We start from the raw sequence: 72,089 nt of genomic DNA, 5'->3' as shown, positions 1-72,089 counted from the left end.
GCACAACTGCTTCTCTCCTCCGCTTCCTGTTCTCTCCGTGCAACACTGATTACAAACCTCCAGCCAGGGAAGGCTCAGCCCTGAGCCCAGCCCAGGCTGCTGTCCTGTGAGGAAGGCCCTCTGCAGCCTCCCCATAAGCAGTGCACACAGCCCTGCACCCACCTCCCTGCTTTGCTGCTCTCTGGGGCTTGCCCCAGCTGCGTCCTGGACACAGACCTCCTGTGGGTTCATCTGTGGTCTGCCTCTTGTAGAACACAATGCATTCACCCTGTGGACTGCCTCAACATGTGTCCCCCACCTGGACCCATCATCACCCTGACACTGGGTGGGCCCTCAGTAAAGAGCTTGTTCCAGGAGTGCTCTCTCTCATCTTCCAGGTGACATGCCAGCCACCACCAGGAGCCGCTGCTGTGCTGAGGGTCAGGGATGGAGCAGGGGATGGCCCCATGTGGGTGGACATGTGAGGAGGGCAGGGGAAGACTGCCTTTCCTGTAGCCGGTTAGGGGACAGTCCACTGGAAACTGGAAATCAGTCCCCATTGGCTCCCCTAGACTCAGTGGAGGACTGAGATCTGCAGGGTGGGCAGGACAGCACCACCCACCAGCCTCCACTGTCCCTGCAGCCACAGGAACATTGAAGTTGGTGAATCTGTGGACATGCAGGAAACTTAACCTGCCAATACTAGTCACAGGAGGAGCAAGGAGCCTGGCCTAGGGGACTCCGCTGTCAGACAAGAAATCCCAACCACAGAACAATGGAGGATCCCACCTGACAATGTCACTCCTCACAAATGCTTGAGGGACATAACCCTCGGTGCTGATGAGAGCCAAGTTCATGTTTTGGGCTCAAAGGCCATGGTGGGTGGTGACTGCAGGTGCTGTAGCCATGGGAAAGCTGACTTCTCCAAAGCTGTAGAGTGGATGCTTGCGTTTTGGCACACGTCACATTTGGCGATGGCACTGACTGCAGGACGCAGTGCTCATGGCCAGGTGGGTCAGGAGAGCTTGCACTGGGCCACCCCACCCCCCAGTCATGGGTTACCTGGCCCCCTGCAGTCAGCCACTGCATGTTCACAGGTGAGCCAGCCGTTCCCACAGATCAGGGCAGTCACTTCCTGCTTCTGTTTCTGTCTGTGCTCAGTCCTGTGGTGTCTTCTGAGCACCAGTTGATAAACATTCTCCAGCACGCCACTGCCAGCACCCCGACCCTCATCCCTGGGCCTTCAGGGGCTCTGCTTGGTTCCCACGTCTCCAGCCCTGCAGGGACGTGAAGAGGAAGGGGCCATGTGGAGGCAGGCTCCCTGAAATGATGTGGCTTTGGCAGTGGACTGAGGAACAGCCAGCTCACCTCTATCCCCCAAGGGTGCTGCTTTCCCTGCCCTTGTGCCGATGCAGGAAGCACTCAGGCACAGGCAGGGCCCAGCAGTGAAGGTTCAGGTACAGGATCCTTTCTCATTAGAATGTGGGAATTCAGAGCTGAGATGACTTCCAAGAGGACACTGGCAAAAACCAGACTGTCCTGTGCCAGGGCACCCTGCTCCCACCAAGCCACGGTAGCAATCTTCTCATAGTAGCAGAAACTTCGTCTCCCAATTACTCAAAATCATCTCTGGATGATAAGCATACAATATAAGTATTTTATAGGTGTAATTCAATTAATCTCCAAAATAAAAATATCTGTTGGATGAGTGTAAACATACTGGTTAAATTGTACGTCTTCATTCCTTCCACTTCAATGACAGAGACTGTGAAGAATAGACTATAAAAATTGCACCAAAGAGCTTATTCTTTTTTATCGCCTGTCAAATTATTGTTGCAATGCCCATGACTGGCGGCGGAACAGTGGGGTTCAATGCTAGCTGGCCATGTATCTTCATGTGTGCATTGGCAATGAGTTCAGGTAATGTACCAGAAAACGCTGCAGGAAAACACTAAGTTCCTCAATATATATCAGCAGATGCCATGTTTACCAATGAGAAGTGAGGGTGTTTCTAAACAGTTTGTTAACTCCAAGTCCTGGCAGACTGCAAGAAGTCTTCTCTGGCTTGTTATGGAACCAGGGGCCATGGTGGGGAAGCATTGGGCTGCTCCATTCAAGCCCAGAGCTCCTGGGAGATGTCCTAGATCATGTGTCCTTGATCTCAGGATCACCTGTGATTTACTGTTTGGGCCGCTGCAACTTTCCTAACACCAGGTCAACCAAGGGCAGTGTCCCCTCTCTCCTCGTGGCCTGTCAGGCATGCCAGCATGGAAGGCCACCTATGTTCCCGATCACCCTTCAGCTGGTCCTTCTCAGGGAGATTGGGGGCTGAGTTGGAAGGCATTTCAGGTTGTTGAGCAGAGAGCTGGTGTAACTTAATTTATCCTGCCTATAAAAATAAAATCAAGAGAAGAACAAGATCTGTTGCTATCGACCTTCGATGACACTGTCATTCAAACATTTTATTATCTTATTATTGAACAGCATCTCCCACAAGAGCCTCTTAGGAAAAGGGTTCTTCATTGTTTTATTTTTAAAGGATCAAAATATTGCTAATTGCCTTTATATTGATCTGTGTCTTGTGGGGGTACATCTGCATGTGTAATTGACCCATGAGACAGCATTTTAAAAGAAATGGATCATGTCTGAATTAAAAACTATCCCCTAAGGACATTAGCAAATGCAATGAATTGGTAGTGATGGATTCTCTTTTTCTCATCTCAAGTTCAAAAGGGATATTATTGTGCTATATCAATGAAAAAGAAAACATATGAAATTAACATTAAATTTTTGACTTATAAAAATCAATTTTTCTGAGTCACAGGATGACTGTGCTTATTCCACATGGTTTCCTACCCCTGTGGTGGAGAGTTGTATGGAGCAATAACTCAAAAAAAAAAACCACTACTCCTCCCCCCCCAATTTTTGTACTGTCCAATGAGGAAATCACTTGCCATGTGTGGCTTTTTAAATTTAAAATTGAATTTAATTTATTTGTGATCAAATAAAATTCAAAACTCAGTTCTTCTCCACATTAGGAGCCACCACAGGGGATTCAGGCCCAACACAGTGTGTGGGGCAGATGGACATGTCCATCACAAAGGGACACTGGCTTCGCTGTCTCAGTAGATCAGGCTGTTTCTACTGCTCATCACAGCAGAATCAGGGTCTGCCCAAAACTCTGACTGTCCCTTAGCAAGTCGGCCTTGTATGTACGTAGCATACTCCTATTCAAACAGTTTTTGTGATTGTGAAAATTGTCTTTTTTGATGCCTTGAGAGAACATTTAGATTTATATAAATATGTTTTCAAACTTGGCCTTAGAAAGGACTATGACTTTGAGCCCCATGAACTATTCAGAGGTCCCCAGGACTCCGTGTCTCAAGACACCCTGTGCAATCTCTACAGGACACTGGCAGACCCCATCATCAGCAGGAAGGGTCTTCCATGGGGAGGATTCTTCATTTTCAGCTCTGGAAGGATGACTGATTTAGGAAACAAAGCTACTCTCATTCAGAGGAACAACAGCCTGTGGGTCACCTCCCCAGGCCTCTGGGGGTTTTAGGTTATTGTAGTGGGGCCCTGCTGGACCAGAACCCAGAACTGGGTCAGCAGGAGGACTTGGAGCTGCCTGTGGTTTTGAGGATGTCAGGTGAGAGGCAAGAACTGCTTCAACTGGTACCTGTCCAACTCCCTCCTGGACCTTGGAGTCCTCTGTGTGACCTGCAGGCCTCTGAGTCTGGGGTGCTAGCCATCCTGGGTGCTGTCTCTGAGGCATGACTCACTGTATGATTGAAAAGTGCCTGACGTGCCCCAGGGTTCACGGCCACAGTCCCCTTCATGCTGGGCACTCTTGTGTTCAATCCGTCCTGCAGCCCCAAGCCCCAAGTGGGATTTGAATTACGAAGACTCCAGCAGAAGCCTGGAGCAAATGCCCAAGGTGAGCAAATGCCCAGTGTGGGGCCCAGGGGCCTCGCCTCCTCCCTCTGACCTGCACTGGCCTATTGGTGTCTCTGTGAGACTGGCTGGCCTTTCTGACTCCACTGACCCAGGGGGAGCGTCTGACATGGCTCCGTCAATTACCTAGAAAAATGTTAAAATATGTGTGGACATATAAATTTCTATTAATATGACAAACAACTATTTTAACCTGAGCAGAAATGTTGGCATGCTTGGAGAACTAAGAAATAAGTAAGAACCCCATGCCTGACCCAGGGAGTTTGGAAAGGTGGGGAAAGTTCTCGTTGCGGCCCTGAGGAAGCCATCTACACACACCTTGGGTATTTAAAATGTAAACTTACCTGAAAAAGCACAATTTTGGAACTAAAGTTTTATCTCCTATTCAGTGTTACGATGGTTCCTGACCACTTAGACAGAAGCGGTCAGATCCTCCTGCGGTCCCTTGGTCTGAACAGGTCTACAGAAAGTGGGGCCAGGGTAGGCTGGCCAGGCTCCCCTCTCCAGGCTGTCCTGGCTCCTCTGTGGGTGGTGGGGGGTCAGGCTCCTGTCTGGCTCATCCCGGGGTGGGGCAGTCCTCCCTGGCCCAGGAAGCAGAGCTTGCTGGAGTGTGTGGTTGGAAAGCCATCAGGACCAGTTTCCAGATTGAGATTAGACTTGTTCACAAAAGGGCAGCAAGGACAGTGGGGCTCTGCCCCATTCTGCATCCGATTACATGCAAAGGGCATCCTTTGTGACCCTCCTCTGTCCTCAGGGGTGGGGAAGCCAAGCCGCACCACATGGTGAAGTTGTTTGCTGTGGACACAATTCTGAGCAGAAAGTAGAAACAGAGGATTACTGGAGAAAACACATTGTAGCCAGCTCTTCAGCATGCATTATTTCTCCTTTATTAAGTCCAGACATGATAAAGAGCCCTGCTCCTCCCTGGAGTGTGGACAAGTGGGTGTCTGGAACTCTCGTAGGCAACAATTTTCTTTATAAATATCTGGTGAATGCTCCGCCACCCATGTTCCCGCCACAGCCCACACAAGTGCAGGGTTCCATCCCACAGAAGCACTGAAACCTCGCAAACGATGGCTCATGATGCACCAGGTATTAGTCACATGACTTGGGCCAGAGGAGAAAGCTGCAGCATAAAGAAAGGTTAATCATTGGTGACCCCATCTGAAAAACCTGTTTCAAAAACATCTCCACTCCCACACTCCAGTTTCCATTAGCAGAGAACAGATGGAGCCCAGACAGGGCCCTGCTGAACGGGGCCCAGGCAGGTGGCCGAGAGGGAGGGCTTGTGGGAGCCAGCTGGGCACCAGCCTCTGGCTGCATTTGGGGCCTGGCTGTGCAAAGCTGCTAGGCGAGCCCAGCCTGCCTTGGGAGGGACGGGCCTTCCCCAGCCCTTGGCTCCTGCTTGGGGTGGTCTCGCTCCTGAGGGAAGCTGTGTGGCAGGGTCTTTGCCAGAGAGTAGGTGTATGCTACCAGCAGGGCCATGGCCAGAAGATGGAATGACCCCAGGAAGTGCACAAATGTTGGAAAGAAGCATCAGTACAACCACTGCAGAGCTTGAACGTGAAAATGCCGAGTTGGGTCTGAGAGGTCAAAGTGACTCAGGTGGCATTTAAAGACATGGAGTCTGTGACTGGGCGTCTCTCTCCTGCCACCCCGTCCAGCAGGTTGGACGTGGGCTGGAGCAATTTTGTTTAAAATGTGGCAGGTGGAGGGGGCCCTGAGACCAGCCAGCCAGGGGCTCCCTGTGCAGGAGATTGCCCGTGGGGGCCACTTCCACAGACCATCAGGAACCACAGCTCCTACATGAGAGGGCAGAGCAAGGATACTGGAGCTCTGACCAGGGATATCCTATGACCAGGGATGGTCCCCACCCCAAAGACCAGCTGAACCATGGTGCCGGCCTCACATTTGACACATGAGACAGGCTGAGCCAGGACTTCCCAGCTTTGGAGGGGGCTGGGAGGCCAGAGAGAGCCAGGTGGGGTGCAGCAGGGGCCCAGCCCAGGAGGGCCTCTTCCTCACTGCGGCCTCACTGTGGGAAGCAGGCCTGAGGGTGGCCTGTGAGCCAGCCAGAGACCGGTGTCGTGGGAAGCCTTTCTAAGGCCACTGCTCCCTTCAGCCAGGGGACAGTCATCGAAGGAGCTTTGCCCACCCCATTGTTACCTCAGAGCCAAGCCTGTTTTTAAACTAAGACAGCATTTCCCCAAGTGCTCCAAAAGGATTCCTGCTGAGAAGTTGTAGTAAATTATGTGATCAAATATATTCAGGGAATAATGCAGCTCTGTTAGAAATTTTTTAAAAATTCATAAAGGCATGAAAACAGGGAGGACTTTGCATGATTCAGCATTTTCAATTATCTTGTTACCCGGGATATGTACCATCAAGAAAACAAGTGTCCACCATGGCAGTTCACGTTGCATCAGCTCCAGGAGCAGCAAGGCTGAGCAGAAGCGTCCACAGGAAGAGACCACTTCTCCCACAACTGGAGTCATGGTGGCGGCTCTAACCTTGGTCGGGCCACTCCATGGCATGAGGACCACTGTCTCTACAACTTCTGTGAGCCTTCCTCATGGTCACAGTGGCCTCTGCATGGCCACCAGCTCCATGTTGTCCACTTTCAAGGCACGGTGTGGGCGACTTATTGACAAGCTAGCTGCAGAGTTGGGGAGAGCTGTCAGTCAAGGTCATGAGGGTTAAGGGATTAGACTGGGGTATGAGGCCAGCTGTCCTGTAAGTGAGGAGGCTTTAGGGTGTGGGGGGCACGGTGCTGGCCACCCCAGGTCCCTCAGCAGAGGGCTATGTGTTTATGTGGAGTGCAAAGCCTAACTTGCCATGTATGTATTTACACGCCCCCAGCATGCACAGTGTGCAGGACTCGTGACTGGGATGCAGAGTGACTAGTGAACAAAGGCAAAGAGGGGCACCCTGTAGACCTGTGTGCCCCTGGATGGTGTCTTATGAAGGAGCCCCCTGGGGCCACCATCGGGGCTTCTCAGGGCCACAGAGGCAGAAACTTGCTATGTTGGAATGTGGAGAGGAAAGGCAGCAGAGCACTGTGTGGGACCCTCTGGGCTCTGGGAGGATTACAGATGGTGTGTTAGCTTTCCATCACTGTGACAAATACCTGAAATAATCACCTTATAAGGAGGGAAGGTTCGGAGGATTCAGTTCATAGTCATGTGGCCCTATTACTTTGGGCCTGTGGTGAAACAATGCATCATGGCAGCAGCACAAGGCAGAGGAGGTCTGTGCACCTGGCCTCTGGTGCCACTGGAAAGCACAGGCAGGGAGAGGAAAAGGCCCCCATTTCCCCTTCCAGGGGACATCCCCAGTGACCTCACTTCTGAACAGGCCCTACTTCCTAAAGGCTCCAGCACCTCCCAGTAGTGACACAGGTTAGAGAACCAGGCCTTCAACACAAGGACTTTGAGAATAGTCCAGAGTCAGATGACAGCAGCTGGTACCCTTGGCTCCCAGGTGCGTCATGCAGGCTAAGCTAGGGGGACCATCCTTGCCACCCTGGGCACCGTGCAGACCAGCTAAGGCTGAGGACATAGTGCTGTTTGGAATCAGAAGAGTCCCTGACATCCCTCTCAGGATCCATGGTTCCATGACAGAGTGGGTCTCCCCAAAACGACAGTGCCTGTTAACCACCTGGAGACTGGCAGAGGACAGGCCAGGGCATGACAGGGCCAGCCAGAGCAGCGCCTCCCCCAACTCCAAGTCTCACCCCCACACGTCCCCCTTAACCTGTCACTTGGGTGCCCCTCTGCACAGCCTGACGAGTGCCATGAAATCAGGAGACAAACCAGGAGTGGAGGAGAAAGCACAGGCAGGGTGTGTGCGCAGGCCCAGGCTGAGCACTTAACTGAGTACTTATCTGACATGAACTTAGTTCTAAACTAAAAGCAACTAAGGATACTGGACACTCCAGCACTGGTGTGTCCACTGCTTGACCTAAGATGGGCTGGAGACATCTCCCTTGGAAAGTGGGGATCCTCTTCAGAACCTGGGGCTGTCCGCTTGGCTGTGTGGAAAGGCAGGTGCCAGCTGCACAGCCAAGCACAGGCTTGTGGGTCGCTGGGGTTTATGGAGCCCTGCCTCCGACCCACCCAGCCTGGGGGCGCATCCCTCCTGCTCAGACACCTGTCCTCCCAGTGTTACCAACTCACGTCTGGAGCTTGTGGCCTGGAGACACCAACGCTGGAGGGACCCGTGTTGGGCTTTGTTGAGAAGGAAGGAAGGAGGCAGACTGATGTCCCAAGTCCCCCTTGGAAGTCTCCGGGGAAGTGGGATATTTCTGTGGGGTCAGGTCTTATTTGAGGGCAGGATGCTCCAGTACTGGGTCAGTTTTGTGGTCAACAACCAATGTACAGGTATCAGCTCAGAAAAACAAGCCCGATCACAGAATGAGGGCACATGGAATATAACCTTCACATCGGAAGATGTTTTAATTTATAGTCACAATAAAAGTTTGAATCATTCAGGTGAATAATTTTCAAAAAACGAAAAAAAAATTGCCACAAGTTCCTGGGTAGAGACCTCATACCAGGAGATCACAGAGTCAGCAAGGACAGGAGCTCTCCCTGTGAATACCCAGTGGACAGTCCACTCATGGGCTTTGGTTAGCGTATGTGTCTATTCAAGTGGAGGGATGGGGATTATTTTCTCTTTCTAAAACAGGAAAGCAAGTGGAAATGTTGGACTGATGTGGTCAAACGTGAACAGGTCTTACACTGTGGAATCAGCAGGAGGCCTACTATTGTCCCCAGAACAGATAAGCAATGAAGACGCAATTTAAAAAGTGGAGAATCTTGATACCAAAATTGAAAGAAAGCACCCCAAACATAAATAAAACCAAATTTTATTAGCACACGAGCTGGGTTATTCTGGCTTCAATACCAAGGGAAAGGACTGTGTAGGCAGGGTACAGCCTGCCCTGCTGAAGCCCTCAGTCAGACGCTGGGTGGCGCCCACACTGTGTTCTCAGCAGCTGTCTGCTCCAGTGTTCCCAGAGGAAGTGCAGGAAGACAGGGTCCCTGAGCCCAAAGCTGCCACCATCTTCAGATGTCACTCAGCCAGGAGCCCTCCTTCCCAGCAGTTCTCCTTCTGTCCCAACAGACCCATGTGGGATGGCAGACAGCTCTCTGACAGCCCTGGGGTGGGGCATGGGCAGAGGGATTCCTGTATTTAACCTGATGGAGAAAAAATATTTTCCATTACTCCAATAGCACACAACCATTCATTTTTTAAAATTAAGGCATAAAATGGTTTTGAAAATGGTCCCTTTCCCCCTAACACCATTCAACCAAAACTGGCCAAAGAACCACAGGATAATGAGCAACCATGGATCCTCAACCAAACACGGGATTTTCTTCAAATAATGCAGAGATGTTGTTGTATTTATGAAGAGTGAGTCACACTATAAAAGGAAGCAATAACCATCTCAATAGATGGTTAGACATACAAGCAATGTGAACATGCATGGGAGCAAACCACCCCAAATAGGCCATAACACGTAACAAATTGACTCCATTGACACAAAAGGGGAAATGTCAGAAAAAGAATTCAGAAAGTTCATGGTTAAATTTTTCAGCAAGCTAAAAGAAGATGTCAGGAGTGAAATTAGAAAACACAGAAAGTGAAAATGAAAGATAATTTCAATAAAGAGATAGATTCTGAAAAAAAGGAAATCCTAGAAATGAAAGACTCAATAAAGCAAATTAAATGGAAAGCATCACCAACTTTGAAGATAGATTTTTAGGTCTTGAAGACAAAATACATAATCTTGAAAACAATGTTAACCATAAAAAATGATAAGACCAGAATATTCAAGATATATGGGATGACATCAAGAGTCTAAATTTAAGAATCACTGGGGTAGATGAAGGCTCCAAAATGTAAACAAAAGAAATGTATCATTCTTTAAATGAATACTTGAAAATTTTCAAAATCTTAGAAATGAGATGGAAATTCAAATACAAGATGTATATAGAATTCAAATTCATAGACTCAAAGACAATCTCATTTGAGTTACACTATAATGTAAATGTCTAATATGCAGAATAAGAATATAATTCTAAAAGCTTCAAGATAAAAAGAGCAGGTCACATTGAGGGAAACCAATTTGGATTTCAACTGATTTCTCATTCCACACCCTAGAAACCAGGAGGGGTTGAAATAATAAATATCATGCTCTGAAGGAAAATGGGTGCCAACTAAGATTTTTATGTCCAGCAAAATGATCCTCAGGATTGAACATGGAATAAAAACCATCCATGATAAGCAGAAACTAAAATAATTAATAATCATAAAGCCTGTACTATGAAATAGTCAATGAAATATTTCATGAAGAAGAAATGAAAAATAAAAATGAAAACCAGCATAGGATGAATTACACTAGAATAGTGAATTAAAAGAAAATCAAATCTGAATGAAGCCTTAGAGATAAGTCAAAAAGGCAGGAAATAAAAACCATCTCTCGATAATAACACTGAATGTAAAAGTTCTAAACTCTTCAATCTTAAGATATAGATTGGTTGTTTGGATTAAAACAAGACTGAACACTATTGGGTTTGCAAGAGACTAACCTTACAAAGACATCCACAGACTGAAGGTGAAAGGAGGTAAAAACATATGCCATACAAATAGTACTAGAAAAACAAAGAGGGTAGCTACTCTTGTATTAGAGAAAGTAGATGTGAAGTCAATATTAATCAGAGGAAACAAAGAAAGTCATTGCATACTGGTTATAAGAATCATCCAACAAAATATAATGATTGCAAATATTTATGCCCCAGACAATGGTGGATCTACATACATAAAATAAACCCTTCTCAATATTAAAAATCAAATAGACCACTACAGAACAACACTGGGTGATCTCAACACACCTCTATCCTCAAAAGACAGATCATCCAGACATAATCTAAGTAAAGATTTTTCAGAACTAAAAAATACTATTAATTAAATGAACCTAACAGATATCTATAGAATATTTCATCTATCCATGAATGGTTTCACTTTCTTCTCAACATCTCATAGAATGTTCTCTAAAATAGATCACAGTTTAGGGCAAAAAGCAAATATTAGGAAATACAAAGAATAGAGTGAATTCCTTTCATCCTATCAGATCATAATTGAATGAATTAGAAAACAAGATAAAAAACAGAAATCGATCTAACACCCAGGATTTAAATAATACACTATTGAATGATGAATTAATGGCAGAAGAAATCAGGGGAGAAATTTTTAAAATTCTTATAAACAAATGAGAAGAGTGATACAGCATATCGATATCTCTGGGACAGTGAAGGCAGTTCTAAAAGGAAAGTTTGTAGCACTGAGTTTGTGTATGAAAAAAATAGAAAGATAAAAATAAATAATCTAACATTGCACCTCAAGCTTCTAGAAGAACAACAAATTAACACCAAAATCAGTTGAAAACAGAAAAAATTAAAATCACAGCCAAGATCAATGAAAGTTGAGAGGAAAAAACAATAAAATGACTCGATGAAACAAAGAGTTTTTTGAGAGGATAAACCAGATTGTTTAACCTTTAGCCAAACTAACCAAAAGAAAGAGAATACCCAAATTAACAAAATTAAAGATGAAAAGAAAATATCACCACAGACACAACTGAAATCCAGAGGACAATTATTAACTATTTTGAAAATTTATACTGCAACAAGCTAGAAAATCTTGAAGACTGACAAATTCCTGGAGACACAGGATGTACCAAAATTGAACCATGAGGACATAGAAAACTTAAACAGATTAATATCAAGTAATGAATTGAAGCAGCTACCAGACCTTAAAAGAAGAACTAACACCAATTCTCCTCAAATTACTCCATGAGATAAAAAAGGAAAAACACTATCAAATTCATTTTATAAAACCAGTATAACCCTGATATTAAAATCAGACAAAGACACATCAAGGAAAGAAAACTTTAGGCCAGTATCTTCAAGAACAAAGATGCAAAAATTCTTTTTTAAAAATTTGTTTTACTGGATCTGAGTAATTCTTCAAAAGTTGAACCAGAAGGAAAAGCAAGAAAAGAGACATCAGGAAAACACATTCATCCCCTGCCTGCTAAGTAGTTGAGGGATATGTGTTAGCATCTTCTCTGGGGCCAAGATAACTGGGAACTATTTTCTAAAATTGGTGATATTGTTATGGGGCACAACTTAAGAACAGACCGATCACCACTGAGAAGTTCAAATCTGAGAGTCTTTACTAAGCTGGCTGGCTGATTGTCTTACACAACGCCCCATAAAATGTCTATTGGGAGAACAGCCCCAACCAAAGGGTTGTAGGGGTTCTTATACCAAAAATCACATCAACCATAAATGTCTGTTTTCTATGATTTGAAATTACAAACTAACATCATGAGATCATCAACAGAGGGAGAAGTGGGTCAAAATGACCCTTACCTAGGTACAAACTAAAGAATGGTTACTAACATCCACACAATCACTGTTCACATGGTACACTGTTTAGGAGCAATAGGAATCAAAAGAGAGTGATTTTTCTTTACATAGGAATTGTCATTCTGTATTGTTAAACATGTCACACTGAGGAACAGATGATGGGTACAGAGGTGGGGTGTTCCCATGGGAGAAGTTAATTTCCTACATAACATGTAGTCTCAGAGCAAAATGGATTCTGTTTAGTCATTTCCCTTATAATCTGGCCTATATCACTCTCATGGAGCCAGATCTGTCAGCCCATCACAGTCGCAGTGCCCTTTACCCTACCACTCAAGAATAATATTTCTATTCATAGTCACACTGGGAAGTTTTATATCCAGTTAATATAGGTTTTCAGAAAATAATTTTATAGTAGTTCTTTTTAGTTATACACAACATTTGGTTACACATAACATATGTTAGTTATACATAACACATAACAAATTATAAACCATGGAACATAATTTGCTGTAATTCAGTCCCCAGTACTTCCCCTTTTCCCTCCCAACCTCCCTCCTCTTATTTTGTTCCCTCTCCTGATTTTGCTATTTATTTATACTTGTTTTAAAACTAGTGTCTTAGGAATATTCAAGTGAGGTGTATTTCTACATGTACATATGAAAATTAGTTCAGACTCACTGCACTGTTCTTCCCTTAATCTGTCTCTCTTCCCTTCCCCTCAATCTCCTTCTACTTCAAGGACTTCCCCAATTTTGTTGAAATCTCCCTATCTTGTCTCTTCTTTCTAGTTATTTTGGACTAGCTTACACATATCAGAGAAAACAGTTGATCTTTTCCTTTCTGGGTCTGGCTTATTTCACTTAGCATGATGGTCTCCAGTTCCTTCCAGGAAATGCCCCAAAGTCATTCTTTCTTATAGCTGAATAATATTCCATTGTGTATATAAACCATATTTCCTTTACCAATTCCTCTCTTCATAGGCACCTGGGTTGGCTATGGTGATTGTGCTGCTACAAACATCAATGTGGCTGCATCCCTATAGTATGCTGACTTTAGGTCTTTTGAGTGCATACAAGGTCTGGAATGGCTGGGTCATGTGCTGTTTCAATTCAGTTTTTTTCCTTTTTTCAAAAATTAGAGTTTTATAGTTAGTTGGGTTCATCCTGACAAAATCTTATAATTATAGAATTTGATTTCAATTCATAATACCCATTTCTCCCTGTCTTTGCTCCCCTCTCCAATTCTGTTTCCTTGACTAGACTTCCTTTTGCTCACTACTTACTTATATTTAATTGGTTCTTTCTACATGTGCATAAATGTGAAGTTTCCTGTTGTGTATTATATATGCACATAACATGATTTTTTAGGAATTCATTCTATATTGCCTCCCCTGTCCTATTGCTCCACTCAGTCTCTTGATTGCCTTCTTCTGCATTACTGAACTTTCCTTTATCTTTATGTTATCCTATCTTTCCCTCTCCCTTTCTTTTATTTTGTTCTAGCTTCTGCATGTAAGAGAAAATATTTGACCTTTTAAATTCTGATTTGGCTCATTTAATTTATCATGATATTCCATTTCCATTCATTTGGTGCAAATGTCATAATTTGATTCTTTTTTATGACTGAGTAGAACTTATGAATGTTGATCTTGTATCCTGGTACTTTGCTGAACTCATTTATAAGCTCCTGAAATCTGGTGGAATTTTTTGAGCCTTCTAAATAACAGATCATATCCTTGATCCTTGGCAAATGGTTTGACTTTTTTTCCCTAGTTATATCATTTTGCTTTCCTTTTCTTACTTATGCACTCTGGCTAGTGTTTCAAGAACTATATTGGATAAGAGTGATGAGAGTGGACAGCCTTGTCTTGTTCTTGATTTTAGAGAAAATGCTTGTAGTTTTTCTCCATTTAGTATGATGTGTACTTTAGGTTTGTCATAAAGGGCCTTCATGATGTTGAGGTAAGTTCCTCTGATCCCAAATTCCCCAGAGTTTTTAACATGAATCAATGTTGGGTTTTATCAAAGGTTTTCCTGCAACTATTGAGATGATCAGATGAGCTTTGTCCTTAATTCTGTTTAAGTGTGAACTACATTTAATGATTTACATATGCTGAAAAAAACTTGCATTCCTGAAATGAAATCCTTCTCCCTCTTTGTTTTTGTATGTACCTTTTTTGTGTAATTATCTTACATTTTCTGGGACTTCTCTGTCTTTGATATATTAGGTCCCCAAATGGTGGGAACTAAGTTCCCTCTCTGAGTGTTCCTCCTTGGGTTCTTTCACTAATTTATTTTTTATTTGTTCTAATTAGTTGTACATGACAGTAGAATTCATTTATACATTTAATAGATCATACATGAATGGAGTGTAATCTCTCATTTGTCAGATTATACATATTGTAGGATTACATCAGTCATGCAGTCATGTATGTACATGAGATAATAATGTCTGTCTCACTCTACTATCATCCCTACCCCCATAACTCTTCCCCTCTCTCCACTACCCTCTACCTAATATGAGGTAACTCTATTCTATTTTTTTTCATTTTGATATGCTGGATTTTATTACTTTTAAAAATTGTACATATGCATGAGCTAAAAAACACAAGGGAATTGTAGGGTTTTAAAAAAGAAATACAAAAGAAATCTGAGAAATGAAACAAACAAAATTCCATCCTGTGAATTGAAATAAAAGGTATTTCACTTACTACAAAAGTGTTATTTCAACATAAGAAGAAGTCTTTTGATTAGTATATGGCAGATGACTTTCCTTCAATTATTCATTGACAGGTCAGACTCAGTCTCCCTGAAGAGAGAAAGAATCATGACAAGACCTGGATGGCCACAGATGTGTGAATGTGGGAAATGTCCATGAGGTATCACCATAAATAAATGATTATTAGCTGTTTTACAAAGTCTGCAGTGGATGCCATCATTTCACTATCAATAGGGAGACCCAAATCCATCTTTTTCCCTTGGATGACTTCAGTGAGAGTTCTTCACATTTCATAAAGCAGAACTCAGAGTTATAAAAGTGGTTTTTTGCTGTCCTGTTTTTCCTCAGCTTCTTCTTCAGATTCAGGAGGGGAATAAAAAAGACCATCAGAAAGACCGGCAGGTATGAGGGCTGCCCTCTCTGACACATTCTGAACTATCAGGAGTTTGTTTTCTTCTACTGCTTCTTGAGGTAACACTTTGAAATCCAGGAACCATGTCTCGATCCAGGCGAGGATGAATGAAATGGTGGGCAGCACACAGCCAAATGCCCCCCTGGGAGAAGAGCTTTGAAAGGATCACTTTTACTAGTTAAAAGGCACTGGTCACTGCTGTTTTCAATGCTATTGTCCACCAATGGTGCAGTCTGCATACAGCATATGAGTACCAACACTGTAAATCTAAAACTGCCAAAAGAAATATATCAAAATAAAATGAGTCGTACTGCATCACTTCCTTCTCTAACATGTTCTCAATGCCTCCTTCACATTTAGCTCTATTATACACAGTAACGTTAGAAATAATAGGTCAAAGGTGACAAACAGAAAGTCCTCCTGACATCTGATATGCCTTTATTTTCCCTCCCTTCATAGGACTCGATCCTGGCCATGGGTTGCATGGGGCTGATGGAGTGGACATCATGGAGAGAAGCCTGGGACTTCTCATTCCCACTGAGCAAATTTTCCATGTTGTTTGGCAGGTGATGCATCCTGGAGGAGGGTTCAAGGAGCCTTTTCCCAACTTCACCATCACTAAAGAGAAGAGACCTCATCTAATGGTTCTGGGCTGGCTGCCCCAGACTGGCCTGGAGACTGTGGCTCAGTGGTGGCACCCTCCAGGGTTCGCTGGGGCAGTGGGACAAGGAGGCAGGCAAAGCGCAGCCCACCACCCACAACCAGATCCCAAGGACATTCTCGAGTACCCCCTAATTTATTATTAATTAGTACTTTCTACTACATAAAGGGGAAAATCCTGTGGTACATTTACACATGCATGTAACATGATTTTGTTAAATTCTTTCCATAATTCCTTGTCTTACCCTTCCTTCATCCCTCCCTATCTCCTTCTTATATTCCACTTATCTTCTCTATATATTTATGATTTCCAGTATGCCTCACTGCCCTTTTTCCCTTATTTTGCTCTAGTTTCTACATCTGAGGGATAACATTCAATCCTCGATTTTCTGAGACTGACTTATTTCACTTAGCATCATGTTCTCTGCTTTCATCCATTTACTGGCAAACATAATAATTCCATACTTTATTGCTGAGTAATATGCCAAATGTGTTTATATACCACATTTTCTTAATTCATTCATCATTGAATAGTCAATTCTGTAATTTAGTTATTGTGTTCATTGAAACATTGAAGTGTCTGTATTGCTATAGTATGCTGACTTTAATTCCTTTGGATAAATACCAAGGAGTGGAATAGCTGGGTCATATGCGGTTCCACTCCTGGTTTTTGTTTTTGTTTTGCTTTTGGGGGAATGAAATGGCAATTACCTAAGAATCTTTCATGTTATAAAATTTAGGCAACCAAATTTAATAGACTAGAACTCTGAGAATGACAGGTCAAGGCAAATAAAAGAATTTGGAAAATTCAGAGCTCTGGAAAATAGAGAAACTAAAGAAGTGCATAAAAGAATAAATATCTTAATTAAAATCTGAAATATAAGAAGGCATAGAATTTAATATTTGGTACATAAGAATAGATAATATAAGGCAAAGAACAGAAATGAAGATATAATTAAATCAAAGAACACAGATTTTTAAAAAGTCAAATGATGCAACAAAATAGTAATTATAGCCTGTGATGGAAACAGGTTGACAATTTAACTTTGTGATACAGCTAACTCAAACACAAATAAATGTCAAGAAAGAAGATGAGCATAATTTTCAGGCTAGAAGACAGAAGAAACGTGACCATCATGGAACGCTGTTAGAAAAGCTAACAGGGTGGGAATTGATGGATCAAATTACACTGTACAGTTTCCTGGGAATAATGTTCTGTCCTTAGGTCCCTTAAGCCCTGGTCAGGCACTGCTGCTGCTTACTCTTCTTCCATCCTGCTTTGTCTTACCAAGGGCTCCAGCACCATCTCAATCCCCATAGTACCTGCACATGATCCCTCTCACCTCGTGCTTTTGCTCCATCTGTTCCTCCTATCTTCAAAACTCACACATCCTGGAGTGAACTATTTTTATACTGGGTGCATGAGTTTCCTCAACTGAAACTGTGTTTGTGTGTCTTTTTTCTTTTTCTTTACATTTCATGAAGGTGCCCCACATTTCCATCTTCAGAGTCTGAAATAAAATAATTAGTTTTACTCCTGTGTATATACATTCTACACAACTTTCTATTCATCCCTGTACAGGCAGGTTTAAAGTGATTTTCTTCCAGTATTTCCCTCAGTTCTAGGAGCCACATTCTGGACTAAAGTGAAAAAGTGCTATCCAAAAGTTTATAGCATTTATTTCTCAATTGCATTAGGAAGAAGTCTAATGAAAAGAAATGTAATTTTAAAATTAAAATTAGCCTTGTTCAACCACTGTGTCTGTGCAGAAAGTGACTTTGTGCAGGTGGCCTGGGTCCAAAGCAAAGAAAAGACCTGAATCATGGCACTCTATTGCAGCCATGTTTGCATCCTCTGAGTTGTCAGTCCAAGATCTTGTATGGTTGTCGACCTTGTGGGTCAGCCTGTTCCTTGTGTGTGCAAGGGTGTGTGTTTGTGCCTGTGTTTGTGTGTTTTAGGCATGTTTACATATGGTGGCAGAACTAAGAACCACTGAGGATCCCCTTCCCATGAGGGGGCAGACAACCCTCTAGGGCATCCTGGAGACTGGGATTTGTTGCTGTGCCATTTTCAGTGTGTGTGTGTGTGTGTGTGTATCTGTGTGTGTGTGTATCTGTGTGTGCCTTGTCTCCTTTTAAGAGTCAGCTCCAGGGTTGGTTGCACATTCTAGTGTTTTGCAAGGAAACTTGTAAGATATCTGGGATCTCTCAGAAAGGCCTAGTGGTTTGCTTCTCAGCCCTGGTTTGTAAGAAAATGGCAGGTTGATCCAATTAAGAATGACAACCCCAGGCAGGAGACTGTCAGCAAAGATTGTGGGAGGGCTCTGGCTGAAGTCCTGGTCGCAGCTCAGCACAGACTCCCTCAGAATCCTGCCCAAGACATTTTTCTTCTCTAGGACTGTGTGTCTAACAAGTAGGTATTTTTAGTTATTTCTTTAGATACAGTAGTAAACCAGAGAGGTTCAACCCCTGCCCTCCTGGAGCTGACATTCTACTGGAAGAGAGAGACCTTGGAAAATTGTGGAGAATAACTATGAAGATAATTGTAGGATGCATTTGACACCATAAGAGCACTAAAAAGGGGGATAGGGTGTTGCCTAGTAGTCAAACATTGCCTAGGGAAATTCATGTAGGTCTAGGGAACATGGCTTGGGGTCAGGAACATTCGGACAGAGAAAGAGGCAGCAGGAGTGTCCATTCATCCCAGTCTGTGCAGGACTGTGAAATCCAGGCTGCATGATTTGTATTCATCTCAATGGGTAGCAGGGAGCTGTAGAAGAAGTAAGAGCAAGGAAGGGTTTGCTTAGAGCTGTCCTTCAGGGTGTCTCAGCTGATAGCAAGAATGAGGGTGGATGTTTTCTACTGGATTATAAAAGAAAATTTCCTTTTACCCTCTCCCTCCTTTTCTTACTTCCCTAAATATTTATTGACACATGCTGTGTTCCAGGCTCTGTTCCAAAGGATGCAGATTCAGTACTTACTCACATGCTCTCATTAAGTGTACATTCCAGTGTGAGGACATGTGGATAAATAATATGTCAAAGGTGACAATTGCCATGTGGGAAATAAAGACTGGAGAGAGATGGAAAGGACTCCCCAGAGGTGGTGGTCAGGGATGGCCTCCCTGAGGGCATAACTTTTGAACTGAGAGCTGAAGGAAGGATGTAGACATCTGCAGGAAGGTAGCTCCTGGCAGAATGATCAGCATATGCAAAGACCTTGAATTGTGAAGAGAGAGTAGCAAGGAGACTGATGAAAGCAGAGCCAGTGAAGAGTGTGAAGATGAGACCAGAGAAAGAACAGAGTTCATCTTCAGAGCCTCATGGCTGCTGAAGTCTTTGGATCACACTCTGGGTATGATAGAGGCCCTGGGAGTTTTTTGAGCAGGGAAGATACATGCAAGTATTGGGGGTGAGTGGGAAGGAAGCAAGGGATCTAGATCATCAGGCAAGAAAGGAAATTTCTACCTATTCTTTGCAGAGTTTTGATTATGGGATGGGAACCCCAGGCCCCAGCCTTCACTCCCTGAAAGACGGGAGGTGCAGAATGCTGTTCATTGACTGAGTGAAGAAATTCCAAGAGGGACATTTCTGGGCACCCTAAAGCCTGTAGGATTGACTCAGTTCAGCTGCATGCATCGTGTTTGTAGACTCATGGGAGCAGAAATTCTCCTCATGAATAACAGTCCTGTCCACCTGGTGCATTTTAATACTTTTTCACACATCTGGCAGCACAGTTTCCTGGGAGCTTTGAATTGAGACATGCATCTGGGGCAGATTTGCATACCCTGGTTCTCAGTGGCAAGAAGAGCAAAAGGGTCCTGGCTTTCTTGCTTCCTGTGTCTCCTGTAACATCTACAGGATCTCTCTGTGGAGATTCATAGGATACCATAGGAGCTGGTAGGAGCATTTTGTCTTGCATTAGCAGGTATTTAAGGGTACTTTTGTCATCCCTGTGGGCACAGCTCTCAATAACTGATAGGTATCATTATTCATGTGAAACAGTTAATGTGGTGTCTTCAGCCTGTTCTTTAAGAAAAAGGATGTTCACAAAGTGTTAATGTCATGAAAACCAAGGAGCACCTGCACTGATCTACTGGAGCTAGTAGTCTTTTGGGACATGCCCTCTGACTGTATGTAAATTAAGTGCCCTGGTATACATGGGCAGGGTTGAAGTCAACCTCAATATGAGTTGGAAAACCCAGAAGTGATGACAAGAACTGCTCCTCAACACTTCATTCCCTCCATCTATTGTGTTCATCATTAAGAAGATTTTATTTTTCCTTGAGGAAATGAGTTAATAGGTGGTGAATAAATATCTTAGTCACTTCTGCGGGGGCTCAGGAGCAATTGTAAGTGTTTTAAAAGCTGGTTTCTGTATATCATTGTATAACCAGTCACAACCCTTATGAAAACTTTTCAGTCTGTTTTTGGATTTGTTGGAATGTTTCTCAGCCACATTGGATAGAGTTGGGGGGAGGTGGCCACTTTCTCTTCTTATAAATGTTTTTTTTAATAGAAATTTGTGATTTGGCTTATTGATTTAAGATATTTCATTTACATTTGAACAAATTCCCGTGTGCAATGACATACATCAACAGTCATTAAGGAAGAGGCATCTTTCTGTTGAATATAAGCCATTCAAGGGAGAATAAGGATAGTGTCTTTTAGAAATTCTTTAGGATGTGTTTTTGGGTCAATAACATAACTTGCTTAGATTTTAATAAATATTTTGTCAGGTCAGCTTAGTTTCTACATTTTTGATGCTACTAGAACGCTGTATTGTTTTCATATTTGTTGATGAGAGGACCTATTTATCTTGAGACATCATTTAGTTCTACCATTCAAAATGTGTAGGTGTGTAAATCCAGTGGCTTAGGTGAAGCTACTGTGGTGTAAGGAAAGTCTTTCAGGTGTCTGGGCACAGAACAACACAACAGATTCAAGTACATCTCTATCCAAGGGTTGCAGTGATGTCATCAGGATACTGCCTCTCTCCATCTCTGCAATGTCCTTTTCTGCTCATGCTGTCTCTGTGGAGAGGTAGCATGCTATCTAGCAGCATTAGGGGCACAATCTGCTGGCTTGGCATTGCAGAAAAAGAGTTTCCCCTGCCTAATGATTATATCAAAAGTCACAGGATTCAGTGTGACTGGGCCAACCTGGGTCAGCCTGGGTCACTGATCCTCTGCACCATCAGTACAGTGGATTGCTCTAAATGGTCAAGAATGGAGGACTGGAATCACACTTAAGTCATCTTCTCCCCTTTTCTTATGGCATTTTGTAGCTGATGAATCTACTGGTATTTTCAGGAGAGCATAAACAATGATTTTTAAACTTCAGTATCAGTTAAAAGAAATTAGCATCTTCTGCCTCTCACCTTTGGTTGGATGGTAATGAGAAGCCACTTAACTCTGTGTGCACAAGGAAAATGGTGCTAAATCTCCTTGGATGGTTAGCTAATTCTTGAGGTTCCTTAGTACAAGGGAAAGACATCAGCTCCTTATGTTCCATCCAACAGCTCATTGGACTTGCATTAGGTTAGTAAGTGTCTCCTGCAGGGAGTGTTCACTTGTTCACTTTCCAGTCCACCAAAGTGTATTGTCTGTCCTTCTGTCTGCTCTGGTCACCTCAGATCTTGAGTCAGTATTGCCCCCTGAGATGCTTTGTTCATACTATTCAGACTTTATGTCCAAATTGTAGTAGGAAACATAGGAGTAACTTGAGTATCTTGAACTGCAATAAAAACAAAAGGAAGTAACTTGCTGCCACCCTGAAAGAAGCAATGTAGCCTTTCCATAAAGATGTGGAGAAAGAGAAGTCCACTCCTATGGTTATGATCATGCTACTGGAGTAACTCTTGATCACATCACACCATCCTTGTTTCTTGATATATTTTGTGCATCAGTGAATTTTATAACCCAAATACTTTCTCCTAGGTGAGGCACTTAGAAATGGAAGCATGGAAATGCCAGCTCCATGCCATTTCATGGTGTCCCTGGGTCTCTGCATGCTGCCACACCAACTTTTTTTACAAATTCCTATAATCCCATCAGTTCCCTCTGTTGTGGGGCTATGAAACCAGACAGAAATGAGACTTCCCATGACTCAGACTCAGAAGTGATATCCCATGAGGCTTGCTGATTTCTGTTTTATAGAAACAAGATGCTGATGTGGATGCCCTTAGAGGGAAGGGAGCTAGAAGCCATGGGCACCAGGATCCTGTGGTGTTTGGGATCTCTTGCAGTGTACACATATCATACAATGAGAAGAGACCTTGAAAAAATTGTAAATCTCACAGGAATTAATTGGCAGGTCTATGAAAGTTAGTCAGATCAACCTTCCAGTGATAGAGTGGGAACCATGGCTAAGAGAGCAGCTGACTGACTTTCCCTCTCTCATTGTGGTACTCAGATCATGGTAGATTTGCATGTCATCCTTTCTCCCTGAACTTCCTATGTTGTGTCTCTGTATATTTGTGCATTGTAGACATAAGACTTTAGAATTAGGATTTTTCAGAAAGTACACGTATGGGCACATACACCTACTGACAATCTCTAAGCAGGCATAGGAATGATCACTGGGGAACATGTTTAGATCCCAAGGAGGTTCTGCAAGGCACAATGGCTTCTTCAGAATCACACACAAAACCAGAAGAAGGGGATGGATCTGAACCAAACTCTGTCCCAAACCAGGGGGACTGGCTACACCCAGGCCTCTCTGAGGACCTGATCCAGGGTGTGTTGGTATAACTCTGTTCACTTTTGCATGTCATTTGAATGGGAGCAGCCTGCCTCCCTGGGGTCTTTGGAACCATCTTGTGTGACCTCACTTCCTTGGCAATGGAATGCATAGAACTTGAAACCCTAGTAGCCAGGTACCCACAGTCTACATAGAGTCCAATCTGCTCACTGGTGTTGAGACAGCAAGCCCACAGTAATGAGTTCTTTCTGACTAGTGATCTGTGGATTCTCAGGTTGAAGGAAAGCCCTTAGTATGGGCCTTTCTCTAATATGGAGGTGCTGGGTCAGCACTGGGTCCTGACTCTGGTGATTTTACCCAAGGAGAACAGAGGTGAGACAGGACAGGGGACTGCACATGACTGTAGTCTAGCCCACCACTCAGATTCCCTTTTCAGTAGGCCCAGACCCTCACCAAGTTCCAGGTTTTCTTTTTCTTTTTCTTTTTTTTTTTTTTTGTGTGTGTCACATCCCCTGAGAATAAGAAGAAAAACATTTTTAGTTTTGTTTTCACTTGAGTGTATAGCAGGTAGTCATTTTGCAGATGTCTACTGTTTCCTTATTGAAATGTCCCATCTACTGTTTACATGTTGAAATATCCCTTCTTGGTCCCTCAACCGAGGGGGAAGATGACCAAGATTCATCAGTGGATGTGTCCTGTCTAGTGGAAACCTTCAGAATGCTCATCCAGCAGGAGCTCAAGATTGGCCTGGTACCTACCCTGTAGAAGGGGTATCAAAATGGGGCTGGGTGCAGTGGTGAGAACACCCAAAAAATCCAAGTATGTTATAAACCTCTCAATAAGATAGGGGTAACTGTATCATTAAGATTTATGAATATTTTATGAAATAAAATGTTTCATTCCCCAGTGTTGCTCAAAAACTTTTTATAGCTACTGTGTATTTTGTCTATAATGTTTAAACATACCTTGCTCAAAAAATGATTTTTTTGACTACTATTCTTACTGAAATCATCTATGATATTAAATCAGAATTTTGCTTTCCTTGACTCTCACTGGAAATATTTGTTTTAGTCATGTAAACCCAGAGACATGGTGGGCAGAAGAAGGGAGATAGCAATTTGGAGACCAGCCTTAGTAACTTGGTGAGGCCCCAAACAACTTAGCAAAATCCTGTCAAAAAATTTTTAAAAAATGGAAAATTCTGGGGTTGTGGCTCAGTAGTTAAGCTCCCCAGATTTTCTTAAAAATTGAATTTGATATACTAAAACTGGATTATTCTCCTCCCCTTTTAAAGTATGTTCTTTCTGTCAACAGTAGTTGCATTTTTTTCATTTGGCTTAGATTTAGATGTACTACATAATATGTTAATCATAATATTTAATTTGTTCTTAAGTAATTCCTTTTCCTAAGCTTTTATTTTACAATGAAATCATTTGCCATTACTCTTTTTTTTATTGTAAACAAATGGGATACATGTTGTTTCTCTGTTTGTACATGGCGTAAAGGCATACCATTTGTGTAATCATAAATTTACATAGGGTAATGTTGGTTGATTCATTCTGTTATTTTTTCCCTTCCCCCCACACCTTCCACCTCTTTTCACTCTATACAGTCCTTCCTTCCTCCATTCTTGCCCCCCTCCCTAACCCTAACTCTAAACCTAACACTAAGCCCTCCCACCCCCCATTATGTGTCATCATCCACTTACTAGCGATATCATTCGTCCTTTGGTTTTTTGAGATTGGCTTATCTCACTTAGCATGAGATTCTCCAATTTCATCCATTTGCCTGCAAATGCCATAATTTTATCATTCTTTATGGCTGAGTAATATTCCATTGTATATATATACCACAGTGTCTTTATCCATTCATCAATTGAAGGACATCTAGGTTGGTTCCACAAACTGGCTATTGTGAACTGAGCAGCTATGAACATTGATGTGGCTGTATCTCTGTAATATGCTGATTTTAAGTCCTTTGGGTATAGGCCAAGGAGTGGGATAGCTGGGTCAAATGGTGGTTCCATTCCAAGTTTTCTAAGGAGTCTCCACACTGCTTTCCAGAGTGGCTGCACTAATTTGCAGCCCCACCAGCAATGTATGAGTGTACCTTTCTCCCCACATCCTCGCCAACACACCTGTTGTTGTTTGTATTCTTGATAAACGCCATTCTAATTGGGGTCAGATGGAATCTTAGGGTGGTTTTGATTTGTTTTTCTTTTTTTTTATTTTATTTATTTATTTATTTTTTTTTTTATTATAAAATTGTAAACAAATGGGATACATGTTGTTTCTCTGTCTGTACATGGCGTAAAGGCATACCATTTGTGTAATCATAAATCTACATAGAGTATTGTTCTTTGATTCATTCTGCCATTTTTTCCCCTTCCCCCCCTCCCCTCCCACCCTTCCCCTCCATCTATACAGTCCTTCCTTCCTCCATTCCTGCCCCCCTCCCTAAACCCAACTCCAACCCCAACACTAACCCTTCCCACCCCCCATTATGTGTCATCATCCACTTATTAGCGCTATCACTCTTCCTTTGGTTTTTTGAGATTGGCTTATCTCACTTAGCATGATATTCTCCAGTTTCATCCATTTGCCTGCAAATGCCATAATTTTATCGTTCTTTATGGCTGAGTAATATTCCATTGTATATATATACCACATTTTCTTTATCCATTCATTAATTGAAGGACATCTAGGTTGGTTCCACAATCTGGCTATTGTGAACTGAGCAGCTATGAACATTGATGTGGCTGTATCTCTGTAATATGCTGATTTTAAGTCCTTTGGGTATAGGCCAAGGAGTGGGATAGCTGGGTCAAATGGTGGTTCCATTCCAAGTTTTCTAAGGAGTCTCCACACTGCTTTCCAGAGTGGCTGCACTAATTTGCAGCCCCACCAGCAATGTATGAGTGTACCTTTCTCCCCACATCCTCGCCAACACACCTGTTGTTGTTTGTATTCTTGATAAACGCCATTCTAATTGGGGTCAGATGGAATCTTAGGGTGGTTTTGATTTGAATTTCTCTTATTACTAGAGATGTTGAACATTTTTCCATATGTTTGTTTATTGCTTATAGTTCTTCTTCTGTGAAGTGTCTATTCATTTCCTTAGCCCATTTGTTGTTTGGATTATTTGCATCCTTGGTGTAGAGTTTTTTGAGTTCCTTAAAGATTCTGGAGATTAGTGCTCTATCTGAAGTATGATTGCCAAAAATTTTCTCCCACACTGTAGGCTCTTTCTTTGCATTGCTGATAGTTTCCTTTGCTGAGAGAAAGCTTTTTAGTTTGAATGTATCCCAGTTATTGATTCTTGCTTTCATTTCTTGTGCTATGGGAGTCCTGTTGAGGAAGTCTAGTCCTAAGCTGACATGTTGAAGCTCTGGACCTACTTTTTCTTCTATAAGATGCAAGGTCTCTAGTCTGATTCCAAGGTCCTTAATCCATTTTGAGTTTAGTTTTGTGCATGGTGAGAGATATGGGTTTAGTTTCATTCTGTTGCATATGGATTTCCAATTCTCCCAGCACCATTTGTTGAAGAGGCAATCTTTTCTCCATTACATATTTTTGGACCCTTTGTCTAGTATGAGAAAATTGTATTTATTTGGGTTTGTGTCCATGTCCTCTATTCTGTACCATTGATCCACCTTTCTATTTTGGTACCAATACCATGCCGTTTTTGTTACTATTGCTTTGTAGTAGAGTTGAAGATCTGGTATTGCGATACCCCCTGCTTCACTCTTTCTGCCAAGGATTGCTTTAGGTATTCTGGGTTTTTTATTCTTCCAGATGAATTTCATAATTGCTTGCTCTATTTCTGTAAGGTACATCATTGGGATTTTAATTAGAATTGCATTGAATCTGCATAGCACTTTTGCTAGTATGGCCATTTTGATAATATTAATTCTTCCTATCCAAGAACATGGGAGATCTTTCCATCTTCTAAAGTTTTCTTTAATTTATTTCTTTAGTGTTCTGTAGTTCTCATTGTAGAGGTCTTTCACCTCTTTTGTGAGATTGATTCCCAAGTATTTTATTTTTTTCAATGCTATTGTGAATGGGGTAGTTTTCCTGATTTCTCTTTCTGAAGATTCATCACTTATGTATAAAAATGCATTAGATTTATGTGCATTGATCTTATATCCCACTACTTTACTAAATTCACTTATGAGATCTAAAAGTTTTCTGGTGGAATTTCCTGGTTCCTCTAAGTATATAATCATATCATCAGCAAACAGGAATAGTTTGAGTTGTTCTTTTCCAATTTGTATCCCTTTAATTTCTTTGGTCTGTCTAATTGCTCTGGCTAGAGTTTCAAGGACGATATTGAAAAGAAGTAGTGAAAGAGGGAATCCTTGCATTGTTCCACTTTTTAGGGGGAATGCTTTCAGTTTTTCACCATTTAGAATGATATTAGCCATGGGCTTAGCATAGATAACCTTTACAATGTTAAGGAATGTTCCCACTATCCCTATTTTTTCTAGTGTTTTGAGCATGAAGGGGTGCTGTATTTTATCAATTGCTTTTTTTGCATCTATGGAAATAATCATGTGATTCTTGACTTTAAGTCTATTGATATGGTGAATTACATTTATTGATTTCCTGATGTTGAACCAACCTTGCATCCCTGGGATGAAACCCACTTGATCATGGTGCACTATCTTTTTAATATGTTTTTGTATGTGATTTGCTAAAATTCTGTTGAGAATATTTGTGTTGATGTTCATTAAGGATATTGGTCTGAAATTTTCTTTCCTCGATGTGTCTCTGTCTGGTTTAGGTAATATTGTCTTCATAGAATGAGTTTCGGAGGGTTCCCTCCTCTTCTATTTTATGGACTACTTTGAGAAGTTTTGGAATGAGCTCTTCTTTAAAGGTTTTGTAGAACTAGACTGAGAACCCATCTGGTCCTGGACTTTTCTTTGTTGGTAGGCTTTTGATGACTTCTTCTATTTCATTACTTGAAATTGGTCTATTTAATTTGTGTATGTCCTCCTGGTTCAGTTTAGGCAATTCATATGTCTCTAGAAACCTGTTGATGTCTTCGAAATTTTCTATTTTGTTGGAGTATACATTTTCTAAATAGTTTCTAATTATGTTTTGTATTTCAATCGTGTCTGTTGTGATATTTCCTTGTTCATTCTGAATTTTAGTGATTTGGGATTTCTCTCATCTTCTCTTTGTTAGTGTGGTTAAAGGTTTATCAATTTTGTTTATTTTTTGAAGAACCAACTATTTATTTTGTCAATTTTTTGTATTGTTTCTTTTGTTTCAATTTTGTTGATTTCAGCTCTGAGTTTAACTATTTCCTGTCTTCTACTACTTTTGGTGTTGGTCTGTTCTTCTTTTTCTAGGGCTTTTTCTAGGGCTTTGAGCTGTAGTGTTTGTTGAGTTTTACTTCTTTCATTAAATGCGCTCCATGGAATAAATTTTCCTCTAAGTACTGCTTTCATAGTGTCCCAGAGATTTTGATATGATGTTTCTTTGTTCTCATTTACCTTTAAGAATTTTTTAATTTCCTTCCTAATATCTTCTGTTATCCATTCATCATATAATACCATATTGTTTAATCTCCATGTGTTGAAGTAGTTTCTGTTTCTTATTCTTTCATTTATTTCTAACTTCAATCCATTATGATCTGATATAATACAAGGTAGTGTCTCTATCTTGTTGTATTTGCTAACATTAGCTTTGTGACATAATATATGATCTATTTTAGAGAAGGATCCACGTGCTGCTGAGAAAAAAGTGTGTTCGCTCTTGGTTGGATGGTATATACTATAAATGTCTGTTAAGTCTAAATTATTGATTGTGTTATTGAGATCTATGGTTTCTTTGTTCAATTTTTGTTTGGAAGATCTGTCCAGTGGTGAGAAAGGCATGTTAAATCACCTAGTATTATTGTGTTATTGTCTATTTGGTTTCTAAAATTGAGAAGGATTTGTTTGACATACATGGATGAGCCACTGTTTGGGGCATAGATGTTTATGATTGTTATGTCTTGCTGATTTATGCTTCCCTTAAGCAGAATGAAATGTCCTTCTTTATCCTTTCTGACTAACTTTGGCTTGAAGTCTACATTATCTGAAATGAGGTTGGATACTCCAGCTTTATTGCTGAGTCCATGTGCATGGTATGTTTTTCCCCATCCTTTCACCTTTAGTCTATGGGTATCTCTTTCTATGAGGTGAGTCTCTTGCAGGCAATATATTGTTGGATCTTTCTTTTCAATCCAATCTGCCGGTTGATGTCTTTTGATTGATGAATTCAGGCCATTAACATTCAGGGTTATTATTGAAATATGATTTGTATTCCTGGTCATTTGGTCCATTTTTTTTAATTGTATTTATTTATTTATTTTTTTGACACAACTTGGTTCCTCCTTTATTTGACAGTTCCTTTACAATAATTCCTCCCTTTGCTGATTTACTTCTTTGTTTTTTATCTCTTCTTCATGGAATATTTTGCTGAGAATGTTCTGTAATGCTGGCTTTCTTTTTGTAAATTCTTTTAGCTTTTGTTTACCATGGAATGATTTTATTTCATCGTCAAATTTGAAGGTAAGTTTTGCTGGGTATAAGATTCTTGATTGGCATCCATTTTCTTTCAGAGTTTGAAAAATGTTGTTCCAGGCCCTTCTAGCTTTTAGGGTCTGGATTGGAAAATCTGCTGATATCCGTATTGGTTTCCCCCTGAATGTAATTTGGTTCTCTTCTCTCACAGTCTTTAAAATTCTGTCTTTATTTTATATGTTAGGTATTTTCATTATAATGTGCCTTGGTGTGGGTCTGTTGTAATTTTGTGTATTTGGAGTCCTATAAGCCTCTTGAACTTGATTTTCCATTTCATTCTTCAGATTTGGGAAATTTTCTGATATTATTTTATTGAATAGATTGTTCATTCCTTTGGTTTGTTTCTCTAAGCCTTCCTCAATCCCAATAATTCTCAAGTTTGGCCTTTTCATAATATCCCATAGTTCTTGGAGATTCTGTTCATGATCTCTTACCATCTTCTCTGTTTGTTCAACTTTGTTTTCAAGGTTAAATATTTTGTCTTCAATATCTGAGGTTCTGTCTTCCAGGTGTTTTATCCTATTGGTTATGCTTTCTATGGAGTTCTTAATTTGGTTTATTGTTTCCTTCATTTCAAGGATTTCTGTTTGTTTTTTTTTTTTCAATATCTCTAACTCTTTATTGAAATGATCTTTTGCTTCCTGTATTTGCTCTTTTTACTGTCGATTGGTGCGATCATGCAATGCCTCCATTTGCTCTTTCATCTCATCATTCAATGCCTGCATTTGCTCTTTCATCTCATCGTTTGCTTTTCTGATCATTTTAATTATGTATATTCTGAACTCCCTGTCTGTCATTTCTTCTGCCATGTTCTCGTTGGATTTTATTGATGTCACATCTAGATTTGTTTGGGGCATTTTCTTCCCTTGTTTTCTCATATTATTAGGAATCAGTGGATCATTAAGATATTGCAGATTTCCTCTATTGACTTAAAATGTCCCTGAAGATTGCTAGTATATCCCCTCTTATCCTTCAGTAGCCTGAAGTCTTGGATGAAGTTGATAATCTGGTGCTCCACAAGGAAACTGCCTCTTTAGGGGTGGTGAGCTACAGGGGGGTATATTCCCTGATAGTGGGCAGAGGTGCCTCCACATGTTGAGCAATGGTCATCCAAAAGGGAACTAGGCTGCGGGATGAGGCAAGGCCTCTTTTTGCCTGTGTCTCTGGTTTTACTGTCCTTGTGGGAAAACCTCACCCGGCAGGGAAGACTCACCCAGTGGGGAGGTCTAACTGGTCAGTACCCCTCCTAGAGGTTCTCCTCAATCTACAACTACCGCCTGGGCTGGGCTGCCTTCCTCTGCAACATTCCCAGGGGCCCGGACCTACTTCCTGGGCCTGGGAGCCTCACCCTTCGCAGACGAGTCTCCTTAGGCTGCCTCTCCTCAGAAAACCTGCCCGCAGTCCTGGAAACTTCACTTCACCCCTAGGTGTGTCTCTGTGCGGCTCTTCCACCAAGAAGTCGCCTAGGTCCTGGGACCCTGCTCTGCACCTAATTGCCTGGCTATGCGGCCCCTCCTCTGAGCCGCCACCTGGAGCCCCATACAATAACTCCGAGACCCAGAGACGTGCCACACACCTCTTCCTCCGGACAGCTGCCCGGTGTTCCGATGCAGTCACTAGAGTCCAAGCAACTCACTTCACGTCTCCTCCTCCTGCCAACCGCCCATAGCCCTAGGCAGTCACTCCGAGTCCAAGTGACCCGCCCTGTTCCTCCTCCTCTTTGGGGTAGCGCCCCGGGTGTTCAGGAGCAGTCGCTCGGAGACCAAGTGACCCACCATGCTCCTCCTCCAGGCAGGCCACCGGTGTTCACGAGTGGTAACTTTGATTCCAAACAACTCACCACTCGCCTCCTCCTCTGGCAACCGCCTGTAGCTCTGATGCAGTCACTCCTAGACCAAGTGACCCACCCACGTTCCTCCTCTTCCTTCAGGTAGCCCCCTGGGTGTTCAGAAGTGGTCGCTCTGAGTCTAAACAGCTCGCCACGCAGCTCCTCCTCTGGCAACCACCTGTTGCTCTGATGCAGTCACTCCTAGACCAAGCAACCTGCCACAATCCTCCTCTTCCTTCGGGTAGCCCCCTGGGTGTTCAGGAGCAGTCGCTTGGAGACCAAGCGACCCACCGCATTCCTCCTCCAGGCAGGCCACCAGTGTTCAGGAGTGGTCGCTTTGAGTCCAATCAACTCACCACTCGCCTCCTCCTCTGGCAACCGCCTGTAGCTCTGATGCAGTCACTCCTAGACCAAGCAACCCGCCACGTTCCTCCTCTTCCTTCGGGTAGTCCCCCAGTGTTCAGAAGCGGTCGTTCTGAGTCTAAACAGCTCGCCACACAGCTCCTCCTCAGGCAGCCACCCGGAGTTCCAGTGGTTGCTCTGTGTCCAAGCGCTGTGCTGAGCAGCCACCTCTACGATGTTCCCAGTGGTCCGTGTTTACCTCTCTCGTGGGGGGAGGGGTGTCTCGCGGCAACTCTACTTCACAAAGTTCCCTGCATTCCGGGACTACTGCCCCAACCGGGACGCCTCCCCAATGGGAGAGACTCACCCGGCGGCTTTGAGTTGGTCCCAAGTCTCTCACTATCTCGTCTTTTGAATCCTACATCCTGGAGCAACATGAAATGCAGCCGCCCTCTAGTCCACCATCTTGAAACCCCCCTGCCATTACTCTTTTAACACAAAATTACAATCTTTCTCTACTTTTCTCACCAAGTCTACAAAGTACTATTTTATTCTTTGGTCTTCTATCAATATTTCTCATATATGAAATACGTTTGACTATAAGAAAGTTAACAAAGATTTGGTCTCATGCCAAAACACATTGAAAAATAAATGCAGTAAAGTGTTTCAAATTTAATGCAGTAAAATGGACCATATACGTGTTAGAAATTGTTTTAAATTGTGTTCCTACTAGGATGTAGTAGATCATTATGTTACTATGTGAAATATAAGAATTTTAATTAAGTTTGGGAAATAATCATTTTATTTGCTATTTGTGTATTCACTTGTTATTTAAATATCTGTATTTTAAATAAATTTATTTTACCATGTTTTGTTTCATAGTTTTTGTCTCTGGGAAAAAGTAGAATACACACAATTCTTTCAGATTGTTAAAGAAGACAAAAAAATGATTGATTAGATTGATAATTTTCACAGTGCTAATTGGATATGGTCCTTAGGTATTTGTCTAGAAATAATTTTAATGTGTTTCTATATAATCAGGTCTATTGGTTTATCTTTAGTGTAGTTATAATAAAACTAATCACCAAAAATATGCACATAAAATTCATTTTAATAATTTTCACATTTATTTAATATTATTTTTATGAAATAATTCTACTCCTACAAATGATCACCTTTAATGAATACTATTTGTGTATGTGGAATTTGAAATACAGTATTGTTTTTTTCTTTTATTCAACAAAAGTTTAATACCTATGAAGTATACTTAAATTATTTTCTCTGAAATATTCCATTTTCTAAGTACTTACACTTTTGTCATGCTTGACTATATTGCAGTGAATCGGTGTTAAATAAATAGAAACTCCAAATTTTGTCTTTCTCACCTTACAAAAACAGCAAAAAGTGATTCCTAAAACAGTCTAAACTTATTTAGTATACACTGTGCACAGTGAATTACAGTATGAATATAGAAATCTAAACCTACTTGAATAGGTTTAGATAAAACTCCTAAAATGGGGTTATTTGAATGTATACAGTTTATTTCTGTTGCAATTTTATGTGACATAAAGGTAGTTAAGCTAGTCAGGAATTAGAATGCAAATATTCTTATTTGTAATGAAATAATAAAAAATTATTCTTGGGTACCATAAAAGCATACTGTATGTATTCTATAATTTATCATAGATTTGATTTACAAAAACTAAGGAGAGTTTAGAATTTAACCTTCATTTCTTTTGACTCATAATTAGAAATGTTTGATACTTGAATGATTTATGTAACTATAATAGATGATAATTATATAAAAACTATAGAAAGTTGAGTTGTTATCTCTTTAATTTTGGAGGGTTTAATATTAAAGCAGCCTTTTTATTTGTTAATGTCACATAAAAATTTAAACATGTTACTGATGCATTTTAGTAGAGAAGCCCCTCCCTCCATCTCATCACCCCATCCTCATTCCCCTCCGGATTTAAGAATCTAAGAGAAGTAACCATAAAACCAAATTTTGTGCAATTCTTCATCCAGAGTGTTTACATGATGATTAGATTAACATCAACCATCTTACTAAATGTCTTTTCCATTTTAAAAAAAGTTACTTTGAGTGCTTTTTACAATAAAATTCAGTACAGAATTTCAATAGATTAAAAAATGCTTTCCCCAATCCCTCACAGCACTGTTTTTTTATAGCAGAAAACAATCAAGAGCAGATCGCTAATCTGTATGGAACAATCTCCAAATTATGCCAAACAATGATTTATTTATCCTTCCCTCACATTCTCAAAGAAATTTAAAAATGAAAAGAAAAGAAAATACATGTTTTTTAAAGCCAAAAATTGTGAGTGACCCTTTCCACACAGTACACAGTTAATAGTGTCAATAATTCACATCTTGCAACAAAGTGTATGGATATGATTTATTTTACAAAATTTTCAGTCAAAAAGGAAATTAAAGCCATCAGATTCACAGCTTAAAAATTTATGTAAAAGAAGTATGAAAATAGTCTGTGCTTTTGAGAAGGCTCTGCACTGTATATCCTTAAGGATTATCATACATCTTTGCCTTAAGGAAGGCAGTTGACTTGAGAAGTTTACATAATTGCACAGCTTCTGTTGGATGATTTTTGGGCTCCCTGCTGATGGAATACTTCTTCCTCAACAACCACTCCAGTTAGTTCTTCCTCTTCAGGTATGATTGTTTAAAAGACTGCACCTATTTGTATAGCCTCCTCTCTATGTAAAATTTTCAGTATAACCTACACATCTTCACCAGTGCCCAAGAATTCTGGTTCTTCCAGAAGAGGTCAGTGGGAGGACTGGCCATGACACCAGCATTTGCAGCCCCCATTGAAACAGTCTGACCAGCCTTCAGCACATATCTTGAAGTATGTTGTGAGTATCAATGTGTCTACAATTTTCTTGATCACCTCTGCCTGCCATTGTTTGATCCTGTTCACAAGTGTTTTTCAATTGAATAAATTTCCCATCAACCTCGATCTCTTCAATGCACACATTCCCAGTGACTGAGGTGGAATGAAAGATGCTAACACTATTGCTGACCTTTGATTCTTCCACATGAACTCCCTTCTGCTTTCCTCTACTTGCACACACACTACACCTTGAGGATGCACAGGGCACTGACACATGGGAAGAAGGACTTGTAGAGGGCTTCAGCAACTCCTCTTTGCCTTTTAGGAGTTTCCTGTAAGCACAGCTTTCAAATTTAACATCAAGAAGTTGTTCATAATCATTCAGCTGTTGCTGCACCTGATCCCTTATCCCTTATTTCCCCATCCCTCTCTCTTTGTCAGCATGCAGTGAATGTTTTCTCTTTCTTTGCAAGCAAGCCCTCAAACTCCTGAATTATTTTCAAACATGCTCTATCTAGACTTTTGTAGAATAGAAAGTTGAGATGAAAGGTTTTCAATTCTCACAGGACTTTCCCTCATTTCTTCCCTGGCACTGTTGACAGTAGCAGTCAGTATTCATCCCCGAGGATAGTCTGGGATTCTCAAGTTTGGCATGGTAAATCTGCTCCATCTCTTCCTTGTACAGTCTCACTTGGGCGTCATGTTGCTTTCTCACCTCATGAAGGACTTGAGCCTGCTTATACACATACTCAATCTGACATCCAGAATCCACTTTCACCAAGTGTGTTTCATACTTTCTTGTCTCATTAATCTCTTCATACATGTTTTTACAAAACTCCAAATCCTCAGGAAGGCTCTGAAAATGATTCTCCAAATCCACTTTAAGTAAAGTTTCTTTGTGTTTTTGGCACAAAAGCACCTGGGCAAGCTGATCCTTCAGGTCCTCTAAATCTCCCTCTAAACTTGTTTTGAACACCAAGTGTAAAGTAGCTAGAGCTGCATGTTTAGAGTTCAGTGCTGCTCCACATTCTCAAAGCTTGATATAGGCTCAATTAAGATCAGATTCTTTCTTAGCATAATTGAGGTGAAGCTAGCCATGCTTGGTCTTGCATTTACCCAACTCCATCTGCAGCTTGGCCAACTCTTGAGTTGCATCCTCTAGCGCCTGTCGTGCATGGGCCAGCTTGGTTTCTTATAGTGCCTTGAGTTCCTTGAACTAGTGACTGTGTACCTCTTTCCACTCAGTCACCTGCAGCTGCAGCCACTCTTCTGTCTCAGACTGTGCACATTGTTGATGTACAGGGCCAGTGGGTTATTGAACTCACGGAGGTCCTCCTTCTGCAGCTGCAACAGTTGCATGGGGCTCCTCAGAGTGGTGGGGACACCGGCTCCAATGCCTGTCCACCACGACAAGGAGGTCGCTGTCGCCATGGCAGGCAGTGAGGCATTCTGGTGGGGAGAACTCAGCAATGGGACAGTTGGCAGAGAAGAGGCTGCAGGGGCTAAGCCAAGACCAAAAGCACAAACTGGTGACCCACCCTTGCATTCTGAGTCCACGCAGAGAGGGAGAAGCACCTAGGATAGAGGCAGCAGGTTAAGGAACAAAGAGCAAAGGGGGAGCGCTAGGAATCAATAAGTGGATCCTAAATTGTCTTTTGTAAGAAAATATGCACACAGGCAAGGCCTGAACAGGAAAGAGGATGGTGGAGGCAGAGCAGATCCATGTAGCCACCACCAAGTCTCTGGCTCCCACAGCACTTTGTTCCTCTCAGGCTGAGTTGAAGCTGCTGCGGGCTGGGGACAAGGAACTTTAATTATTTTCTGGTAGTATTGCAAGCATTAAAAACTTTAACGTTGTGATTGAAAGTAAAGAATAGTCGTAAATTTACACAATGTGTATTTATATTCTAATTCTGAGGTTTACAATATGATCTTAGGATTATTAATCCTTTTGCTCATTTTATTCATCTTTAAAACTGGGATTTATTAAAATAATACTTTTTGAGCACTCATGTTTCTGATTGCTGTTACAAAAAATATTACTAGTTTAGTAAATTAAAACAAAACTGAGAAGCTGAAGAAAGAATCCCATGCCTTGCTTTTTCTATCTTCTAGGACTTGGTGGAATTCTTGACCTGTGGCTTCTGTTGATCACTACAGTAGGAGAACCAGACTGAGGCTTCACTTCGCACGACTTCATCTTTGCTTTCTGTCATGTTTTCTCTAGAATCTGCTTCAATCACTCAAGTTTGAAAAGGCCTTGGAATTACACTGAGCTGACCTGGCTCTTCTAGGGTGATCTACTTAGCATGTGACTGACAACATTAATCCTACCTACAAACTTAATTTCCCCTGGTCATATAACACTGAATCTTCTCCAGTTGTTGAGATTAGGATGGGAACATCTTTGAAAAGATATTTTTAGACCTCTCACAAATGCAAATTATGCAGGCACTATTCTATATTTTGTGTATTATGTGAAGGTGAAATTAATTTTTAAATTTATGTAAATCTTAAAATCAAAGTTCATAAATTTTAGAGTATAATTTTGTATTTCATATTCACAAGAACCTATGTACTTGTTATTATCTCCACTTTACAGAACATTCAACTGAATAGTAATATTAATAATGACTGTCTCAGAGTAATCGCAACTATTATTTGGAAATGCTGTCAGGACTAAATAAAATGACTTTGCTGAATTGTTAAATGGTATATAACAGTATATTAAAATTATTAATATTGTATTATCTTGGCTTTTATTATTCTTATTCCATATTCCATATAACACTCTTCTCAAATAGGATTACTCTGAAGAAGTAAATACTTATAACTTCTACTTAAATATTACAGATTAAATCATATATTTATAATCTCTCCCCCCAAAAAATTCTGAATGTTAAGTGGATATAAGAAGTGTAAATAAATAAAGCATAAGGAATAAGGAAAATTAGAGCATGGCAGCAACATCACATTTACAACTGGAACTAAGTCATAAGTGACTTAGAATAGCAAAGATAATTAGACCATAAACCCACAAAAGGGGAATTTCACATATAAAATAAATCACATAATAAAATTTTAAAGACTCAAGAACTGAAATGACTGGAGTCTTTTAAAGTATAACTGCTGTTGGTTCAAAATTTAAGATCGTTTGTTTAAAAAATATGACATGATTAAAATCTTAGAACATAACTTACCCAATCAGTTTACCCTGTGGAGCTGTTGAAAGAGAAACTGAACCCTAGAATATTGCCAGTTGAATACCTGTTGTAGAAAATTTGGGCTGCTACAGAAAATACAATATGGTGAATAGTTTTCAAACAATACAGATTCAGTTTCTTTTAGTGTCTGAAACTGGGTAGTCCAAGATCAGGATACCAGAACATTCAGTCTTTGGTAAGGGCCAATTTCCTGGTGGAAGGGTTCCCATGTGCACTCATAACCCTGTTTTGTGAGAACACCAATCCCATAGGCCACATAATCACATCCCACTGCCCCCTTCTAGTATCAACCCGCTGTGGGTTAGGATCTCAACATATGAATTTGAGATGGACACAAACATGGAGACCATTAACAGTACTTCACCCAGTAAGATCTGTTTTCTGAGTGCACCCCTCCCACAGTGACAGTGAGTAGCAGCTCAGATCTATTACTAGGACTGGAGAATTTCTCTTTGCTTATCCAGACATGAGTGGGAAATAAGTCCCTACCATCAGCTCTCTGAAGACATGTGGTGATGCATCACTTATGAAAAGTAAAAGAGCTACAGGATCATCTTATGGTAAGATGTATGTTCCAGATCACTGATTGCTCTTCCTTGGATCAGATAATTTATCAGAGATCACAGATGTTCTTCTTCCCTGTTTGCCTTTGTTCACTCTAGTGCAATTTTCTCCCTAAGCATACAAACATCTCTCAATAAGTGCAGAGCAATTTTTTTTCATTAGGCTTTTATTTTTCTTTTACCTTTGTAGTTATCTTTGAATAATCAATGTGCAAACAATATAATGGAATGAATTACATTTAATTGTATGCAAATGGCTCTTGAACACCTTCATAAGTATGCTAAGGCAATTATAAATAACTTTTTTCTTAGTAATATAAAAATAATATTAAAGTGTTGCCATATCTAGGGTTCACTGGAAAAGAGCCATAGTGCCATCCTGGGAGACCACCTCCCTGAAAGTTCACACTTCAATTGTAAAAATTCTAAAGTATACTAGTTTCAGAATATATAGTCCAGCAGAAGGTTATGTGGGTTAAAAGTATTTATTCTTGAATCTTGGCAGCATTTTACCTTTCAGTCATTGCACAACCCCTATTATTTTCACTATACTTAGGTATTCAGGACACTTTAAGTGAAACTCAGGTTCTGGTATTTTAAAGCTCATTACCTTTAGAATAATAAATACTATCTCTTCAGGAGAGACAAATTAGAGATGGATATCGTTAGCAACCTAACAGAAGGGCAACATTTTTTATAACATCCTAAATGTTGCAACGAGCCATATCTTACATATGCCACCTTATGTACAGAAAATTTTAGATCTGAGACTATTCCAGAGGAAATCAGCCTCAGACACATTCTTCATGTGAAGGTTTGCAAGGCACTCCCCTCTCCCAAGAAACCATAAGATCATGGATTGGTTTTTAGGCAAACAAATCAAAAGAAGAAGCATCCAAGTTCCTAATTCAGTCATTTCAAGAAATAGAATTTACAAATACTCCACAGATAGACCTGAATATTTTATTTAAATAACAAGAGATTAACTACAAGAAGCATATAATCAAATACATTTTTTCTCATAGGTAAGGTGTGTAATGCATAAATAAATGAAAAATAATATTTACAGTCAGTTTTATAACTAGAATTCAAGTTTGACTAATAAATCTTAATTTTATAAGTGTATTAATTTTGAAATACAACATGAAAGAGGCAGTATTGTCAGATATACAATTGAATTATTATTACAGAAATAACAACAATGAACAGAGAAAGAGGTTTCTGATAGAAAATTGCTTTTGTTATCAGTAAATAGAAACACCTGAGTGTATTTCAGATGATTTTCATTCAAAGGCTATCAGAGTTGACTGCTAAGAATATTAAATTGCTTCTGGAAAAATCAGCTACACTCAGGCAGCTGGAGCATTTGCTTGGTCTCACAGAGTAATTTGCTAGAGAATAAAGCAGAACTTGGAGTGTTGCAAGTTTTAAAAATTATTTTTTATCCCATTTTATTAAAACTAGCCTCTTCACAATCTTCTGATTTTGATGGAACTTGGAAGTGAGGAGGTGGGAGGAAGTGGACAGGGAGTGGGTATGGAGGAGGGCATGACAGATCATGGTGACAGCCAGGGATATACATCAGCTCACACTGAGTTCAGCAAACCCATTCAGCTTCACTTCATCAGGAATCTCTTACCCTTCACAGCCAGAAGCCAACTTAAATGTCAATGTTTTTAAAGCTCTGGCATCATCAACAATCTGCTGTAAGTTAGCAGCCTCTATAACTACATCAGGACTATCAAGCAGGCCAGCAGAGAAGAGTTCCTGCAATATACCATTGACCATATCTCTTCTTGAAGAAAACTCAAATCACATATTATTAAGTCCCTTCCTGGAGTTTCTCAATCTTAAAACAAGGGGCACAGCACAAGAAGCATCTCTGTACTCCTCACTCACATTGGGGTTGGCCCCAAGATTTGTGCACAGGGGTGACTCTATTTGCTGGGGGATGCTGCAGATATTCACCAAGACCTCTGGATTTTCTTAGTTTTCATGACTTTTCTTAAGAAGTAGCTATTTTCCCCTCTTCACTTTTCTCATCCACCTTGTTGTCACTCCACTCCCAGTTCCTACCTTTAGTTTTATGGAGGTGTCCACTTGACAACGGAACTACTCTTACCTTCTTGGCTCTTTGGTCTATGTCTGGCATCTGGTAAGGAGACTCTCAATCAAGTACTCTCTGTTGTTGGATTTCTGGAAGGGTTTGTATTTTGAAAGTTCTGCTGCTGTGGGTCTTTTGCAAGGATCTTTTTGAAGACACAGTGAAAGTAATTTTCTAAGGACTTGTTGTAATTTTTCATCATTTATCTTCTACTTGGGTTTCTAAAGTGGGTGCATCATTTTGCAAAGTCAGCATTAACACTTTCATGGAAGGTTATTTGTGATAAGGTGCTGCTCTTGGTACTATTACAATGGTGTAATTCCCAAACTCCACATGTCAGCCTTGAAGTTGTAGCCTCTTGCTAGTTTCATGACTTCAGGTGCCATCCATCAACTCATGCCAAGACATTTTTTTTACTTTATTACTTGTATCATCACCCCCTGTTGCTGAGAATGCATTTACCCCCAAATCTACTCTGTTCTTGAGCTGTCTTTGGTTGACAATGGATCTGATGATGTCCAACATTGAGCCTTCACGTAGCAATTTCATGACCAGCCAAAGTTCATCTTTTACCACAAAAGAGGTGTAATAGTTCACTACATTGGGATGGCTGCACTGACTCATGGTTTGAACTTCTTTTAATGATTCATTCACACTGTTCTGTCATTTTTCCAACTTGATAACTTTATTGCTACACATTCTTGCCTGGGCTTGCATAGGGTAGCCTGAATCACAGTAGTAACTCTACTTTCCACAACTTTCTGCAGCTTATATGCACCACTGTATATGGGCCAGCCAGGGTCAGGGCCTGGGACCTGCTGGGACTGAAGCAGGAACTGCTGTCATAGTCACAGGAGCCTGTCTTGTTGTCACCTGGGCCACCTCCTAGGGAAGCTGGATATGCATAGGCAAGCTGCTGGGCTCCAGTATGATGCTGCCAGAGGAGAGTGGGACAGCAGAAACCTTTCACTTGAAACTTCCCTTGCCTCGCCACAGACACCTCTTGGCCAGCACACACCCTCCCTTCCTGAAACTGCCAAAGAATTATTGATCATTCTAATTGACGCATGCAATAAAGTTCTATAAGCCAAAGAGTAAGGAAACAGGTCTTTCTCAGTTCAAAAAAGGAGAGCTATTAGGTTTCAATACAAAAGTTAAGATATTGGAAGTTTTCTTTGTATAGGAATTTATCAATTCAAGAAAAATTAGCTATAAATGTTGAGGAGTGATGTTATTTCATGAGAAGGAAAAAAATCACCTTAGTTCTGTCCACTAATTAAAATGCACTGCTGATCCACATCATCAAATAAAATGCATTTCAATAAGATTTGTTTTACTACTTTTCAGGCAACTTCATGAATAATCAAATATTTGCAGGAAACAGCTTGTATGAAAACAAAACAAAACAAAACCAGGCATGTAATAAATTCAATTTCAAAGATATTAAAAACATGCAATAAGAAACAAAAATAAGATTTTGTATCCATCCAATTTATTGACTCTTGATTTTACTTTTTGCACTTTAGGGATCTGGTTAAGGAAGTGGGGTCCTAAGCTGACATGGTGAAGATTTGGGCCTACTTTCTTCTATTAGGTTCAGGATCTCTGTTCTAGTGCCTAAGTGTTTGATCCCTTTGAGTTGATTTTTCTGCAGGGTGAGAAATAGAGGTTTATTTTCCTTTTGCTACATATGAATTTCAAGGTTTCCCCATACCATTTGTTGAAGAGGCTATCTTTTCGCCAATGTATGTTTTTGGCACATTTGTCTAATAAGAAATAATCCTATATATGAGAAAATAATTACAACATGCACCTCAGATAAAGCATGAATCTCCAATGTATATAAAGAACTTAGAAAACTTAATACTCCCCCCAAAAATAACCCAATCAATTAAATGGGCTAAGGAATGGAAAAGACACTTCACAGAAGAAGAAATATAATTGATTAACAAATACATGAAAAAGTGTTCATCATCTTTAGCAATTAGGGAAATTCAAATCAAAACTATTCTGAGATTTCATCTCATTTCAGTCAGAATGGTAATTATGAAGAATGCAAGCAACAATAGGTGTTGTTGAGCATGTGGGAAAAATGGTACACTCACACATTTCTGGTGGAACAGCAAATTGGTGCAACCACTCTGGAAAGCACTATGGAGATTCCTCAGAAAACTTGGAATGGAACCACCATTTGACCCAGTATTTCCACTCCTTAGTTTATACCCAAAGGACTTAAAATCAGTATACTACAGGGACACAGACACATAAATGTTTATAGCAGCTCAACTCACAATAGCTAAACTATGATACCAAACTAAATGCCCTCCAACAGATAAATGGATAAAGAAAATGTGATAAATAAACAATGGAATATTATTCAGCCTTAAATAAGAATGAAATCATGGCAGTTGCAGGTGAGTGGATGGAGCTGGAGAATATCATGCTAAGCTAAATAAGCCAATCCCAAACAAAGATTGAATGTTTTCTCTGATACACAGATGATTCATAATGCAGGTGGTAGGGAATAATGGAGGAACTTTGAATGGTGCAGAGAGGAGTGAGTGGAGAGGAGGGATGTGGGGAACAGAAGGACAGTGGAATGAGATAGACATTATTACCCTGTACGCACGTATGATTACACTATGGATGTGAATCTGCACCATGTACAGCCAGAGGATGGAGTGGTTGTGCTCCATTTGGATACAATGTGTCAAAATGCATTCTACTGTCATGTATAACTAATTAAAATAAGTAAAAAATTTTCAAGAAACAAAATAAAAAATTATGGGAAATTAAAAAACCTTAAACTCTAAGTGTAATATTGTTTTACATAAGAAAAAATATACTCTTTAGAGCATCATTGAGTTTTTCTATAATTTCAAGTTATATGCTACAAAAAAAAACCAAAAATAGGAACAGAAAAATAAAAATGTATTAATATCTCAAGACATGTTCTAATCACACAAAAATGTGATACTTTTTAATAGTAATTTCAGAGAAAAAACCTAGTACCCAAAAAGGAAAACTTAAATAAAGGTGTATTTATTTAGGTAAAGTTACTAATGCAATGGAAGCCAAACAAAACATGTAAGTATTTATTTCTCAAATTTATTTTTTTACACAGGTGTCTCTAGCAAGTAGTTACCTATATTTCATATATTAAATTAATTGTACATAAAATATCAGAGAATATTTTGCTGAGGAGGTTACAGTTGTATTTCAACATAGCTGTCTGTTAGAGTCTCTGTGCATTCTTTCTGAGAGGTAGTATTTAAGAAAAGAAAAAGAAGAAAGAAGAGTAAATTAATAGGAATCAAAGCCAAAATTAACACATTTGAATAAAGCAATATGGTGGAATAGGTAATGCATGTATATGAATATTATATCAGATTATGTAAATTTTGCAATAATATAAATAAATATAAGATGCATGTATGATTATACCACATGTAAAGTGTAAAGTGAATGTTATATTACACATGTATAAGTTAAAATAATAAATATTAATATAAAATATTTAAATATATTAAAATATATTCAACATATTACATTGTCTATTTTATATTGCTATAAATTATACATAAGTTCCTACTGAACCCTATAAAAATAAAATTAGCTATTTGTACCAAATGAATAATTTTCTAGAAAAGTTGAAAATTCTGAAAGTTGATGACAAAACATTTGGAAATATTATCATTCAGTAAAATGAGAAATGCATAAAATTTTAAAAGAACTGTCCATAACCAAAATACCATTCCAATTTATTCAAATAATGATTTGAAAGATAATTATAAATCATTTAACAATATTTTAGAACATATAAAGAAATGTTTATAATACGAAGATACCTTAGACCGCATAAACCCCCCCAAATAAACATAAGCCTAAGAGAACCTACTCTTAGGTTCTGAGCACCTTCTGAACACCTTGGCTAGGAGGAATTCTTGACCTTCTTTTTTCTGTCTGTTTTTCTCTCTGTGTTCCATCACATTTTCTACTGTGTACGCTACATCTGCCTGAAGTACTAGTTACTCCATACTGACATGTCTTAAAGAGTCAGTGGTCTCTCTGACTGTAATGCAGTGCACTCTGTCCCCAAATCCGTAAACTGCAAATGAGAGTAGAAGATTACATGGTGAAGTCCAGTTTGAAATAAACTCACTGTTACACAACAACCCCAAGGCACACTGACAGAAATAAGTTGCATACTATGAAGGCACCACATAAAAGTCAAGAAATATCCATCCAAGCAGATGTGCAAATCTTACCATAGCAACACAAGAAATATGGAAAAACAAGGTAATGTGCCATCTAAAATTTATGACTTCAAAAGGCGACTGTGACTAGGTGAGATTCTTGGCAGTCAGGGCTGCTGAGGAAGAGGAGTGGTGGCAGCGGTGACTGGGACCAGTGTGGGGATGATGGATGTACCACCTGGGGTTAGCAGCCTCCTCCCACAACCAGCATCTCTGACCCTGGCAGTGGGCAAAACCGCTTGCCCCTTCGGGGCGGGTTCTGCTCTCACCTGCTGCAGCAAGGACCAGGAGGATGACAAGGAGCACGAAGGCATTGTAAGCAGGAGCTGGGTGGGCGGCTAGCTGATTCCCCCGGAGCAGCAACAGCACTTTGGATTGATGAGCCATGAACTGCAGCACCTCCAGGTGGCTGCTTCCCTCAAGAGCAAGTTCCAGGTGGCCAGGAGCACAGCCAACCTCAACAGGGACCTCAAAGTGACTGCAACAAAGGGAGCCAGGGTACTCTCAGGAGAGTGACCCCTTCACTCCTTCTGCATTAATGCAAGAACTGTGCTCCCCAGGGCGAGCGACCCTGCAGTGGCCTGCAATAGACTGACGGCAGGCACAGAGTAGAAGACCAGAAGTTGTGGCTGCTGTCTTGGTCCCTGGACAATGGTTGCTGTTTACAAAGTCATTAGGAGAGCAGGGAGATCGAGCCTATGGATGATCAGATGGCATGATATTTCTGATATGAATCCAAACTACAAATGCCTGGTATCATGAGACTGATCACCAAACATCTGTCTGAATCCTACTCCATTTATATGTATAGATATTGTATCCACAACTGGACACAGCTGTGCTTCTTGGCCATGGTAGGGAAAGAGTGTGTAGGTGTCATCATTTGCAAGTTGGATATGCCCAAAAAATTTTTTTCAGAGGTTATATTGTCATATTAGCTGTGGATTCCAAATACAGGAGAAATGGCAGTGGTAGTAACTTGGTTAAGAAAGCTACATATGCCATGGTTGAAGGAGACTGCAATGAGGTTGTTTTGGAAACAGAAATAACAAATAACAAATAAATCTGCTTTGAAACTTTATGCAAACCTTGGTTTTGTTTGAGATAAGAGGATGTTCAAACTGTATTTAAATGGAGTTGAATTATAGGTGCAGCCTATAATTCCAGTGGCTCAGGAGGCTGAGGTAGGAGGACCATGAGTTCAGTCAGCCTCACAGACAGAAAGGCACTAAGAAAGCCAATGAGACCCTGTCTATAAATAAAATACAAAAGAAAAAAATGGGTCTGGGGGTGTGGCTTAATGGTTGAGTGCCCCTGAGATCAATTCCCAGTACCCTCCCCAAAAAATAATAAAATAAAAATAAAAAATAAATGGAGTTGATGCTCTGCAACTTAAACCGTGGCTTAATTGAGAAGTTTACATTAAGGAATAACTTCCATCCACACAGAATTGAGCTTTGCATGCAATGCAGAAATTGTACAGAATTGCTTCCCAGGTGGATTTAGTAAGTTACATGAAGCAATTCCCTGTCAGTGTCTCATTGTGTGTCCCATAATATTTGCTGCACTTTGGTATAGCATATTTGATCTGAATTAAAAGAGATTGTTTTAAACTTCAAGAGATATTTTGGTATGAACAAGATGTACCAGTTCCTGGCCAATTTTTGTTCATTTACAGAGCCTGTTGACAATATTATTTACGTAGTGATCATTTTATCATAGAACCAGTAAATGGAACATGATTTTTGTGCCTTAAAATAGCCAATGTAGGTTATAAAATTCTCTGAGTATATAACATATCACACAAACCTGCCATAGTTTTCTGAAATTGTTGAGGGACAAGCTTCAATTTCATGTTTTATTTTTTCAAATATTAAATTCTCCAATCTTGAATATTGGTAGCTCAGTGAATAGTGAATGAAGAAAAATGTAGGGTGGTGTATTGTCTTACAATAAGTAAAGTAACAAACTGCATCCGCCAATGTCTGCATAGATAAGAATATTTGTCTTCAACTCTGGTTTTGAATGCGTGCTTTCTTTTCCTTTTCTTTAAATTCTTTATAAGAAAACTTTGTTTTACTTCAATTCTAAATTTGGTAATAAATTATTTCAGATTTTTTAACTGGGATACATTTTCCAGCTAAGTAACAGAGTGGTTTACTTTAGAAGTTCTTCCTTTCTTTTTTTTTTTTGTACTAATTAGTTATATATGACATTAGAATGTATTTTGACACAACTTCTCATTTCTCTGGTTGTACACAATGCAGAGTCACACCCATTGTGTCCCAATTATACATGAACACAGGTAACAAAGTTCATCTTATTCCAACACCCTACCCACCCTACCCACTCCTTCAGCCCTTCCCATTTCTTCACCCCCCTCTGCCCAATTCAAAATTTCTCCATTCTTCCCTAGCCCTCCCCCCACATTACATAAAAGCATCTGCATATCAGAGAAAACATTGGGCCTTTGGATTTTGGGAAATGTCTTATTTTGCTTAGGATTATATTCTCTAGTTCTATCCATTAACCTGAAAATGCCATGATTTCATTAAGACTGAGTATAATCAATCCATTGTGCATGTATAACACATTTTATTTATCCAATCATCTGTTGAGGGTAACCTGGGTTGGTTCCATAGTTTAGCTATTGTGAATTCAGCTACTAAAAACATTGATGAGGCTGAGTCATTGTAGTATGCTGATTTTAAGTCCTTTGGTTATAAATCAGGGAGTGGGATAGCTGAGTTAAATGGGGGTTCCATTCCAAGTTTTCTGAGGAATCTCCATAGTGCTTTCCAGAATGGTTGCAATTTGCAGTCCCATCAGCAGTGTGTGAGTGTACCTTTTTTCCCACATGCTCACCAACACTATTTTATTCATTTTATTCTTCATAATGGACTTGAATGAGATTATTTATTTATTTATTTATTTTTTGTGGTGCTGGGGATCGAACCCAGGGCCTTGTGCTTGCAAGGCAAGCACTCTACCAACTGAGTTATCTCCCCAGCCCTAGAGTGAGATTAAATCAGTGTATTATTGATTTGCATTTCTCTAATTGCTACATATGATGAATACTTTTTCATGCTTGTTGATCAGTTGTATTTCTTTTTTTTTCTTTCTTTTTTCTTTTTTATAGAAATACTGATTTTAAGTAAACAGAATAAGGTCACCTGTAGGCGTCGTCATCTTTCAGCCTAAAAATTAGCAAAAACTGTTGAAACAAGGCACTTTTTTTCCCCATACTTGCTATGTGGCTCCAGTTACCAAAAAAAAAATTTAATGCAAATGTTAAACATAGAAATAGAAGTCTTGAGAGTTTTTTTAAAAAGTGTATAAAAAGCCCCACAAAATGTGTCAAGGTTCCTGATTCCACTGAATAGCACCAGTTAAGAGGAGTAAAAGATGTTAAAAACCATCACAGCAGCATTTCAGAAATGCAGCTTGCCTGACCTCCTGTTCCCCTAAAAAATGACATTATCATGGAATAAAAAAGGATTTTAAAATCTCTGGAGGGAGGATGGAGCTTTTATTGCAGTTTTTCCGCCGGCCATCTCTTAGATGAGGGGAAAAAGTTAGGAATGTGCTTCTGTCCCTTGCTGTCACCGGCTTGAGTCCAGAAAGGATGAGGAATTTGGGGACAAAAGCCTACTGGGAGAGGGGATGAAGGGGTGTACCTCACTAGGTTCCCTCCATCACGCCCCTCACACAGGGAAGGAGATAACTGAGAAGCCCAACTTCTCCTATGTAATATCCAGCAGCTTATATATAACTCTGGCCCACCCCTTACTGAGCTCCCCAGAGGCTTCTATTGCAGTTTCCAGGAGGGATTTAGCTAAGGTGGCCCCTGCCCTTGGGTTGGGGGAGGAATAGCCCTGAATGAGAAGATGATGAGGTCATCCCTGCTGAATCACCATCATGGTGGGAAATACTCTAATGGCCTTGTACTGAGGCAAAGATTCAACTATGTGTCACTTCCTCTTCTGGTAGCCCTAGGAAAAAAAACATTCATGCTGGGCCTTTAAAATGTCCCTTAGCTACATGTCTACAACTGCACACTCCTGTAAACAGAGCTGTAGATATTTTTTAAAAGTCTTGCGATAACAGTCTTGGGTGATTTGGCATTTCAACCTGAGTATCGGAGGGCTGTGAGAATGTGGTTTTGGTATCTTAGCCATTGTTTCTGAGTGGTAAACCCAGGAGGGAGGAAAAAGCCATTTTACTATTTACTTCAAGTTTTAAAGTTTTAGAAGAAAAAATGAGCACCATGTTTGACTGCTCTGAGCAGCCAGGTCGGAATTGTGCACAAGGAGGTGGCACCTTGGCCACCCCCTGATAGAGAGGGTCAGATGACTCTGCTCCCAGTGAGCAGGAGGACTAAGGTATGCAGGGAGACCCCACACAGCTCGACTGAGAGGGCCGAGTTGGGGTACCTGTTAGGGATCAGGGTGCTTTCTGGATCTTGGCTCTGTCCCAGGCACCGTAGTGCCCCAGCAGGCCAGGGTAGAACTATTCACATGCAAAGTAGTCCTTCAAGGTGGTGAAGAGGTGTCTGATGACCAGCACACTCCAGGACCTCCCGAGCCGCTACTGGCGGGCACCACGGCCCATGTTGGACATATCCGTGTAGTGTACAGGAAATCCGAAGATCCTCTTGAGCTCAGTGCAACACAGAACATCTTCTTTCCCATTCATGACAATGGGGAGAAGTTGTTTTTTCCCGTTTGATCGAGTTGGACTTGGTGGTTATTATCTGCACTTTCTTTAACTTTGCTGTCCTACTGAATTCCAAGCAGTCCTGCAGCTCAAGTTTATCATTCTTTGATGCTATCACAGACCTGTTCATCCCTGGTAGGTTTCTCCAGAAGTATCGGGCCCTGTGCGCAGCAGACACTTTGATGGTGTCAATCATCACCGGGTTGCACTCCAGGAACCGTGAGATGTCCCTCTTGTTGCCGACCTTCATGGCTACAACATTCTCAAACATCCAAAAGAACGGCCAGTCATCCCCCTCTTTGGGGCGCGAGTAATTGTGCAGGTGGTAGAATTTGAAGAAGAGTCTGCCAGTGCCCTCATGCAGGCCTTTTTGGGTTGAATTCAAATTTGATAGGTCATTGCATGGGCTTCCGCCAATCACCAAATCAAATGGATTCCACTCTTCAGTGTTTTTCTTGGTGATATTTCTGACATCATTCACATATTTGATATTTCCCTCGTATTTAATGGTTCCAACGGCAATGGATTCTTCACACACTTCAGAGGTGACATACTTTTCCACTTTAATGCCCAACTCTTTGAGAACCAAGTAACCTGTGGCATTTCCATCGAACAGTGACCGGACTCTAATGGGACACCATTTGGCTGCGGGAATCGCAGGGTACACCTTGGGGGCCTCGTATTTAAGCCCCACGTCACTGGTGAAGAAGGCCTGCAGGCCCACATTCCAGTCCTTCTTGCACCGCAGGACCCTGTGGCAGCGCTGGGGGAGACACATGTAGCAGCTCCAGGGCTCCTGAAGCTTGGCATCCACAGCTGTGCCTGTGCCCACCAGCACTTCCAAGCACTCCACACAGAAGCACCGGCAACAGCTCGTGTTGCTGCAGAGAAGCAGCTCATGGCCCTCGCAGCACATGGTGCAATAGGACTGATAACCATCATCATCGTACATGTAGAACAGCTCGAGGAAGTGATCCCGGCAGGTCTGGCAGAGACCACCCTCAAAGAGAGGGTGGAAGGACACGGGGTTTTTCCTACCACAGGACAAACAGCTATCTGCGAGACTGGCCTTGTTATTGGTGACATCAGAAGCCATTTGTTCTCGGCTCTGATCTTCCTCTCTGCGGTCTTTACCATTGTTATAACAGTTGGTTTTCAGGCGCTTGGTTGGGGGACAGTAGTCGGAGGTGGCACAGTCATCAGCTGTGCGTCTTCGACTCTTGTTCTCGTATTTCCTTGATTCTAAGTTCCTACTTCCTGCACGATGCACCTTCGTTTTATTCACCACTGATTGCTTGCTCTTGGGTTTGAGGCCCTCGATCCCAGTGGGCTTGAAGTCCCCATGGGCCCACTCCAGCATGGGCCTCAGCTGGTCTTCCAATGAGTCTCCAGGGCTGCTGGGGAAGCTCTTGCCAGCTTGCAACCTGGCTTTCTCCAGGGCATGGTACACGGCATTCCTGTATTACACCAGTTCATTGAAGGTGGCCAGGATAAAATGCTGACTGAACAGCCCCAAGGCCACCAGTTTGTCTGCAGAGACCTCAGAGAACTTGCCATCTCCAAACCACTGGACCCATTACATGCAACACATGGCCTGGTGCGTGGAGGTAGCTTTCCAGGAAACCACCATAGCAAACAGGCCACCACGAGAAGCCCTTGATCTTTCTCCACACCAGGTCCCCCTATTCCAAACTCCTTCCCATCCTGATATTCCCTGTTATCTGCATCTCTCCCTTCTCCATCCACCTGGGGGAACTCTGCATTCTCCAGCTGGCTGTCCTCAGCCAGGCCAGCATAGGGGGTACTGCTGCTCTGTGGGGTCACGTTGTCATCGGTGAGGTAAGGACTGGACGGAGATGGCCACGTAGTACCTGCTGATGCTGTTGCCCTCTGCCTTAAGGACCTGGTAGCCTGGAACTCCACGGGAGACTCGTCCATGTGACTGCGGCCCTGGTGACCTCGGGTGGAACGTGGGGAGGGCCTGTACCTCTCTCGACTGGAGGCACTGCTATTTCGGTTTCAGACCACTGGGCTTTCAGACCGCGTCCTGGTTTCCTGGAACAGTGGCATCACAGGAGTATCAGAACCGTTCCCATCTTCCTCAACAATCTCCTTCTCTTGTCAGATCCTAAGTGTAACTGAGCAGGCTGGAGACTTCCCTCTTGGACAGGCGGGAGCTGGATCTGCTGCGTCCTCTGATCTCCGGGGGTGCAGATGGCCTCCAGGATGGGGGGAGAGGGAGCATCTTTGGAGTTGGAGGACTGGTCACTGCAGGCCCCGTTGATGATGATGATGGAGTCCTCCCTCCCGCTGGCGCCCTCCTCTTCACTGAGGTGTCTGGTGTCCCCCTTCATTGTTTCCTGCCACGGGGCTGGCTGGGGCGCGGGTTGGTGATTGCGCCACAGGTCTGGACAGGCGGGCGGGAGGCCGGCGGGCGGCTGCGCAGGGTGTTCGGCTAGCGAATCTCTGGCGCAGACCGCCTAGCTACGTTTACTTGGGCCACTTAACCCCAGCGCTGCCGGCCAGGCTTGGCTGCCCGCTCGCCCTCCCGCCAGTGGGCTGGTGCCGTCGTCAGGGGGCGCCCGGAGTGGAGCGTCCACGCGGGCTGCGGTGGCCGGGCACGGGGCGGCAGCTGTGAGGGAGCGGCGCGGGCTGGACCCGGCTGCGGCGGAGGGTCGATCAATTGTATTTCTTTTGTGAAGTTTCTGTTCAGTTCCTTAACCCATTTATTGATTGGATTATTTGTGTTTTGGTGTAAGTTTTTTGAGTTCTTTATATTAAAATGCATACAATGCACCTTGAAATATATTTCCAAGATGAATAACCCAAAGAGATTGGATAAGAAAAATGTGGAGATAAGTGCACTATTTGAGGTGCATATGGTAGAGATATTCTCCCATTCTGTGAGCTCTCTCTTTACATTCTCTACAGTAGGAAGTTGAATCTATTTGGAAAACTGTAGAGGAGTGGCATGAAAGGTATCAGAAAAGTTGAGGGAGAATGGAATTGCTGAGTTTTGGATGCACTTTTTTTAAGAAGGCATTTTTGGAAAAGAATAGAAAATTAATGTAAATTGGTGTGATATTTTTAGTCAAAAATTTTGCTAAGCTGTGAAGATCAGCTTTTATAAAGTAGCTGGAATTTCTTTCCCAATTGATTTGGATTCACATTCCTTTTGCTTTTTAAAATGTTTCACTTTTGGTTCTTCATCTTAGAAATAAATTTCAAGGTGCATTTTATCCATTTTAAGCTGCTTTTATTTTCTTTTCAATTGACTCAGCATATTCTTTGGGGAGCTTTGCTTTGTTCCTTCAGTGAAAACACTAAAGGCAGAAATGAAAAAATATTAATGTGTTCTTTTTGTTTCCGAACAGTTACCATGTTTACTAATACAATGTATTTCAGCTAATCAGTGAAATGTAATGAATTTTAAAGTTAATTGGTTTCAATTGAGTCAGTAAATCTTTTTCTTTCTTTTTTTTTGTGGGGTGGGAGGCTTTATTTCACTGTGGGGAGCCTGGACAGAGGGGCGGCAGGTAGGGTAGGAAGGGCTGGCAGTCAGGGGAGCAGGGAGGGCTGCCCCAGGTCTACTGAGGAGAAGATACTGAGGTCAGGCGTGAGCCCTGACCTGCCAGGTGGTGAGGAAAGGGTGAGAGTTGGTTGGAGGAACGAGGGCCCCTTCCCTGGGCTGCACCCCACTTTCCTCCTAGTGGGTCTCAGTCCCTCCTGCTTTCTGGGATTTGTGACCCCCATCCTGGCTACCCCCAATCCAGAGGGGGCAGGCCACAGAGGACAGTGGACAGGAAGCCGGGAGTTAGGAGTGCAGGGTGGGGTCCACGGTGTGCAGAGGGATGGCGGCCACCAGGTCCCTCAGTTTCTCGCAGGGATGACCACAGAGAGTGCCATGTCCCCCAGAGCAACAGCAGTCGTCCCGAACAGCCAGGTGCTCTTGCTGGTACACTTGGCTGGCAGCGGCTGGGGTTGCCCAGCATTTTCTGGTAGAGGGCCTTCTCTGTGCTGCGTTGAGCCGTGTGTTTCTTCACCAGCTTGGACAGCTGCACGAGGATCATCTTGTTGGAAGGTTCCAGCTTCAGGGCTGCCCTCAGGATGGGAATGGCCTCACTGTATTCACCTTGCTGAGTCAGCACCTTGCCCTTCCGGAAGAGCGCCTTGATGTTGTCAGGCTGGTGCTCCAGCACCAGGCTGCAGGAGTACAGGGCGGCGCGGTAATGGTCCAGCTTCAGCTGCAAGGCTGCCAGGTCATTCAGACACTTCGTCTTCAGTTGCAGGAGCTGCTCCTCCTCCTCAAAAGTCATGTCCAATTTGGCGCTGGACGTGATGGCCTTGATGGCAAGGTCGTAGGAATTGGTGGCCAGTAGGAAGTCTCTTGCTGGTAGTGGGCGTTACCACACTCCCGCTTCTGGTTGGTCAGGGCCACCCGCTCCTCCCATCAGCATCTCCAGGTCAGGCCCATTCACGGCTGTCTTCAGGGTGACCTCCAGGCATTGGCCCCAGTGGGGGGGATGTAGGTGCACCTGCTGCCCTGGGGGCCGTAGCAGTACTTGGAGTCAGCAGTGACCACGGCCATCTCACCCACATCCATGAGTGGGACACTGAGGTCCAGGGACTGGATGACTTCGCAGTTGCCCAAGTTGAACACCACCTCCTCCTCCTCTTGTACCTGCATGCCATTTTCCAGCGACATCTGCAACTGCAGATGGCTGGTAGACTTGAGCCAGGTGGGCTTGGGACCAGTGTCTTCTTTCTCAACAGCGCATTCACCAGGATGTCCAGTCACTCTTCTGGAGCTGGGGCTGGGGCAGGTTCAGGCTCCATGGCTGCCAGGAACTCTTGGGCCAGAGCCCCAGGCTGCTCAGCCTCCTCCAGATGGGACTGTCCCATGAGAGGTGGCAGCTCACTCAGGTCATCATCCTCCTCTTCCTCCTCTTCTTCCTCACCTTCTGCATCCTCAACCCCATCAAACACCTTGAAATCTTCAAGAGTTGGGACACCAGAAGGCAGTGGGACAGTGGGCTCCGAGGGCTCAGCACAGGATGCCATACTGCTGGGGGTGATGGGAACTGGACCTCCCGTTCCAGGACCCCGCCTGAGGTCCTGTGGCCCCCTCCTCACCCCTGAGTCAGTAAATCTTTGATGGATAATTTACTTAACTGGAAAACCTAGATACCTATAAGAAAAAAAAGAAGATTTATTCTTGGTGAAAACTCTTTTGTAGGAATGTTTTCATTTTCATTTGGATTTATTTCTGCTCTAGGATTTGTTTTGAATATTTTATAAATATAATTGCTGCATTTTTAAAACTCTACCATCATTAACAGTTGATAAGGTCCTTTTCAGGGAAGTTTTTTGATGTTTTATTTTTAAAGGAAAGATACTCTTTGTTCACAATGTTTTGAAAATGAACTTGATAACAAGGACTTTCAAAATAAATATACCCAATTTATATTTGATGAGAAGTAAAACTTCCTGCTGCTGGGATCATTTACAATTCCTTATTTTTAAGAAGATATTTCCATTTTACATTGTCTTTAAACATTTAATGGGCAAATGCTGGTTATATTAAAAAGTATCATGATCACAGTACTCAGTTTTTCAATTAACCCTTTTGAGTCTGTTTATGATCAAACTTTCATCAGGTTGAAACAGTTACTTTTATAATTGATATAGTGGGTTCACTTGGCTAAAACTGAGGAAAATTGGTGCAACTTTCTATTAATGGGGAGCTGTATCTTTAAGGATGACTGTACTTTATCCACTGACACTGATTTGGCAGTTGGTACTGTTGAACATTTTTATACATGCTACTGTGAAGCTATATATGTTAGTGTTGAAGAGGCTAACGGGTATCCTATGAATTTTGGTGTGTCGACTGGCTATGATTTCCTTTACATTTGGATAAAGATACTTATTCTATAGAAGTCCACAGATCAGAAACCAGGTAGTAGTTTTTGAAATTATAGCCAGGAAAATAAGAAAAAGTAAAAATATTACTAAAAAATTTTGTTTTAATAATTTCTGCATCTCTTTTTCAAATTATCTTCCACCTGTGCTCAATAAATATACATAAAGGAGTTTGTCACATTTCAACTTTACCTTGCCCTGTGTTCTGATGTTGGCTGACATGTATATGACTGGATGTGTTTGTTTATTATGCTAAGTATCATGAAGTTAACCACTTTGGAGGAGCATAGATAAAATTAAATTGATAGCATGTCAGATTTATTTTTTTATGCACCATGACATCATTAAAATATGTGGTATATTGTTAACAGCTTCTCACGTTTGTAAAAACATAACCATATTACATTGATAGCAGATATGAGTTGAGTAACTATAAAATATAATGTGCATCTCAAAATACTGGACTGCTGTTTGATGACTAGATATTGCTACATGATTTTTTCTTATTCCTTATATTCTTTTGGAGAGAGAGTTTTAATGGAATTTGAAATGTGCAAGCTTTCTAAATAAGATGCAGTCAAATAAAGTATGATTAATTTGTGTTTGCATTTTTCTTTTTCTAAAAAGTATTTTTAGTGTATTTAAGTTTTTAAGTAGAATATGAAACCAAATTAATAGCTAGTACCAGAGAATAGACTTAAATGTTTGGCATTTAATAAGAACAGCTTCTCCATAGGATCCCAAGAGATTTACAGAAAAGGGGCAAAGTCCTAATATTAAGCAAACAAAACTCTTGTTTCAAACAGATTATACAAAAATTAATTTGTACATCATTTCTCTTTTTTGATATTTATAAAGTGCAGATTTAACTAAAGGTAGTCATATCCTTTCTCTGTACAATGTCAAATATAATTATGCAAGCAGTAGTCAGTCTGTAACCCCAAAATCCCAGTGTTTAGCTCTCAAACTTTAATTCAATGAATTGAATAAAGATTAAAGAGGGTTAAAAGTAAAAAAAAACTATGACACATTCCAGATAAAGAGAAGCAACCAATACATTAACCTAACAACAATAGGTTTAACATAAAACTTTTACAAAAAGCTTGACAGCATTTCATTATTTTGTACTGGAATATTATGGTTATTTGCTAATGCTGCTTTTTTACTACTAACCAATTATAAAATCAAATGAGGGGAAAACCTAAGAACAAAAACCAGCATGACATATGAAATTGTTGGCACTATCTGAAAATTCATGAATTTTCAATGTAGATAAATCCCTATGTTGTTGTTCATGTAAGCCAAGAAGTCGTTAAAATGTGTGTCACAACACAAAAAGAATTTTCAATGGAAGCTTCTGTCCTAAACTCAGCCTTGCTTGAACTGAATTATCCTAATCGCAATTCCTCCAACAAAGGTATCACCTTAGGACGCTAGCAGCATAGCAAACTCAACCTACCCTATCATAATGATAATCAATGAATAACAACAAAGACGAATCGAAGAATTATTTCTAACAGGGTTAGAAATAGAGGTCTTATATTTACATGGGAAGACTTTGTTGTACTTTTACAAAATCCATGTTTGTTCAAGATTTCTAAGAGGGCGTGACCATAGGACTTAAAATTAATAATATTCTAAAGTATTACTACATCTTAGGGTAAGGACAACTTAAGACAGAAAAAGTGTTCCTCGGAGGCCAACACATTTGGCAAACATGTTAAGAAAATACACTCTTTGTTTCCCACTTTTTAAAAAGAATCTTTACTGGGGTGCCAAACTGCCAGAGTAGTTGCCAAAATGGAGACTGCTCAAATTTAGATTGAGAGTGATTCTAGGAAAGTGAATAGGATATACATTTAATTATAAAGACAAACCACAACACCATCCAAACTCTACAGCATGCACTAAAATCTTCCATTTCATAAACTCAATGGACAGACAGGAAAAGAACATAGAAGTAAAACAGTCAATGAAAGAATCTGGGACAGAGGTTTTAGGGAACAATATATATGAAAGGAAGAAAGCAATTAAGTGATATTTGATATTAGGCAGAATTTATCTTTCAGTTTAGTTAGCAAGTTACATCAATGCTTTATGTTAAACTTGACAACTTACTAGTTTCCCCCTTTCATTTTAAAATAACTCATACCATGAGGTGGTGGGGGAGGAAAAGCCAATAAAGCACCATACAGGAAGAGGAGACCCAGTGAAATAAGAGGCCAAGGAGATCTAGAGGTGGGAACAATTTGAAATAACAAGACCACTCAAAATGAGATTCAGCAAACCAAAGTTGTCATTTCTGCAATACCCTTTACCCTCTTTTAACAACACTTTGAATTATACCTAAGTAAACCACAAACATTGTAATGATTTATAATATGTCTACAGCACATTCTTCCACCAAAACAAAAAAGGTAAAACCAAAGAAGTTCCTTTCCACATAAGGTACAGGATTAAATTAACCCCATTTAGAAATGTAAGGTGAAAATGAGTGTTTTCCCAGCTTTTGTTTTTCTTTTGCTATCATGTGCCTATAGATTACAGGGACTCAAGCATGTTTTGCATGACAGAAAATTCCTCTCTTGTACAAAATAAAAGTGTTATGTCTAACTTTTACACAATTTGTAGAGTAGTTGACATGATTGCTGTAAGTTTTAATGTAGTTAAGAACTGGACTATAATACAGCTGAAATGTGGTGGTGAGCTGAGCAAGTACTATCAAAAATGAGGTCATATACTTGACTTTTCTATACATTTTTTGATTGAAGAAAAGTATAAAGAAATCGGCAAGCAGTCACAGATGAAAGACAAATAAAATAGGTGAATTGTAGAGTTATGATGAGAATAAAAATCTGATTAAATGGACATAGTGGTTTATTTTGCAGCAAGGAGAGAAACAGGTGGTGGATAGCAAGGACAGAACAGAATATTCAGCAACCTTTGCTCTTCCATCCTGTTCCACCTCCTCCACTGCTGATATCTACATTTTCAGTTTACCAGGATCTTTTGAAGGATACCTTCAACTAATAGAGGGATGCCTTTCCATGTTTAGACTTTTGCACTATTCTCAAAAAACTCTAATGCCATGCTCCCTTATGATCTATTCTCCTTTGCCTTTAGGTACAACTCTTACTATCCATATCACACTTGTTTCCTAGTAACATTCTTTCCATATGTTCGTTGGTATGCTCGTCTATGTTTCTAAGCATTTGCTGATTTTTTCAAAACGTTTACAATTGATGGTGTCATATCTTAGCATGACACCCATTGCTCCTCTGTAGTAGGATATTGTGATGGTGTAAAATTGCTCCTTGCCTGCTATATCCCATATCTGTAGTTTGATATTCTTTCCTTGTAACTCAACTGATTTGATCTTAAAGTATTCCTGTGGTGGAAATAAAGGTAGTATTGCATGTATCATCCAAAAAAGGATGAAAGTATCCCCAAACCACAGTCCCCAGTCAGGAGTAGCTTGAAAAGCAGGTTGTTTGTCTTCTTCAACTTTTGGAGGAGCATCTTGGGCTCTCAAATCCAGTGACCCCAAGGGAACAGTCCTTCTCACCATGGTCAACTTCTCACAAGAGTTTTCTTGGTTGGGAGAACTGGGGAAGCATGGGAAAAAAGAGGGCTCTAGAGGACACAGGTGACCTACAGCCTCCTCAATGAAGCCTCATCCATGGCCTTGTCCTGTGCTTCCAAGGTGGGGACCAAGGCTCCGCAGCTTCTCCCAGCTGTTCCGACAAGTTCCTGTGTTTATATTTTTCTTTAAAAAAATTTTAACTCCATACTAACATTCCAAAAATACTGAGGAGGTTGAAATGCTAGACAAAGAATTCAAAAGATGAATAAAAAAATACTCAATGAAATCTGAGATAATACAAATAAGCATTTCTGTGAATTAAGAAAAACAATACAGAATAAATAAGCAATAAAATAAACATGTAGAAATTGGGGAAAAGAAACAAACACAAATTTTGGAAATTAAAAATCTCAATAAGTCAGATTAAAAATTCAGTTGAATATAGAAACAACAAAGTGGGTCAAAAGGAAAAGAGCCTATCTGAACTCAAAATATGAATTTTCTAAAATATCATATTCAGACTGAAATAGAGAAAAAAAGAAGCCTCTAGAACACCATTAAAATATCAAACATTCATATAATTTTCACACCAGAAGAAAAGTTACATTCATAATACATAGAAAATAAATAAAATTGAAAGAAGAATCAAAAATTTCTCAAATATTAGGGAAAAAATGGACATCCGTGTTTCAGGGCACTTAGAATCCCACACAAACATAGTCAGAGATGAACATCTTTATGATATGTCATAAATAAATTTCCAGAAGTGCAGAAGAAGAAAGAACTTTAAAAGTTGCAAAAGAAGATGTGCCATGCCACAATAAATGAAAACCCATTTGACAAACAACAGATTTTACAGCTGGATCTCTAAAGGCCAGAATGGCATGAAATAATGTAACTAAAGTCCTGAAAGAAAATAACTGTCAACCTAGATTAATGTAAGAGCAAGGTTATCATTCAGAATTTAAGAATAAATAAATACCTGTTAAGCATAAACAGAGGGAATTCGTAACTACTAGACCAGCATTATAGATTATATTTAAGAGAACTCTATCTACACCCAGAAGAGAAATAAAGACAATTGCAATCATGAGAACATGTGAAATAATAAATCACAATGAAGGGGTAGACAGGCTAAATAGATGTAGGAAAGAATCAAACATTATTAATGTTGTAGACCATCAAACTTCTAAGAAGAGTAAAAGATGAAGAAATGAACATAAAATATTCAAAACAACCAGAAAAAAATTACTGAAATGGCAGAAAGAAACACATACTTTTTAATAATCATTCTGAAATAAATACTCTTAATTCTCTGAATAAAGAACAGGCTGACTGAATACATCAAAAATAAAATAAAATTCAACAATATGCTGTGTATAAGAAACTCACCTAAAATGCAAAGACATACTCAGACTCAAAGTGAAAGGCTGGATAAAAGTATTATAAGCAAATGGAATTCAAACACAAACAAGGATAACAATAATTATTGCCATCAGCTATTTTGCTGGCACCAGTATTCTGCCCACCAGAATACAGCACTTGGTATGCAATCTTTGTGATAGTCAGGGAACTCCAGCACAGGTGTGCCCAGGGGACCATGCCAACCTCCCAGAGGGTGGCTCTTCCACTTCCCAGCTGTGCCACTAGGCTCTGCAGCCTTGTCCTCTGCTGCTGACAAAAATGCATGTTGTGCCAACCCTCTGTATGCCACTATAAGGATGATGTCACCCCCCTAGAGGGGGACAGCTCACTGAAGAACACGGCCTGCAGAGCCTGCAGGAGGACCCATCTCTGTTCCCATCCACTGCGGGCTTCCCAGTGTACAGGTAGCCCAGCCTCAAGCACTCAGGACTGTATGCACACACACATCACACTCATACCATGCAAATGCACACACCACACATGTAACACACCCATGCACACACAAACACCACATATTCACACACACCCCATGCAAACACGCCCCAATGCACACACATCACACAAAATAAGCACTGCACATGTACCACACATACCACAGACACTAATCACATATCCCAGGCATACATACACCAAATATACACACACCACACAAACACACCAAATGCCCTTTGCACACACACAGACACACACTAAACACACGTAGCACATACACCCCATGAACGCACACCCCACACACAAAATTTCATGTCAAGCACACACACCCATGCACACATATCACACACAATAAACACCACACACATGCCAAACACACATCCCATACACACCACACATACACATACCACACCTACACCACACACACACCCAATGCACAAAGACACTAAACACATACAACACACGCTACACACACATAACACACAGACTCCATGTACACACACCACATACACTGCACACACTAAACACACACACGCCATGCACACACGCAGCAAACACACACCACATGCATACCACACACACATACACACCATGCACATTTCTTAAGTCAGTGAAGAAGATGCATAACTTGCCCCTAGGACTCTTCCACTCATTAAAGGACATCTTTAAAGGGTGACTCATGACTCAGATGCCTGAGATGCCTCTTAACTTGTGAATTGGCAAGGGAGTCAGCAGGGTGTCCCATACCTTCTGAGGGAAAAGCCCAGGAACAAACAGATGAGACACAAATGCAGGAGTAATTCTGCCTGGCAGATACTGAGCTGGTCCAGGTCCACACAGAGGGAGATCCACTGACTCCGCCAGGCGAAATTTCCATTTCAGTGGAAAGATGATCAGTATGGCTGCATCTTAGAGCTGATGCAGCACAAAGATGCAGGAAGGAGCGAGAGACCCCAGTAAGCAGCCAACAGCTGGTGAGCCTCTTCCCAGACACCTTCCCCATGGAATGGCTCAGCTGGCCATCTTTCTGGCCTGGTTCAAAATCCTCCATGACTTACCTCCACAAGTTAATTAAAAAAAAATTAACCTCCCAAACAAATGACATAGCCAGGATTGAAAATAAGTCAAATCACCAAGCATAGAAATGGAGAACAAATGCTTAAGCAGGTCCTGAGACTCGTGTCCCAGGAGGAGGGACAGTGAGTGCCCTGCAAAACAGGTAGCATAAGGCCAGGTTTGCAAATCGGCTCCCAGGACATGAGCCAAGGAGCACAGTCAGGCCAGCACTCCAGACTTCAGAAGGGGCCCAAGAATGGTGGTGAGGGAGGAACAGCCCAGGCCAAACCCCAGAGTGCTGGTGCCCAGAGCTGGGAGAGAGGGCCAGAGGAGAGATGGCCAGACAGGGTGCCCTGAAGCCTGGCAGAGAATGCCATCAATGATCAGAGCCTGCAGCAGAGTTGCTGTAGGACCAGGATGCCACCAAAGGGACTACAAGAATGGTGTCAGGGACACACACAGGTGCTCCAGGGCTCCTGCAGCAGTCAGCAGAGAGAGACGGGCAAAATGGCTCAGCCTGGCAGCTTTGCAGAACACCAGGAATGGGAAAGGAGGAATTCCATCAAGAGACAGTGAAAGAAGAGTGGTTATCGGTCTCCTTGGACTGGTGGGAACAGGAGGGAACCAAAGAGGGTCCGAAAGGGGCCAGGCAGAAATGGGGATGAAGTCCAGGTTCACAGTCCCCAGCAATGTCGGGGCTTTGGGTGTCCACATCCCCTACTTGGTGCAGATTTTTGGCCAACTCTGCCTCCACAAACCTGCCTTTGGGCTTTGGTTTGCTTTGAGACTGGTGCCCTCAGCCTGGGGCTCTCCTGGTGAAGAGCAGTGGGAACTGAGGGAGATAGGCTTGGTGGCATTGAACCTGTAAGCACACAGACTCCCAAGTAACAGGGAAAGGTGACTCCAATGAGGCATGAGCTTTTGAGTCAGAAGACTCGTGGAGCAGATACTTCACCTAGCTGCCCAGAAGGACAGCAGTCCTGAGAACTTCTGCCCAGGTGTCCCCAACCACTAGTCCCCAAACAAGATGGAACAAATAATCACCAGAAGGCTCAAGGCCAGACCGGTCCTGGAGAACTCACACTCTGACTTATAGGGTGGACTTTGGTCAACATTCATCTGAGCCTTGTCCCTCAAGAGAGGCAATGTGCAGTGTCCATTCAAGAGTCTAAACCTTAGGAAAGCAGTGCCTTCTGTTCTGCTGTGGTGAGTGGCCTGTGACTTCTGAGCCTCCTGCCTTGGGTTCCTTGTCATTCTTGGATGATTTCTGAACATGGTGCTGGCTTCCGTGGAAGGCTTTTCTCCAAGTTGCCTATTCTTGATTGGCAGGTACCTCAGCTGTGTGAAGCACCCCAAACAAGAAAGGGTTCCTAAGGAAAAGCCACTTGCACATCACATGTTGCAGCCCACACCTAGAGAGGGTGCTGGGAAGGTGAGCTGACAAGAGGTGGGAGTGCCCATACCCTGTCAGTGCAGGTGAAGCCCACTGGGCCTCCAGAGGAAGAGTGACAGGAGACCGGAAGCTGCCTGGGAGGTCTCCTCACAGACCTGACAGCACAGTCTGGGTTCTATGCAGAGGAGGAGGAGATGTTGTCCTCCTGCGGGATTCCAAGACCTCACATCCTAGACCCTGGGGTGGAATGCCCCTAGGTGAAGGGTTCCCAGGACCTGGGAGCTGGCTCCTGAGGATACTCCAGATGGAGCCTTCCCCAGGTCCTTACCTTCAGCGCCACCCAGGTGCCTCATCCTCTGGTCAATTCCTTGACAGGAGGAACAGTGTGTGGGACATCCACTGCGTGCTCTGGCTGTTCAGAGACTGCTGGCAGTTATGTCCATTCAGCATCCTGCACTGCAGTTCAGGTGACAGGGCTTGAGCCCCTTCCCAGACACCTTCGCAGCACCTGGGTCTGAGCTGACCAGTGTTACCCTGGCCCCATTGTGACTTGCCAGGGGAAGTCCAGCCACCCTGTGGAGGGAAAAGCCTGGTCCTTGTTCTTAGGGAAGGCATGGACATTGTCCTCTAACTCCCTGATGGCCAAGCAGCAATGACCTGCCCCCAGGGAACAGTGCACCTGCCTGCTGGATCTGTGCTGCTCACACAAGAGCTCACTTTCAGGGCAGGTTCAAAGATGGAGCAGATGAGGACAAGTGCAAAATGACCATATGGTCAGCAATACCAGACTCCAGCCTGGAATGTCAGGACAGTGGCGAGTGCCAGCACACTGGCCTCAGAATACTGGTGCTAAGCCTGAACTCAGATTCAAGGCTATCAGGCCCCTCTGGCTGCTGGAGCCTGACCCACACCCTCAGACATCAAAGCCCACCCTGCCTAAACACAGCCAGAAAGGAGGCCAGTGGCCTTCCCCCATGTTCATGGTAGAACTTTACTGTCTGGTGCAGGTGATCACTCCTCTATCCCTCTGTCTCAGGATGCATTCTGTTTTCTTTTCCTGGGCTAGGTGAGGGTGCCATTTAGACAGACCTGGGAGGAACTGGGAAGCTTTAGGGGAGCTCTGATTCAGTGTTACAAGAGGCAAGGTGCTCCAGCAGGAGGAGACCTCCACACAGATACAGAATGGAAGGCGGATGGGCCAGGCTCCTTCAGAGTCCTGCTCAAGCAAGTTCCCAATACTCAGCTGCCCACTTAGGGTGTCACAGATACCACCAGGACATCCTGACAAAAGCACCTGAGAAGAACACAGGGAGACCTGCTAACAGGACACCAGTGGGCAGCATGCCAAGTATTGTCCCAGAGGGGACACACTGAATGCTCAGTTAACTGCAAGGATTTCTGGAACCCTGTGTCTCCAATATATTCTCCCATGCTGTGCAAATGAAGTACTTCTGCCTGTTTTCACAGGGATGGGACTCAGCCACAGAGAAAGAGAACTTCAGGCCACCTGGAGTGACCTTGGCAAGCTCCAAACTATTGTCCTTCTGGCTCAGGCTCTTAGCACTTGGTTCAGTTCTTCTCCTGCCGTCTCTCTATTGCTTCTCCCTCCAGCTAGACACCTTGCTCTGCGTGGGTGTGCATCTCCCCACTAGCCCCAGGCAGCAGCACGGCCAGTCCTTCTGGTGACCTGGTCCATCCTTCTTCCATCCAGGCTGGTCCGGAATGGCCTTGTCCTGCAGCTCCTGGGGTCCTCTGTCATAGCCAAGCCAGCAGCTCAAAGTCAGAGAGCTGAATGTGATTTGGACTGCATGGTGACAAGCAGCCAGAGAAGCCACCAGTCAAGCTGACAGTGCTCACCAGGAGAGAGTTCATGTGACTGCTTTGGAACTACAGGATCCTTTGGTGTAGTTCGTGGGTCAACACTATTTCAGTGACACACAGATCTTAGTACCCACCAACAATGATGTAGGCTGCACTTTACCACCATATTTCCTGGCTATGACTGCTCCTGGCCAGAGAAAGCAGGCTTGCAGGTTGCAAAGAGTTTCAACCACATAAAGGGGAAGCAGCTCGGGTGTGAAGATGCATACATGATGTGGGCACAGGTGGGATGAGCGAGTGGACTGAGGACAGGTGCTAGAACTATGGCGGACAGTGCCAGGCCCATGGTCTGCTCCCACAGGACAGCTGGAGACACTGCCTGTTCCTGCTGTAGGTGCTTCACTGGCCCTCATGCAGCACCAAGTCCCCTCCTGACAAAGTGATACAGACTTAGGTTTGAGAGACCTTTGGCAAATTGTTTTATCTCAGTGGACTGTAGTCTCATGGTCCATTACTTGGGAAGAATATCAGTAGGAACTCACAGAGATGTTACTAAGAGCAAACTAGTTCATACCAGTAAAATGTTTGATAGAGTGCCTGTGTGTGAACTAAGGGTCAATAAATGATGTTTAAAGTTTTTCACTAAAGAACGTAAACTTGTTGAGATTAGGGACTCTAATTGAACAATTTATAGAATCTTAATTTAAAAGTGTCTGCTACACAGTAGGTGTTTGATTGATATTCTTGATCCTGCCTATTGTTCCTCTGAAAAACCCACTGGTCATGACATCCCCATTCTCCATCTTCATGCTTACTCACCCAACATCACCTGCACTCTACCACCACCACCAGTCAAAGAAATAGCAGGATGGGCTTTTATTTCTTTCTTCTGCTTTATGCTGTCCCCAGACCTGCGTGAGGCCTAGGCACAGCTGCCCTGGCCAGTATTCATTCCACCAGCAAATCACTTTCCAGATATTCCCATGAGCCAGGCATCCTGTTCGGATCCAGACCTGCAGAAACAAACAAGGTACACCATGCCCCACTCGAGGGTGGCACACTGACTAAGCAGGACTCAGAAGAAAAAGCAGGGACAGTTTGCAAGCAGGTGGTCCATCTGAAGGCTGAAGAGTGGGATCTCTGAGTTTCTTCATCTTATGGCAAACTTCAGGCCAATTTTATTTTTTCACCCACAGGAAAGGATTAGCATACCTTTTTGACAGCCACCCTATGCACAGACTAAGCTTTGAATATATATTCTCTAAGTTGCTTTAAAATGGGATGCTCAGTGATTAACCCAAAAGTTGCAGAATGAGCTCTGGTGCGAGGTGTAAGCACATTTTTTAAAAGGAGGGGGCACTTTCAAAACCAGCACCTGGAGCAGTCAATTACATTTCTTGATGCACACTGCCTGGGCAAATGGGGAACTGGGTGCCTCTGCAGTGATTCTAGCTGAACTCTGATTGGCCACAGGTTTGGCAGTTTTGCTGAGTTGACTAAATGGTTCTCACTCCATTGTGAGAACTTGCACCTGCCCTTAAAGGAACCAAATATGCCAGCTCCCCTCACCACCTTTGAATATTCCTGATTCAGTTTTAATTCTTAAAGTCTCAGTCTTTGTTGGCTTAGATTTTGCACAATTTGTTGAGCAGAGGCCTGTGTGTGCCAAGCGACCCACCAGCCTCACCATCACAGCTGCAGCTCTCCATAGACCCTCTGCTGAAGAAATGCAAGGAATGTCACAAAATGGTCACCCTACCCTCATCCTGTCTGTGAACTCTGGTCCCTCTTGTTCTTTCCTATTCTTTCACAGGAGATCCAATTTCTCCCTGACTCAAATACAAGGACAAAGGGACAACTGGCTGACTTCTTAGACCCCTAGAGTCTCAGATGTAAAAATGTAGGCAAGAGAAGGACATACACACAAGCACACACACACACACACACACACACACACACACACACACATCTGTGCTTGTGGCATACATCAATAATCAGTCACAGAACTTTCATACTGTGCCTGAGAGCATCCTCCGTATTTGAGGTGCTCAAGGTAACCATCCTTAATACACCTCAGTGAACTCCTTTGGCCTACTTGCCTTTATGATATAGATCAGATCTCTTCTATCTAAATTAAAACAAAATCCAGAGAGGAAGAGTGGCCTGCCTATCTTCAAACAAAATGTGTTAGTCAGAGCTTAGGACTCCTTATGTCCCTGAATCTCTGGAGATCCTCTCCACCTCTCTAGGTTAAATAGACCTAAATAAATGACCTGGGAAATCTCCCAGGGGCCATCTTTCAACTCCCACCAGCATACCATGTACAGTCCACTGTTGCCATAATAATGCTGTATGATGAACCCTTCAACCAGCCACTACTTAATAGAAGCAGGTCTGCTATCAACCCAGGTTCAGTCTATGCAGACTTCGCTTGGTTGATGATCCTGTGTCTGTTGTGAGAGCATTTATATTGGACTCTAGCCAGAATGCAAAGGGACTGGGTGAGCCATGCTTTTCTCATGGTGGATTCAGGTAGCTCAGGAGGGTCTGCTGAGGGAACCCAGTGGTAGGGCATTGTATGTGTGAGGCCCTGGATTTTGCCCCAGCTCTACCAAAAGAAAGAAAGAAAGAAAAGTTAAGATAACTTCAAACTAAGACAAAGTCTGTGAGTGTGTTTAAAAATGCTGTGCATATTGGCCAACCCAATCCCAAAGTCAGTGGCCTGTGATAACTAACCTGGGGGTGAGGGGCAGTGAATAATTGCTGAATAATGAAAGCCCAAAAAAATGACCTTCAAAATTATTAATAAACATTTTAATAAGTGTTAGGATAAACAGAAGCCTTTTTTGACTGTCAGGCTATATCTGGATAGAGAAAGTTGATAAGCTGTTGAGCACCTGATCAAATCCCTGAGAAAACTAAGTCACCTATCATGTAAATGTCAGCTCACTGGTTCTATTGGTGATTCTTTTGCTTTAAGAAAAGTTTGACATGGGAGTTCTCATCCAATGAAAGAAGGATTATAAATGTTTTAGTGGCCAGACAGTGAGCACCTGAAGAGTTATCTTTGTGTCTTAATACTACTTTACCCCTCCTATTATTGTGAAAATAAACGGTGCTTTTGAAAGAAAGTATTGAACAAATTTTAAAAACTTGAAATATGCGAAGTGAAATAAACCAAATCCAAAAAACCAAAGGTCCCAAATTTTCTCTGATATGCAGAAGTTAATTCACAATAGGAGGGGGCACTAGGGAAGAATAGAGTTACTTTAGATCAGGTAGAGAGGAATGAAGGGTGGGGAAGGGGGTTTGAGGGTAGGAAGCATAGTATAGTGAATCAGTCATTATTACCTCTTGGATATGTATGACTGCATGACGGATGTGACCCTACAATATGTACAATCAGAAAAATGAGAGAACCATTTATGTATGCTCTATCAAAATGTATAAGTGTACTCTACTGTCATGTACAACTAATTAGAACAAATTTTAAAAAAAGGAATAAGAGCATGGTGAACACATTCCTGTAATTCCAGCAGTGGGGAGGCTGAGGCAGGAGGATCACAAGTTCAAAGCCAGCCTCAGTAACTTAGCAAGGCCCTAAGCAACTCAGTGAGAGGCTGACTCTAAATAAAATATTTTAAAAGGGCTGGGCATTTGTTTCAGTAGTTAAGTCTGGGCTCAATCCCCAGTACCAAAAATAAATAAATACATAAATAGTAAGGATTTGGAGAGAAACTAAGATTTGAAAACTAAAGACGTCACTTACTGACCAGGGGACTAACTTCAGAATTCCCCTTCACAAGCCCAGGATTGCATGCCTATCTTGCCCAGGGCAGTGTATGCAAAGTGGCCAGCTTTAGGTTGTCAATACATTCTAGCTTATATTTTTATTCAGACTTTTATATTACTGAATTTCACCACTATAGTGGTCAGGAATGCTACACATCAAATACTTCTAATTCACTGTTTCCAGGAGCCTGGAAGGAATATATTTCTCTATGCATTTTACAGTTTGGCATGTCCATGTGACTTGTGCTGGCCAATGAAATATGATAAGAAGGAAAATGTGCCACTGTAAAACAGAAACTTTGAGAGTCATGATAAGAGATTTACCATGTTTATTGGAAGCAAGGAAAGCGCATGCTCAGACAAACCCTATCAACCTGAATTTCCAAAAGACTTTAAGGATCAGAAACCCCTCAGCCTACCCATATTGTGTAGACAGTGTGAAAGAGAAATCATTGCATTTATGTTAAGCCACTGAGATTTGGGCTTGGCTGTTACAGCAACAGAGCTTAGTCCATTCTCCCCAATTCACTTGGTGTTATTAAATGCATTCTCCATCCAGAATGTTATGGATAATCCTTTTAGAGAGATTTATGCTGCAAATAAAAGTTTCCCTTGGCCATATACCCATACACCTCCCTCTGCCCCCTATAGGTACAGAGTAGTCCAAGAGCATAAATGACAAAAACTTGGCCTGGAAGTCAAAGAATGGGTGTTCTGCTTTCAGGGTGGTCTTCCCTGACCTTTATGATTGGGGTAAATCATTGTCCTTATGGGATCATCAATATCCTGTGAGCACAAGCAATGTCATGGTGACCTGCAGAGAAAGCTACAGAGGAAGAGTGTCATGGAAGTGACAGAAACTGAAGTTCAAGGTCTGGGAAGGAATAAAACTAATCTGAATTATATAAGTAAACCCTCAGGGAAGGAAAGGAGAGAGCTGACTGATAGCCCAGGGGTCAAAGACTTCTCCCATGTGCTCCCTGTCCCTGTGCCTCTGTACCCTGTTGCTCTGCAGGCTGCCCCGGTATCTCTCCCTGCACCCCAATGATTTCCATGCAATGTGTGCTCCTGGCCATTTGCTTTGGGCTTCAGGATCCCAGGACAACATTTTCCAGAGTGCTTCAAAACCTGTCTTGGGTATGAATTGAAGATTCATTTTCTCAGCTTCCCCATACTGACCTCAGATTCCTGTAGTTCTGGCCTGGGGACTGTGCATTTTCCTGTGTTTACCAAGTGATCCCTAGCCAAATTTCCATTTGTGATCTAATAGAGAACTCTATGGAGCCTGGAAGAGGTAGTGTAATGTTACCATGGGCAGCCTCACCCATGGCAGGGTTGGAGCCAGGGAAACACAGAGACCCAATGTTGGGGCCAGGGGAAGGGATGCTCAATTCCAGACCATGGTAGGAAAGGATGAGCCCAGAAAATGTTCTTCTATGACTTGGAAACAACCCTAAAACTTCCTTAAACTATCTTAAAACAGAGTGGAAAAAATATTATCTTCCTCTCCTTTAGAGCCATTAGCAGGTGCAAAGTTAGACATCTCAGTGCTTCTTGAATCTCAGTTTGCATGACCTCTGCTATGACCAAGCCTCAGTCATGGTTGGAATCAAAAAGAATTTCCTTAAATGGGTATAGAAGAATTGAGGATATAAAAGAAAAAAACAGTCATATCAATCCTCATAGTGGATAAGTAAGAAGCCCTCTTGGCCATCCTTGGAGAAGGTGAGGCTATAGAAAGGTGGGGAGCTGTCCTTCAAGCAACCCTGAAGGTAGAAAGAGGGCTATGGCATGAAGACCTGAATTTTGAGTTCTGATTCTGTCACACATTTTATGTGACCTTAAGAAAACACACCCCTTCCCTTTGGCGAGTCTCAATTTCTCTTTCCGGAAAATGGTGGAGACCCCATTGGATATCAACCAGCAGAGGCCCACAGGTTGACTCTGGCCTGCACATTGTTTTTCCTTTTCTCTCTCCCAACTTTCTATTTTCACTTGAGCCAACATTTGAAATTTGGAATATTTCAGATAAAAATCTGAAGTCTGGATTCCAGACTTCATTCAAAAACTCCATAAGAACCAGCAAGCTGATGACTTACACAGTGGGGTTTTGGCTCCTGGTTGGGGATATGCAACTCTCTCTTTCTTGTGATTTACCATGATCTCACTCTTCATTTTTGTCCATCAAATACTGTGATTTTTCTTACATTTGTCAGATTCACATATTTATATTCACCTTTAATTACTGCAGACAGTGAAGTTGAGGCACCCAAACCAAATGCTGCAATAGGTAGACTCAGGGACTTCATGACATGTCTCAGTTTTCCAAGTTTAGAACATCTCCCCTCAATCTCCTTTGAATTTAGGGCAGTGGATCTTATGCCTATGGGGACTTGAACCCATTTGAAATTCTGATGACATCTATAAACACTTTGGACAGAAGAAATACTGATTTGAGCATATGTGTGTAGACATATGTGTGTAGACACACACATAAACACATACACAATGCTACATGATGCTTTGTGAAGCCTAATTAGCATAAAAGATGCTTTTTTGTCCTGTTGTCTAGGTGGACACCAAGTTCCTCATCAACATTTTCCCACATGGCCTGTCTAGACCAAACTGTTATATGACAGGACTGAGCAAGAACAGACATTTCCCGAGTTCTTTGTCAGTCTTTGCACAGGTTCATATGAGATTCAAATGGAAAGGTTGCACTGGGAAAGGGAAAGAAGAAGGTAAGGGGAAAGGCAAAAAGTTAGGGTCCCATCCCTGCCTTTACCAAGGCTGCTTTGATCATTTTATGTTAAAAATATTAGTCTCCCTTATAAAATTTCTTTTGAAAATCATGTTCCACAAATGCTTAAAACCTATTGGGATTAATAGTCATTTTACTCAGGTCTTGTGGTTCAATTTTAACCCAATTTTATTTTATTTTAGGTCCTAAAAATATTTTAAACCATTTTAAGGGATTGAAGCTTAAATCCTCATTTTCATAGTAATTGAAATTGTCCATATAGTCTATGCAATAGAACCAGTGAGTGTATACCATGTATGAAAAGCAGTTACTGGCTGATTAGATGATGTAGTATTATGAGTTTCTGGTAGATTGATTCTGCACTTTGAAATCTTGGAAAATGACATAAATGAATTTTTGGCCAACCTGACTGTAAATACATGGAGTGATGCTCCCTGTTAAACCTGATAAAGTTTTTTGCATCACACGTCTTCAACTGTTTCCTTCTTTTTTTGGTTCTAACCTTCTCCAGTCTTGTGCTATTGCTAAGAGAAGACTGGATCCATTCTCAGCCCCCTTCAGCA

At 41.7% G+C, this 72,089-nt stretch overlaps 6 pseudogenes; 1 reads left to right on the top strand and 5 right to left on the bottom strand.

Moving 5' to 3' along the window:
• Positions 1–15,399: 15,399 nt before the first annotated feature.
• On the bottom strand, positions 15,400–16,076 carry LOC124974314 (STARD3 N-terminal-like protein; annotated as a pseudogene).
• Positions 16,077–34,199: 18,123 nt separating this feature from the next.
• Positions 34,200–35,909, bottom strand: LOC124974337 (lamin-B1-like; annotated as a pseudogene).
• A 4,247-nt stretch (positions 35,910–40,156) lies between these two features.
• Positions 40,157–44,406, bottom strand: LOC124974327 (STE20/SPS1-related proline-alanine-rich protein kinase-like; annotated as a pseudogene).
• Positions 44,407–44,787: 381 nt separating this feature from the next.
• Positions 44,788–46,037, top strand: LOC124974326 (N-alpha-acetyltransferase 30-like; annotated as a pseudogene).
• A 3,097-nt stretch (positions 46,038–49,134) lies between these two features.
• Positions 49,135–51,695, bottom strand: LOC124974332 (DNA (cytosine-5)-methyltransferase 3B-like; annotated as a pseudogene).
• Positions 51,696–53,211: 1,516 nt separating this feature from the next.
• Positions 53,212–54,402, bottom strand: LOC124974313 (peptidyl-prolyl cis-trans isomerase FKBP8-like; annotated as a pseudogene).
• Positions 54,403–72,089: the final 17,687 nt, after the last annotated feature.

Source organism: Sciurus carolinensis, unplaced genomic scaffold, assembly GCF_902686445.1.
Source record: "Sciurus carolinensis unplaced genomic scaffold, mSciCar1.2, whole genome shotgun sequence".
Classification (NCBI taxonomy): Eukaryota; Metazoa; Chordata; class Mammalia; order Rodentia; family Sciuridae; genus Sciurus; species Sciurus carolinensis.
This window is presented reverse-complemented; position numbering and strand designations above follow the sequence as displayed.